Source organism: Lepisma saccharinum, chromosome 7 (genome assembly GCF_977018435.1).
Source record: "Lepisma saccharinum chromosome 7, izLepSacc3.1, whole genome shotgun sequence".
In the NCBI taxonomy this organism is placed as follows: domain Eukaryota; kingdom Metazoa; phylum Arthropoda; class Insecta; order Zygentoma; family Lepismatidae; genus Lepisma; species Lepisma saccharinum.
The window spans coordinates 30,783,374-30,855,462 of NC_139235.1; the positions used below are offsets into that span (position 1 = coordinate 30,783,374).

The window sequence follows — 72,089 nt, forward strand, 5'->3', positions numbered from 1 at the left end:
CGTGCCCCGTGTCCCTACCTCTAAATCCGCCAATGCATGTTCGTATGTATGAAAAATACAAATTCATTTTTGCCCGGTCGTGAGAAGAGTGGCTATAAGCATATGTGCGATTATTTTTTAGAGGGGAAATGTTGGACAAGGAAGGGAACTTTTTCCCCTTTACAAAGGCAAATTGTACCCTAGAAAGTGGCAACACTTGCATGACACATGACAGTTCCTTGAAAACACGTGATGATGGTGAGATCACACTTAAACGTACATTTCCTTTACGTCAAATATTGCAATTCTTATGTGCTTGTCATGAGCGAATTCGGAACGATGTTAAAGGAAGATGCAGCCCTCTGTTTTTTCTCTGTAACGTTCACAAAAGGAACTACAAGATGACTGTCACATAAGTAAATGAAGAATTTTGATTGCATATCCTAGGGATTCACCAAGGGGATTCACAGTGTCCAAGTAACCAGCCAAGCAACAAGTGCATCACAACGTGGTACACCGCATGAAATTTCCAGGTAATTTCCACGAAAAACTTGAATTTTGAGTGGTTTAGGGGATAGCTGCATCGCTCCGTCTATATATTAAGAGAGAATTAGTGTATTAATATTCTTGACTTCAAGAAAATCTAAGCAACTAAAAATATTTCAAAACAAGTTCTTCTGAAAACAGCAAATATATATGCAAGTGAAAAAATTGCACTCGTACATTTGAAGCATGAACGGTCAGCAGCGCAACTTGGGCCCTAACGTTGGGGCAGAAAATAAGCCTGGTTAACGGTTCCGATTGTTTGATCATTTTTTTTTCAAATTTTTCTAGCAGGAAGACTAATTATCGTAGAATTTTGGCAATCATTGTCACACGAAATGTGAACCTTCCTTAAAGTAATGAGCACTGTTTGGATTTGGAAAAAAAAGTTATTTAGCCTATGTTGAAAAAACAACTTAAAAATTACCTTACGCAAGCATTCGGCATACTCACTAATTTTGGCCTCCTAATCACGAATGTGCAGTTAAAATTTGGCAGTCAGGTGTAGAAATTGCAAAATAAGCGAAATTGAGTGGTCCGCGATTGGCACGATTGCTCATTATTTCCCGGAAAATTTTGTGGTAAATATACGATATCGCCCGAACGGATTTCTTCAAATTTACAGAAGAAACTACTTACTGAAATCAGTTTCTGTAGCATTGTCGAAGTTCTTCGAGGTATTTTCTTTCGCGGAAACTGAAAACTTCACCATAGAATGCTGCAGAACAAGAAATAATAACTTTTTATGTAAGGAACTTGCATTTTCCGGGTACTACTTTACTATACCAGAGACACCTATCAATGATTTATTTCGCAATTTTTTTACATTGCTAACGTACTATTCTGCATTGCGGAACATTTCTTTAGGTGAAATAATGAATTTCTAACGAAAATAATGTATATTTCTTACATTAACGAGTACTTACTGTTGTTCGTTATTTCCCACAAACCATCCACGGGTAGCCCCAAAAACCATTGACGTTAGCCCAAAAATTCACGATAGCCCCACGAACCATCACGGGGACGAGGTATGCCTACTAGGTTAGGTTAGGACTGTTAGGTTAGGTTCCATTAGCACTCCTTTCGTTCAATTTAGCATATACGGACAACATCGGCTGTTACCAGCAGCAATAGCGCGTATTGTACTGCATGCACACTCCAAATCGACAAAACACTGGCACAACGCGCGATGAACAGGTAAGCTATCGCAATATTGTGTGGAAATAAGGAAGAACAGTAAGTACTCGTAAATGTAAGAAATATGCATTATTTTCGTTAGAAATTCAATATTTTACCTAAATAAATGTTCCCGAATGCAGAATAGTACCTTAGCAATGTAAAAAAGTGCGAAATAAATCATTGACAGGTGTCTCAGGTATAGTAAAGTAGTACCATTTTTTTAACTTTGCTTACTAACCTAACCTAACTTTGGCGGAAATGGTCCGTGAGGCTATCGTGAATGGTTTTTGGGGCTATCCATCAATGGATTTTGGGGCTATCCGTCAATGGTTTTTGGGGCTATCCGTTAGTGGTTCGTGGGGCTTATCCGTCAATGGTTTTTTGTAGCTATCGTGAATGGTTTTTTGGGGCTATCGTAAATTGTTTTTTGGGGCTATCCGTCAATGGTTTGTGATGACATAATGAACACGAAAGTAGGTATTTTTCAGTTAAGAAAGTTGAAACACTGTATACCCACTTCAAATCGACAAAACACAAGCACGATGTGCGATCATCCATGACGAGTGCACGCCAAGTGAAGACAAATAATGACTCGTAATATGAAAAGTTGACACTATTTTATGGAAAAAGGCATAATTTCACCTTAAAGAATCTTCCGCAATGCAGAATAGGTAAGTATAAATGCTAAAATTAACAAAATAAACGAGTGAGAGGTGTTCGGGTGATATCGCATAATTACCAATTTTGTTTCAAATACTTAAAAAACGATATATACATCCCTGATACTGCTATGACCCCAAATTTTAACTATGCTTGCCTAACCTAACCTTATCGTGAATGGTTCGTGGTGCTATCCATCAATGGTGTGTGCACCCGTGCATGGTTTTACGACCTCAAATTTTAACTGTTTGCCTAACCTAACCTTACTGGAATGGTCAGTGGGGCTATCCGTCAATGGTTTTCCAGTAATTGCGACAAGGAACCAATAAGAAATCTTATTGGTACTAGTTTACTATCCTTCGGACAGATTTCTTCATTTCTACAGAAGAAACTACTTACCGTAATAAGTTCCTGTAGTATTGTCTAACATCGGGAAGGTGTTTTGTGTGAAATTCAGGTAAGTTTTCCGTATCCTGGAAACTGATTTCTTCAAATTTAAAAGTTGGGGGCAGGTGACTCTGGCCAATCTCTAACATGCCTTTAACAGGAAGTCTATAGAGAAAGCCGGAGTGGAGCCATGTTAGTGGTTGGGGGCGGTAGGTCAACTACCCCAGGGGCGGAGCCCGTAATCTGTGGGAAATTTGGACGCAAAAATTTCAAACGAAAATAATCCCACCGATTCCGGGATGGATAGCCCCAAAAACCATTCATGAAATGTTCTGCGAAGCAGATAGGTAACGTGCGTTCATTTCGATCTTCAGCCGAGAGATCGGGAGAAGCCTGGCAGGCGGCGCTGATGGAAATGCCGACATTTGCGGCCTGTAATGCCTGCTAATTTTTATGGACATATGCAGACAGGTATATAAATATTGCAAAACGAGCACTAACCTGTGTCATAACATGCAAAAGTTCTTCTGTAATTCATCACACAAATAAATACGCTTTAGAAACGATGTTAAGAGCCACAGATAATAAAACATTTTAATCATAGTTTTGACCAGTAACGTCCTGCTTAAGTTTATATCCTTGAAAGAGTTTTGTGTCGATGGGGATCGTTTGGAAGTTTCGAATGTGCAACACTGTATCAAGATTACGCTGCAGACGAAACTGTTAAAAGTCAATGGTTTTCGTGAGCTTCCTTGCAATCCGAAATCTCCGAGCTCGAGTTTTTTGTTCCTTCGCGACTAGATGAAGACAGAGCTGTGAATATAGTTGCAAGCAGATGTAAACCAAGAGCGTGTTAATTTCGTACTGAGTGCAAGAGTGTTATTCTTGGTTACTTGCCGTTACTTGTTTGTGTTATTGCAATGTGTGTTGTGTCAGTGAGACGATTGGAATGCCAGCCGCAAGGTTCACGTTACGAGGGGACCTGATAAGTTCTCGGCCTGACCCAGAAGGACTTAAGCTACAGGCACGAAAGTTTCAGGCTATTCAACGTATTCTCCCCGAAGGTCTACACACTTGGCACTTTGTTGCTCCAACTTCTCTAACTCCTCCGAAAAAAAAGAAGGATTTATCCTGGTCTGCAAAAAACTGTTCGGCAGCTGCTATAACCTCGCTATGGCTTCTAAATTTCAGTTGTTATCAGATAATGAGAGACAATATGGGTATTTTCAACAAGATTCGGCCACATCCCATACCGGCGCTGATTCTTTGGATGCTATAAGGGAGGTGTTTGATGACAGAATAATTTCTGGAGGTTTATGACCTTCACGTTCGCCAGATCTTACCGTATGTGACTATTATTTGTGGGAAACCTTAAGAAATAGAGTCTACCGAAATAACCCTCATAGCATCGACGAACTAAAAGACAATATAAGGGCAGAACTTGGAAGAATTATGGAAGAAGAACTTTTGCGTGTGTATCAAAATTTCATCAAACGATGCCAGGAATGTGTGAATGTAGGTGGACATCACTTTGAACAACTCTTATAACACAGGTTAGTGCTCGTTTTGCAATATTTATATAAATGTCTGCATATCTCCATAAAAATAAGCGGGTATTGCAGGCCGGAAATGTCGGCATCTCCGTCAGCGCCGCCTGCCAGGCTTCTCCCGATCTCACGGCTGAAGATCGAAATGAACGCACGGTATGTACGAATGTCAAAAATTGACAAAACTAAGAAGTTATAGGTGTCCCCGAAGGATAGTAAACTGTTACCCTTATTTTCGTAGCACTTGAACGGCCAACGTTACTCATCGAAGATGCCATTTTCGTATCCTGCAATTTTACGATCCATGCACTGTTGCCAATATTACCTGTAATCAAATCAGTTCGCATTCCACATCTTCTTCTACATCGTGATTGTCACTTTCACTTTCGTAGTCTTCGTCCTCGACACATTTCTCCGTGGGATCGTTGTGGGCAAAACACCGAAATCCATAAGTTTCTTAATTAGCCCACGCCCATCCTCCTCCACACTCCACCTAACAATCTGTGCAACATTCACAACTTTTTTACTGCTCCCTTCCCCCATTCTAACACGATCCGTGCTCTCCAAGCATGAAATCAACACTGTGGCAATGCTGTAAACACGGTAACTGATTGCGAACGTCAATTGTCCATATCAACAAATATGGTTCCCATACTTCTATACCGAGAATCATTGCGAGAATTGAAGCAGTTTTTTTGCAATTTCTAGAGGTGACCGCCAAATTTTAACTGCAGATTCGTGATTAGGATGCTAAAATTAGTGAGTGTGCCGAATTTCAAACAAATTGGAGATACTTCCGGTATTGTAAATTTATACCCTATGTTTATGTGAGGTCTGGAATACAGGGTGAACCATAAACAAGGAAACGCCCATCTAAAACAATGCCACGATACTTTCAGCTGGTGGTGAGAACAGTGGAAAGTGCAGAAATCACATGATAGGCTATTGGAAGTATTCACAGAAATAATTGCAATGGTAACAGCCCTACACCTAACCTAACAACGAAAGCATTTAAGAATGTAGTACCCCTTTATACCTGTGTAACATGACATATTAGTAGCAGCAGTCTACACCGAAATATCTTGTGCTATTTTTCAAACTTCATGGTGTGCAAAAAAAAAGTACTTGTCACCTGTACGAAAAAATATGCACGCCAACGTAAGCTACATTCCAACAACTAAAGAATGCATGCATGCATGAACAGGCTAAGCCAGGCTCTAGCTAGATCATGTCCATGTGCAGTTTAAAACCTAGTGAAAATACCTCAAAAGCTAACTGCACCTCATTACACTTCTTAATAGAAATATGGATGGTGAAACACTAACATACCGATACATGATACAGGGAAGGAAGAAAACAGATATGTTATGTGATGAACATGACGGACAACTTGGATTCTTTTTTAAATTTGACAATTGAAAATATACTATAATTTCAATTTTAAGTTCACTTTTCAGTTTAAAATTACATTTGTTGTTTTTTACATATAGTAATTGTTCAGGTAACGGTTCAGATTGTTTAGAATTTTGACAATAATTGTCATATGAAATTTGAAGCTTCCTTAAAGTAATGAGCACTATTTGGATTTTTACAAAAAAGTTATTTATGTTTGGGAAAAAAAAAACTTAAGAATTAGCTAATGCAGCATGTGTGCTCCCCATGGTCAAGGAATTATCCGTTGATAGAAGCGACAGTAAGTATCGTAGACTAGTGGAATTGAATGTAGAAGTAATTTTGAAACTTTTTTTTTTTAGAAAGCATTTAAGGGTATTATTTTAATGCTAAGATAACTAAACCTGACCCGCCTAATCTAACCATGAAAGCATTTAGGGTTATTAAAATGCTAAGGGAACTAACTCAACCTGAGCCACCTAACTATGAAAGCATGTATTGAACAAAATATTCAAACATTTTAGTGGCAAGAAGAAAGTACACATCACACCTCATGGTAAAGGAACAGATTCTGTGAAGTGATACCGGAAACCCCTTTGTACCTCACACATGTGACCTAGCTAGGAGGGGGAGTTCGTTAATAACCAAGACAATAGTAAACAAATGGCTATTGCAAGTACAGATCTATATAGAAGTATACGGCACTGAAAAAGCAGTGTCAAGGAATCACGTACTAAGTAATCCACCATATGTGTTAACATACGTAAATCAAAATCAAACCATGTAAAAATTATGTATCTAGCATTATGAAATCACAACAAAACAAAAGGAACTTGGGCCTTTGTTCACATTATTCACTCACAACACTTCCTGTACAAAACCAACTTCCAAATGCAAAGGTTGTGGATTGTTATTTATTTTTCGAGTGACAAGATGAATAGAGCTTCATTTATCTTACAGTAAAAATTAAACGTCTTAAAATATTATTTATTCAGCTTTGTAGTTGAATTTTGGTGATTTTTTAATTGTAGTTTGCAAAATATGAATAGCTGCCATGTTTATGTAGAGCTTAATGATAATGACATCATATACAGTTTAACATGATTAGCCTGTTTTCACGTGCCGAAGGTTTATTTAGGTGTGTGTTATATTAACACATTCACGCCCAGCTTGGGGAGGGGCATTTAAACAGCCAGCCGAGACATTTTCTGAATCCAAACCTAAAAAATGTGGCTGCCATCTAAAATTTTCGAGTTTTTCAAAATAACACTGTACAGGCTGCAAATGGTGCTTTCTCTTAGACATTTTCAGTGTGGCGGATCTTTGATACTTCCTGCTGGTGTTCCCTACCGATGACCCCCCCTTTTCCTCCCATTGGTCCTCCAAGGATCTGAATGTATTGGGCCCCCTGGACCCCTCGGTAATTGGGTGCCCTGGACAAACTATCGGGTACTGTACTGCTCCTCTCCCAAAGCCAAATTGTGCACCCCTTTTCCTTCGTCAATCATCACGGAGGGAGAAAATGCCAAAAAGAAACTGATAAAATAAAATTGACACCACAGCTAAATATGCAAATACAAACAAAATGACCATGGTCTTTTACGGGCAGGAATGTGTTAATGCTAAGAGCTCTAAAGCTGACCAACAACAGTAAACGAATGGCTGCTCTCAAACAAAGAATCATACAGGAATACATAGAAGGGAAATGTTGTTCTCCATAAAATGTGCATTGAGAATGTGAATATATTTTAACTAGCATAATTAGAAATCGAACCACGTACAGAAAAAAAAAACAACCCAACAACTTTGCACCACAATAAATTTGGAGTTAAATAATCGGAACTTGGGCCCCACTGTTCATGTTCATTGGGCCAGTGTTTTTTAAACATCAGGCTCTGGCATCAGTTATACCAGGATGTGAAAGTTTCATTACATCCAGTGATTAAGAATTAATTTAAACGTATTTTTTTTTCTCCACAAGCCTTTTAAAATCAAACTCTTGCTCTTTATGTTTATGCTTATTGAAATCATGATATGTAGGACAAAATTTGTAGCCACGTGGCTATCACTCTGTGTTGCGTAGTGTTGCTAATGTGCAGTATTAAGTAGCAGGCTCCTAGCTAGAATTTATTTCTGGGGGGGGGGGGCTATGAACCAAGTTCATGTTTTCAAAAATTTAAACAGTATGAAATTAAGGTAAATTATATTTGTAGGCATGGGGGTGGGGGTCATTAAGTTAAATTAAATAATAACCTGTGGCGTAACATCCCTTGTGAACGAAACATTGCTACCTACCGACTACCAGCCTCACTTCCACCAGAGGTGGGGAGATTATCCAACTGTTAGAGGGTTACGAAATTTTATCCGTATTTTCAAGCATCCTTTTGTCATTAGTATTAAGCAATACCGGAACAGGTTTTCTAATTACTACAAGGAACCCAACCCTTCTTGCTACGCCATTACCATCAAAATTTCCACTTTGCACCAACTGCAGCACATGAATTAGGTCTGTGTATTTTTCATATACTGTCCTAGTCACTTTCAAATGTCTTGACCAATGATTTGCTAAAAGTTGCAAAAGATACCTTCCCTCATACAATTTTGCGATTTTCCCCCACTTTATAAACATGTGCAAAGTAGAACCACGTTCAAAAATAAAATGTCCAAAAGGGGGAATTTCATCCACACATTTCAGAGTAACCAGATGCAACACTGGTTAAAGTCATGAATAGGAAATGAGATGACCAAGTTGTTGCTGGATTAAAGCTTGAGCGCTAGCATTCCCGCACTCGTAACTGAAGCCGAGATAATGTTCTAATTACTCTTCGGTAGTTAGACTTCGGTTCATGAATAAGATGAACGAATGTGATAACTGCTCTTCATGTTATATGGATTTTTTCCATCATGTCGTGAGCCAAATAATATTCACTGGTTACTTCAGACAAACTTTACAAGGACCCCCCCCCCTTCCTGCCTGGTTATGGCCCTGTTAAGTAGTTTTTACTCTGCAAACTCCAGACTTCATATGATTTTGGCTTCCATTGACCGACATATGCTAATCCTTACATTACACACACCTGCATGGAAATAGTACTTTCCCACTTACATTCAAGTTCACGCAGTACAAAATATTGAATGGAAGCTTTTGAGAATGTCACTGTGCTTGGTGCAAATAGGACCAGAGTGATCCTTAAAATCATAAGGAATGTTACATAGGCATTTTTTAATGTCTTCCCTATCCTTCCTTTCCTATTATTTCCCATGTACAAACATCATGCTGAGATTCAGAAATATGTGTTCCCAAATATGTAAAAGAAATGTGCCAGATGCATACACTGTCAACTGCTATGGAGAAGAAATTTGTAGAAGAGAGAGAGACAAGGTTTTCATGTGACAAATAGGTTACCATGCAATTTAATTTTGTTACATGATCTTTTGTTTAAAAAAAAAAACATTGTTACTATTCAGTATTATTACTAGGGAACGGAACTTTATGTGCTAAAAAAGTCAGAAATATTTATTTTTTATGTGTCATAAATGTTGAAAATATGTGATAAAAACAGGAAAATATGTGACAAAAATAAAAACATTTGGTAACAAAAACAAACTAACATGCATTTTAAACACCTGAAATTAGTTTCTAAATGATTACCTCTTAGCGAGCTATTTTTTGGAAGAGTTGCAGTGGATCACCATAGTTTTTTCCAAATTCTCCATTGTAAATCTGTGACGATTATCTCTACAAAGCATCTTATATTGTGAGAAAGATCGCTCCACGTCACAAGAAACAATTCTTGCATATTTGAAGCACGAAATGTCACTAACGCTGAAGTTTTCCAAAGCTTCCTCTTCCTCTACTTCACTTTCCAAAACACGTGCAATTTGGCACAAAGTTTGAAAACCTTGGTTTTTCCCCCAAAAATTCTGTACATTTAGACATTTAGATCCGGTGAGTTCTTGCAGTTTCGTTTCTACTATACGGACTTCACCAATGGAAGCTGCCAAAGTGTTCGCGGACGATTCAAGCTTTCATATGGAATTAGAGAGAATGGACAGGTTTGTTGAGATGTATGCCAATTCGACTTTTAAGGAGGGCTCCATCAACAGTTCTTGCAGAATTCTTCTTTGTCGAGATCATTTACAACAGATACGATTTTTTCAAAGTTCTGGGCATAACATCTGCATCCAACCAAGTGCACCATCGCGTAACTACAGGTGTAGGGGGGAGGGGAACCTCAGGATATTTTTGTTTAAAAATGTCCATTCTTCTAGGCGACTTGATAAAAACTTTCTTCCCATTTGAAACCAGTTTATCGACATTGGGATAAAGAGCTCTTATCTTTTCACATATTCTATGCAACGCATGAGCCACACATTTAACGTGCACCATTTTGGGGTAGCTAACGGCAAGGCCTATTGCATGTAAGCTGCAGCATCTGTCAAGAGAAGAACATTGTCAAATGTTATGCCTTCCGGCCACAATAGCTGCATTGCTTCATTAAAAAGCCTTGCTATCGTTACGTGTAGCTAGCCCCAGCTACTTACAGCTATTTTCTCCCAATAGGATCGTAGGCGAGGTGCCAGAAGTCTGCCAGCGAGGGTGTTCAAAGACTAAACAAACCTAGCACTCTCGATATGAAAGAGGTGCGGAGAATAAACATTTTTCCTTCGAGGATTTCGAGGTAGATGAAGTCATCCTTCGAGGATTTCGAGGTAGATGAAGTCAATGAGCGATTTTATGTATTTAAAATGAAAATTCGCAAAATATGTATTTACATACGGAAAACTGGAAAATATGTGTTTTTATGTAAAATAAAAATTGCTGTGTTGACATATAAGGCTATGATCAGAATTTTGGCAAAAATGAGGGTCTCTATCTTATCGCAGAAAAAACATTTATTTACCTAAAGTTCCTTTCCCTAATTATTACAAAGCTGGTATTGTACCTAATTTCTATACATCAAACTTTACAAGTACAACTACAAAGTTTTATTAATTTTCCAATACAGCTTTGCATTATAAGACCTTGTAATTTCTAGTATCTATTTCAAAGAGTTAAAAAATACCACAGTTGGAAACACTACATTTCCTCGAGAAGGATACCAGTCAGTGTGTTATTGACCTCGGAGATTGGAGTGTTACACACATTTGAGTTTACACATTATTTTTTGTGTATTTCAAGATATAGTTAACAAATATATGCATTCATGATGTTGACAAGTTCAATTAATTATAAGCATAACATTCTCAAACTTTGAGTGTGGGTACTTTTTGAATGCTCCGTGGATGATAATACAAATTTTTCAGGATACCTTTTTAAAATGTTTATTGCATATTTTATGTGCTTACTTTGCCTGTTTTTAATACATGTTTTGGCCTTTTTAGTACACATGAATCGACCCGCTGATGATGATATGAAGATGACCCACTGAAGAAAATTTATGTTGGTAAGTTGTTTCTTTTATTTTCTTTCTCTCATATTTACAACGTTGTCTGTTCTAAATTAATATTTAGGTTTAAAAAGTCATTTCTTGTTCAAACAGACATTTACATTTTGCCATGTAGAATATACTGACATTGTAGCTAACATGTGTGCTGGAAGGGAGGGAAAATTCTGGCAAATTTTGGCATTAATACAGATTTCAGTAATACAACTACTTCATTTTAAAGCTGCATAGTGATGCTATATCTTGTACACACAAAGTTGGAGGAAACATGCCACAGTTTTGTGAATTTCCAAAATATCTCAATAATGTTGTGCTTCCTGTTGTAACAGGTATTGTAATTGGACATGTCATTAATAGGAATAAAATTGATTATACTTTTTTTTTTTTGTTAGAATCACATGAATGTTAGTTGATGTTTATAGCTGGTCTAAAATGTGCAATGTTGCCAAGGTTGAACATTTTTAACTGGCCCGTTAACTTTTGGACGATTCAGAATTATAGGCTGGGTGGTGCAAGACAACCATAAAATAGGGGGAAAAAATTGAAATCTAGCAGGTAGGTCACATTGACCATTAGGTCTGTGGTCCTTGGGTCGAGCTTCTTGGTGTTGGTTCCGTTGGTTGGCGTTAGGTGTCTTGCCTTTGGAGAGGCATTGTAGTGGAATCGTTTCTCTCCGAGGCTGTCAGCAGTCTCACTCCGGTGAACTCTACATGGGTATTTGCAGAGCCGAGTTTTCCTCCTCCTCCCGCTTAGCGAGACCGCGACTAAGAACTGTGTGCCTGGGTTTCTAAAGCTTCAAACATTGGAAGTCCATGGGTAACTGGTAGGCCTTGCAAAACTTCCGAAGACCAAGCTGTCTTTTCTACACCGAACTCTCATTCCGGTTTTGCATAGTCTCCAGATACATGAGTCATGGAGTCACTATTGCCAACATTTTGATTCTAAACTCTTGAAGGAGCACTTGAAATGTTCATGATGTTTTATCAATTTCAAATTGCAGATTTTTTTCATGCTATTTGTATTCTGACACCTGTAAAGGAGTAGGAACCAAGTTTTGCAAAATGTACCATCGTAAATACATTTTTCGAACATAGCGTGCCTGGTGGTTGTTCTACATTAAACTATTTTTCGAAGAACTTTGAAAAATATTGCTTCAGTTTTTCTCTGTGGTGTAAGTTTGCAAATGCCATATCCGAATTAGTTGCTCAAAATATCCCCTTCCCTTTTTGAAAAGTTATACTATTAGTGACTTGCTTATTTAGTGTTATTATCCCCTCTACGGCATAAAGATAGCTTCTTTTGTTTTCATAAATTTCATTCTGAAGGAAATTTTATTCTCAATTTAGGACCATTGTAGTACTTTTTCAACTATTACATTTCTGACATCACTTGATGCTGAACACCAAAGCATGGGGGTGCATAATATACATCATAAAATCAGTATTTACAAAAGGTTTTTGCATATTATCATCTATTTCAACAAATTGTCATTCGCTCACCTTGTTGCGAGTTATCTAGTTCTACAGACCGCATTGACAGTAACATGATGTAAAATAATGGTTTGTTCAGATCTTCAAACGGGTGTAAATACCAGGCAGTGTTAGCCTACACATATCAACATACAAACGACGTAAAAATGAAACCGAGAGATTTACGATTTCAAGACCAGAAAAGTGACATAAAATGAACAAAACACAAACCTATTTCAAGACCTTGAAAACAAATTTGGAGAATATGTGGTAGTCAGTTTGACATAATAATGAAACATTCTTATGCAAAAATATTACTTTGACAAGTTACAAAATCTAACAGTTATGCAACCTCAAGGCCCCTGTGACTAACATAAATTCAAATTCAAACTGAAATTTAGTGGCTGTTGACTACACTGATAGTGGTGCTCGTGTCAGATTGATGGAACTACATCAGGTCTCACGTGACTTCTTAGTTCTTTTGCAACTACTAAGTAAGGAGAGAAACCTGGTTGGCTTTGAGGCCTGTGGTTCTTGTTCAGGGAAACTCGCTAATGCAACTGATGTGCATGTTGCTTATTATTTTAGGCATGACTCCTTGTAGATATGTTTCTTCCAGGTCTTGGTCATGCCTCTGCTCCTGGCCTACTTGTGGACTCCCGAGCAGATTATTTAACTCCTTTATAGTGCTGTTTGGAGTTGGTCAATAGCTAGCATAGGTTCCGAGTAATGCTAGTTTACAGTTGTTATTTTTTTCCTAAACTAATGACATTTACAACATGAATACAATATTTGATTTTTTCTATATTTTTCACTGTATTAATTAACATGCCTATTCATTGAGAAGGTGCGGAACAAAGATAACATATAATTTTAAAGATCTTTTTTGTTAACCTCGAGCTCAAGCTTGTAAATATGTCAGTTACCCCAGATATTTAATGTAATTTATCAATGAAAATGCATGTAATGTACACCTGCTCCATATAACTTAGATTAATTGATTTGCTTTATTTTACTTTGCTTATTTTGTGCCACTTTTGGCCAATTTATGAAGATGCGATGAGTGATGGCATGATGAATGGACACTCACAAACATCCATGCCCAGGCCGGGACTCGAACCTGGAACCTCTGGCATCGTAGCGTGATGTGCTAACTACTCTACCACAGGGGCGGCCATATAGCTTATAGGCTGTCATGCTAACAGATATATAAAACATTAAATTAGGTAAATTTGATCTTGGCAAAAGAAATAAACTAATCTGATAAAGTGGGCTGTGATTGTCAGTCACTTACCAATGTGATTACCCGTGAACAGATTTGCTCATTACCCTATTTCTTACAAACTCTGGATTCCTTGTTACTTTGCTACCTTATTGCTAAACAGAAATATTAGGCCACGAGTCTGTGATAAGGAATGCAGTATGATGTTACATACACTTCCAGTAATTAATTCAAGACAGACTTTATTATGGTCATAAAAGAGATTTATATAAATCCATTAATATAATGAGTCATTATGTAAACAACACCAATAAAAAAAAATCATCCTGTAAAGCCACATGATGATAATTATTTAAGAAATCTGAATGTTCTTGACATGCTAGCAGGCAATCTTAACTGGACACTATCCTTTGATTAGTGCTTTTTACTTTTTCATAAACATTATACTCTGATAGATCATCTTGTTTCCCTTCATGCACTAACACACTGGTCTGTTACAGGTTTGATCCCCACTACCTGTAAAATGAAATCACAGTACAAGAAAAGGTCGTGTTTTGAAATATAATGTTGAAAGAAGAAAGAAGTGAAAACCACTAGACAATGGATAATGTCCAGTGGATGATATTAATCAAAGCAAGTCCCCCACAATTCATTATGCCATATTTCAGGCAAATAGATCAGATCCTACATTGAAAACATGCTAGCTGGATAAACTGTGTGCATATTTTCTTTGTCGAAGTGATTCAAGGCATGATTATTGTGATAATGTGAGTAATGTGTATGTTTTACCTTAAGAGGCCGTGTAAAGTGGTGAAATGCAAATTTCCTCACCGTCAGACTGCTTTTCTTACGCTCTCCTTAACACATGTGAATCTGTTTGCTGGATTTCTTCCCAGAGTACAATGCATGATCATCAAGTTGAATATCATCCATTAACATTGCATTACAAATCTGAACAAGTATGAAAATCATTTATCTAATCTGATGAATATGGAATTGCTTTTCAGCAAGTTCTCTTAATGAATTACGAAAAAAAAAAAATCATGCAAAATAGTTAACAAATACCAGTGATCGGAAGTAGCGTGCTACTTGTAGCGTTGCTACTGTGGCTAGCTACAAAATTTGTAGCAGTAGCGGCGCTACATTTTGAAAATTGTAGTTGTAGCAAAAATTTCTCTACATTTACATTTCTTCTCTGCATTTTGAGGAAAATGTTTGATGTGACCACAGCGTCAAAGAGAAATTCGACAATAATGCTTACTTTTGGAGGAGGTTCATAAAGATAAAGTCTATTACATGGAAATACATATAATCTAGATTATAAATATCTTGAAATCGTAGATTATAGATATCTGTGTAATTTTATTTCTTTAGTATAGAATAAATCTCCAGATAACTAAACTGAACTGGCATATATGTGTATATAAAGCCTCCTTTGCACCACCCCCGGAACAAATCCTGTGGATATCCATATTGTAGGAGACAGGTAAATGTCATTAATTACTGTGTAAAACACATCTTACAGTGCAAAAACCAGTGATCCATTTTCCACTACAATGACAACGAAATAGTGCCAGCATTCAATGGCTCAGTACGTTAACAGCATTGATCATAGGATCTCACTAGCAAGAAATGATTGATACAAGAATGAGACATACACTATCTGGAATTACAATTATTTTCGTCATAATATTTGTTCACAAATTTTAAAATTGCAATACGGTTAGAACACTCCGGTTTACACATCAGTTTCCTCAATAAATTTTATGATATTGTAGAAAGTACGTATGAGTTATTGACTTTTCTGTAGAGACGATCATTTTCTTTGTTTAATATACATTTTAGAAATGTATGTATTTCTTCTACTTTTACGTCGCTTTTCTGTAACTTTCGCTAATCATGACAATGAGGATAAATGGTTTATTTTGTTTCTTTTATCTAGAGTCGCTTTCTGCCACTTTTGGCTAATTGTGAGAATGAGGAAGAATGACGAATAATGAGCAGTGTGGGGAATGGAGGAGCAGGAGGATCCTCCCAACTTGGTGTCTTTCCTAGTTTTTGTTTTGAGTCCATTTTATGCACAGATAAGCTAATCGAGACTGGATCCGAACCACTAGTGCCTCCACCAGGTATCGAACCTGGGGTCCTTTGATTACAAGGTGAAAAAATTTACATTGTCTTCAGGAAAGCATTCCCCACAGGAAACTTCCGTAAAGCATCACTCCACCTTTTGCTCATTTAGCTATACCAAAGAAGTATCCCCCAGCTCTCCGCAATGTTAGAGCAAACATCTAACGAATTATGGGAATTATGATAATAAATAACAATCTATTTTCCAGTAAGTACAACTATCATACTTGGGGCTCCTTTTGAATATCCATGTGGTTGTTTCAAGTTGTTTTTTTTTTATGCAGAAGTAACGAAGTAGCGCACATGAGTAGCATACCGAAGCTAGATTTTGGAAGAGTAGCCATAGCTGTAGCAATGCTACTTTTAAAATGTATCGTTCTTATCATTGACAAATACCCATAGTGATTGATCATAGTTTCAATTAACCCAATAAGAAAATAGCAGTCTGTGTTCAGCAAAGTTCTATTCTCTAATATTGTTCACCCAATAAAGTAAACATAGCATTACATACAGGAAAATACTTCTATTCATGTTTTGAGATTTCTTTTTAGTACTGATGTAAATTCTGTCAATGTGGTACTGATTTTATTTTGTCACTGTGTTTCAATTTGTTCTTGTTAAGGAGTTTTGTTCCTTTAATTCACTGTATTTTAAATTATTGTATTCTAGCTAAAGGCTTTTGTCAGCATATTGACAGAAGGGTGAAATAGTATAAGTGCTGATACACCCATTACAATTTTTAATGAACAAAATTGTCAGTTTGTGCAAATTTGTGGAGGTTTGCAACCCATTTTTCACAATATATACAGTTGAACCTGAGTTGTCAAGGTGAAGAGAAAATAATACACATAACTGAGAATTACTTACAAATCAGATTAGATAACATGCCATATCATTATTAATATACTGTAATTCTATCTATTTTGAGGAAAAAGATATGGAATCTAAAAGTTTGATTCTTAAATACAGGGTGCATAGTCTATTTGAGGACATTTACGTAAATTTTGAAAGATAACCATATCTCGTCCAAAATCAAATATATTTTCATGAAAATTGGTACACATGAGAAACAAAAGCTTCTGAATAGGTTTATTCTATAAAATCGCCTTCAGCCTCAATAACTTTCTCGAGACGGGACCGAAAGCGTTGACAGGCCTGAATCAAGTGGTCTTTGTTTATTTCCGACATCACCTTGACAATGGCTACCTTCAATGATTCTGGTGTTGTGTGGATGTTTGTTAGTGTCTCTTTCAACAACGCTCCACACACATAATAGTCCAAGGGATTAAGATCTGGAGAATTAGGGGGCCACAAGTTGGGTGTGATATGGTCATCCATTTTTGGGTAATGTGAGCCTCATAAGAAGGAGCAGAGTTCAATTGAAATACGTATGGCCTGCCATTGCGTACACTGTCTATCCAGGGCTTAACAACGCTCTGCAGAACCTCAATGTAGGCTGTAGCATTAACTCAAAGACCCTGCGGAAAGATGTGGGGTGGCATGACGTGTCCTTCGATACTCACAACTCCTAAAACCATCACAGTTGCTGGAAACTTGGTATGCATAACTCTGGGAACTTCAGAAGGATCCTTACATAACCATCTGTCATTTCGGCGATTGACCTTTTGGTCTTGATCAAAGTTTTTCTCATCAGAGAAAAACACAGCATGCCATGTTCCTCAGGGTTTTTTACTTTGGTGAGTGACCGTTTTGCACGGATCAGACGATTCTCTTTTGCTTTTGCAGACGAGTCATTCCATGCCAAATCAACACGGATATGTGCAATTTCCAACCTGACCATCTCCGATTTTCATGAAATTTGGGGAGTTGGAACTATGCATGGAACTTAGTAACTATGAAAATTTTGAGTCTCGTGCATCTTGTAATTTTTAAATTATTCAAGGTCAAAGTTCGCATAAATTGCTCTTTTTGAGCCCGCTTAGCTGTACTAAATGTGCTGTAACTCTGCCCCTATTTTCCCTAGGAAGCTCAAATAAACCTTATTGTACAGAGAATTGAACAAGTTTTCCAGTGATATATAACAAGCCTACAGGTGGATAAAAATATAATTTTGTCACGTGACCTTGACCTTTGACCTTGAATATCTCAAAACATGTCATCATCAAAAATCGTGAAAAAATATATTTGGTCCCTCATGCCATACTCTAAAACATATCGAAAAATCATTGTGGGACTGCAATGGGATCAGAAGATGCAAAATAATATGTGTAACTATGTGACTGATAAAAGCCTCATTACATGAACTATGAAGAGTCAAAAATCCTTTAACACCCCCTACAAAATGTAAAGGAGTTATCCTTTTCATGAAAGAAATAGGTTAGGCACAGGGAGATCCCTAGATTTGTGTGTCAAGCACAGGTCCGGAATATTGTTGACTGCCATATTGAATTCAACACAAAAATTTCAAAGGGAAGGAGGTGATGTGATATATCAAATCAGGCTAGAATTTCACAAGAAATGAAGCGAATCTTGAGCCAGCAAAAAGTTATACGCATATCTTTCACTTACGATATATATGCACACTATAATGTTGTCAATGTTCCTGTGAGCACACTTGTTGACGTCTCTCAAACTCACATAGAACATTTGGCAATGTAGCAGGTGCAACATCATCGCAAGCAGCAACTGTACCTTCTCTCAGATGGTCAATATCACGGACTTTTTAGTGCATGCACTATTCTCTTCAAATGTTTCTGAAGGTAAAAGTCCTCCTAAGATGTTAGATCTGGGGAATGTGCAGGCCTTTTAATAGATCCCCTTCTACCCATCAATCTACCTAGAAATTTACCATGAAGAAATTGCCAAAATGTCCACATAGTGTGGTCACACTGTCCTATTTCAAAACTCTGGAAAAGAGCCATATCCCGTAAGCAAGGATGAAAAACCTGTTTACTTAAAAAATCCAAGAAGCCCTCACCATTTAAGGGTCCGTTGTTGAATATGAAACAATCATTCACGTTCTCCATACACTATACCACATCATTAGCTTACCAGCAACGACCATTCGGCTGGGATCTGTCTACTGTAGATTATCAAATCACAGGTATTGCATATTCTTTTTATTAGCTTCACTGTGAACATAAAAATTAGCCTCGTCACTGAAGAATTTTTCATCCCAAAGGAAGTGTCACGTAATTGTTTGAGATACTTTTCCCAATATTCTTCACTATTCAACTATTTGGTGAATGTTGCTGATTAAAATCATATGCAATGGTGCCGAGATGTTAGCGTGATCTCGATGAGTTCCTAACACTTTAGGAGCATTCTAATGCTTTGTTTTTAACACCTCGAAAAGGAGAAAATGGTTACAAGCATGCAGTAATAACTTTTTGCTGGTTAAATATATGTTGGAAAAACTTTCGCCGCTTCATTTCTCGTGAAAGTCTAGCCAGATTTGATATATCACATCACCTCCTTCCCTTTGAAATTTTTGTGTTGAATTCAATATGGCGGTCAACAATATGCCTGACCTGTGCTTGACACACACATCTAGGGATCTCCCTGTGCCTAACCTATTTCTTTCATGAAAAGGATAACTCCTTTACATTTTGTATTTGGTGTTAAAGGACTTTTGACTCTTCATAGTTCATGTAATGAGGCTTTTATCAGTCACATAGTTACACATATTATTTTGCATCTTCTGATCCCATTGCAGTCCCACAATGATTTTTCGATATGTTTTAGAGTATGGCATGAGGGACCAAATATATTTTTTTCACGATTTTTGATGATGACATGTTTTGAGATATTTAAGGTCAAAGGTCAAGGTCACGTGACAAAATTATATTTTTATCCACCTGTAGGCTTGTTATATATCACTGGAAAACTTGTTCAATTCTCTGTACAATAAGGTTTATTTGAGCTTCCTAGGGAAAATAGGGGCAGAGTTACAGCACATTTAGTACAGCTAAGCGGGCTCAAATAGGGCAATTTATGGGAACTTTGACCTTGAATAATTTAAAAATTACAAGATGCCCGAGACTCAAACTTTTCATAGTTACTAAGTTCCATGCATAGTTTGAACTCCCCAAATTTCATGAAAATCAGAGTTGGTCAGGTTGTGGGCTGTCTTGATTTCACATGGAATGACTCGGACATGAATTGATTTTTTCTCTTCGCATACAACTTGTATTGAATGTCTTCATGAACCAGTGTTCGAATTGTGCCCTCTGAGACCATGAGTTCCTTTTCAATAGCCCTCATTGACTTTCCGGGGGGTATCATTGATAATTTCCTGAACCTTTCGGACAAATTCTGGTGTCCTGATAATGTCAGAACGTCAAGAATGCCTTTTTTGCTTCGAAACTCTTGAAACATTCCAACCAGAGGCTTCCAACTCTTTCCAAACTTTATGGGCAAATGATCTGGCAACATTCAGGAACTTAGCAATTTCTAAATCCTTGTGTTTTGCATGTAAGACCACAATCACAGCGCTTCTTTTCATTTCTTCAGTTGTAGGTTCAGTCATCGTATATCTGCAACAAAAACTACACATTAATAAGGTATAAGGTTTTCATACATTGAAAATGTGGTGTCCTCAAATAGCCTATGCATCCTGTACATTACATTTGGCACTTTATTAGTGAACACTTGATACTGAAATACTACAGTAGGCACTTGAGTTCTATAGTTTTACTACCCAATTTTTTAAAAAAACTCATCTTAAATTGCATTTCTTCTACTAATGACTGTGCAAAGTGAAGTATAAGCGATGCCTAAATCTGCAAATATTTCAGTGTTAGTTTTATGTTGATTAGTGTCCACTTCCTGTATAAATTATACTTTCTGATCAAGCATGCAACTTTGCTCTTTCTGTTCTCCATGGCCGACCAATAGCAACTGAAAAGTATCACTTCTGTGACATTGTTGTAGATTGGTTACGTACAAATCAACTGTATTTCATGAAAATTAGTATGTATCACACTGAATTATGTATAAATGCATTATGTACAAATAAGGTTTAATTAAAATGTTTTTAAATTATATTTTGCTGGAACCTAATTATGCAGAACTGAGTTACGTATAAAGCAGTCTATACATACAGGGTGAGTCACCTAAAATTACCACAGGAAATATTTCGTGAACAACAAAAAATATTGAAAAAACTACTTTCACAGATATAAAGGTATGAGAGAGGGGCTCATGAGACACAATACGTTCAACTATGTAAGGAAGTACGATTTTCAACACAAACTTATGTTTCTTTAAATGGAAACCCCTTATTATTTTTAGCACAATTGAAAGTAGTAAAAATTCATTAAGAATGGCGTTTGTTACATTGTAATATGTGAAGTAGTTCTCAAGTAATTGCAACGGGAAGTTGATGCTTGAAACAAACATCTCAGAAGTAGGGCTATGTGATATTTAGATATATCGATGTAGTAGAGTCGATATGTTTAAAATATTGAAACGTCAATATCATAAAAATACGGATGTTGATATATTGATATCGATAATATTGACACATTGGATATCGAATTTTGATATTGACAATATCGATATTGGAATATCGTCTGTATCAATTTTTTGGTGTTCATGAAATTTTTTAGGTGATTCACCCAGTATTTATGTACCATGTCATGGGTTGATATCTGTGGCTTATTCCCCATGTTACCTGGTATAGCACTGTAAACCAACTTTTTTATGTAGAAAAATGGGAATTGCTGGAAACTTTGAAGTTGTCGGAGTTCTGTTTTTGTTTTACTTGCATGCCTGCACTGGTGTTTCATTTCTATTATATCTAATTAATATGTAATAAGTATACACAATAAATAAGAATTGTTTCGGTAAACCAGATAAAATTTTCCGAATAAGTCACCGGTTGATGTGCTAGTTAGCTGCCCCAATCATGTTATTATTACGTTAATTTTAACAACTTGTGAATGCAATTTTTCAAAATGAACATCTGTATGGAAACTTATTTTACAATAACAGAGTTAAAAACATACTGTTTTTATTTAAATGAAGTAGAGTTTATATCGTTTAAGATAAAGCCAAATGGATATCTTTAGATATAATTAGGGAGTGTGTTTTTAGGTGAAAACTTAATTTTTTTGGCTTGGTTACTCAGTAGGAGTGTCGATCATATGGCTGCAATGTTATCCGTGAAGTCCTAGTATACATTTCACACATAAAACACATATTTCTGTGAAAACAACATAAAATGTGCATATTTTAGACACTTCAGACAAACAAAGGTTCCCGAATTCTTTGTGAAATGCATATTATTTTTAGATAAACTAGATGAAATACCTGGTAAATTAGTAAATTACTAGCGTATTCGGGACTCTCCACAACACACCCATCACTACTTCTACAGTGCCTACAGTGGTGCTTTACTACTGACCTACAGTTTAAAGTGAGATTGGAACTACTAGGTGCCTCCACCATGTATGGAACCTTTGATTGCAAGGCCCTGAACATGTAGGTGAAACTGATAGTGCAGCATTTCAGATATAAATGTCTGACATTGTGTGATGTGGAAAGGTAGTTTTCACAAGCCATTGTTCATATAATCAGCATACATTTTAAATGGACAACTTGGAAATGTGATCTGTTGGTCATTGTAAGCAACGAAATGCAACAAGAAACTAACATTCTGCTGTCACTGATGAGTAGAGCCCGGAAGTTCAGGCATTTATTTTCGTTAAAATAGGCAGGCAAAAAGGCATTTATGTGGAAAATAGGCACTAAAAATGAAAAAAAGTCAAAATAAACTGAAAAAAAGGCACATTTGGAAGTCGTTTACTTTTATCTATAATTTCTGGCAAAATGTTAAAATCTACATTGGGAAGAGCATTTCAATTTTCTCCGTCTTGATTGCACATAACTACAAGGTGTTTTTTAAAGTTCTCAACATTCATTGATAGTCGTCTGTCAGAGAGAATGTTTTTCATAATAGAAAATGATATTTCTACTTCGACAGAAGTTATTGGAGCATACATAAAACAAGCTAATGAAGCTGGACTCATTTTGGTAACATCATTTTCACCTTTTAGAATATCACAAATTGTTTTCAATTGTTTCAAGTCCTCATTTGTACTCACTACCCGTTTGCACTTTTCCGCAACAGCTGACCCCTTTTCTCCTGGCACTTCCATCATCTGCTGCATAGATTCCTCGGAAGATTATCATGAATGCTATAAGAGTCTCACCTCTTTTTACTAGCTTTGTAATTGTCTCTGGCAATGCACCATAATGTGCAAAAATAAACGACAGTTCATTCTTCAGTTCTGGATAGCACAGGAGTTTTTTCACTTCACGAATTGAAGCTGCTTCATTTTCTGGTAAAGCATCGATCACCTCACTGATTTTTTCAAGGTTGTTAGCATAATATATAGCTGCTGATATCCAGGTTCCCCATCTCGTCAAGACTGGGTGCGGATGTAAACTAAGTTCAGGTGCAACTTCCTGAAATTTTTGGGTTCGAGAGGGAGATTTCAGAAATATCTTCTTTGTGTTCGAAATCAACCTGTCCACTCTAACTTCTTCGGTGATTCTGTGCATTGCGTGGCCTACACATCTGATGTGAAGCATGTTCGGGAAGAGAATTTTCAATGCTATGGCAGCCTTCTTCATATAGGGAGCTGCATCACTGATAAAAAGTAACACATCATCATGATGTACAACATCTGGCCAGAGCAGAAGTAGGGAATTTGAGAATAACTGAGCTATTGACGAACCATTGGCTCTCTCTAGTTGTTCTGACGTGAGAAGAAATGACGAGGATTCTCCGCATGTTGGTTCCATAGTTCCAATGATGACGTTGGCTATGTAGCGTCCCATAGCGTCAGTAGTTTCATCTATTGAAATCCAGACCTTCTTTCCACCAACTTCAGCACAAATTCTTTGCAGAGCTTCTTCGTAGCAGATGCTTAAATGTGTTTTCCGCAGCGTAGATTCCAACTGCACAGTTTCTGTAGTGTATTTCTCCAGGAATCCTCAGTGACTTGTTTTCCACTTTCCAGAAAGGTATTCCTGCTTCCATGAAAGCTTTGCACAGTTCAAGAGAAAACTGAGGTTGCCTGTTGGATGAAGTGCCCACTGTTGAAATTAGGGATATCTTCTTCTGTCCGATCATTTTAGCAGCTGCAGATTTATGTTTTGCTGTTGACACATGCTGAGATATAAAGTATTTTTTCTCATGGTTGATTGTTTTTTCACATATCTTGCAGAGAAGAATAGTACAGTCTGTCGAAAATGTGCTTTCACCAAATTCACGCACGTAACCATGTAACTTACCACTTAATAGCACACTAAATTTCGGCATGATGACAACTACACGATCCTTTCCCTCCAAAGTGCTGAACTAAACTAAAGATAGAGAAATTGATTTTGGAATCCATGCAAAGGCCCTTGGGCATTAGTGCTGTTTCTTGTCAATAACCTCCTGACATGTACGCTGGACGTGATGGCATAATTGTGCAGGTGTTCTGCAACAGGTTTTCAGCAGTCAATCATGCACAAGGAAATGTTAACCGAAAGGCAATATCCTAACTCAGCATGAAATACTTTTTTCTCACACTTTTCTCCTTCAGCAATGTTGAAACATGCATGAGTTCAATATTACTTAAATAAGGCGAAAATTATTCACATAATAAACGGAAGAAAAATAAATGCCAACAACGTTTTTTGGGAGAAAAATAATTTATATACACATTTTTTTTTTAAAAAAATGGTCAAATTTCATTGAAAAAGGCAAAAGAAAGGCATTATAATTAAAAATAGGCAGTGGGGTCCCAAATAGGCAAAATGAAAAGGCTTTGAAAACATTCGAAACAACATAAAAATCATATATATTCGGAATTTTTTTATCAATATATGCAGTAGATAAAAAGAGGCATTTTGCCAAAATTCCGGGCTCTACCGATGAGTATCCATTTATTTGTTTCATAGAGTTTTAAATGAAAATATTTTAAACTTTTAGCCACTTATTTCCGCTATTTTCAGAACATAAAAAAATAAATATTTTTCAGCACCTAAATATTCACTCCCTAGTTATAATATACAAAGAATTTAACTGGTTTGAAATGGGATATATGATTAAATTGTGTCTAGTAAACTTGGATTCTGCATCGAATAACATGGCTACCTGGGGGAAACCCTGGGGGGTAAAGGTGGTCAGGGGCGTGATGCTGATCACATCACCCCCACTCACGACCGGATCAAGAAAGTGTGGGGCGTTACCCCCACACCCCCTATACGCCTTCATGGCATGGTGCTAAGCACAGGGGAGCACTTCTTCTTTTTTTTTTTTAAACTTGGATTCTGATACTTACGTAATACATTATGTTTCTAGTTCCCGTAGTTTTATAAATTACCAAAACTATTGTTTTAGCAAATTATTACTTTATTGACATTTCACTCCATAAAATTTCATCTTTATGTTCATTTGTTAACAACAGGTGATTGGAATGTGTGTTGTTGTCAACTGCTTCAGTCCCATCGGCAGTCAGGTAGATCTATCAAAATGTTCTCTATTCCATTTTACAACTTCTTTCAGTCCATGAAATGACATCTTTGTATCTGTTGTATTTTACTAGTAAGCAAGAGTTATCAAATGATTTAAATGCTGACTCAAAAAACTAACCAGTCTGTAATTGAGCATATTTTACTGATGCACCAAAAACAATTATAATAAGAATAATGACAAGAAATCAGACAATGTTTTCTTTGAATGAGTATTAGTCTTCGACCCTCCTCCCTAGAAATCAAGGATATTGGTACGTATATTCCAACACAAGTTAATTCCTTATTTTGTCAGTGCATTTCATATGCTCTGTTTTCACCACAACCTCATTTGTGGCACTTTCAGCTACTTTTTCTTACTTCTTTGTAGCATTCAGCTTTTTTCATTGTACACTACTACACTTCGCAAATGAGAAACAAAGCCTCCTCGATGGCACTGTGGTAGCGTCATCTCCTTGTAATCAAGGGGCCCCGGGTTCGATACCTGGTGGAGTCACATTGTGGTTCGGATCCCACTTTAAACTGTAGGTTTAGTCCCGATTAACCTTACTGTGCATAAAGTGGACTTAAAACACCAAATCAACCAACCAACCAACCAAGTGAGAAACAAAATCTGTTATTCTTCCTTAGTCACTGCTGTTCTCATTTTCACTTCCTGAGTGCAGCTCATATCATTGTTTGCAATAAATCCAAGGTACTTGTAGTTGTCCACATATTATGTTGAATGTTTACTGCACACACTTGTTATTTAACACCTGTAGCATATTGTTCAACATCGTTTTGTCTGTAAAGTGGCCATGTGGTATGGGTTAAATGTTTAAATATTAGCACCAGATGAATAGGTTATTGATGAATTCCTCCTCATGAGTACACATTTTCTGTTTTGTCATATCAGTAGTCAATACTGATTTGATAGTGGTGAAAAAACTATGCTCCTATTTTTAAATCTTTCTTGCTAAATAACTTGTAAATGTTTGAACTGAATTAGCTAGGAAATTCCAAGATCAATCGTTGAAGACAATGTTTCACTCCTTAACAGAGACATCATTCGACCTAATAATAACTCATTGTGAAAATACAAAATATTGCTATCAAGTAAGAAACTTTATTTGGAATATTAGGGTATTAATTTCAATTTTGAAAAGTGGTGGGAACAGTACAATTTCACTTATGATAAAGATATATGTTCATGAATAGGAAAGCACATGGAACCCGAAAGCAATCGGCATGAAAATGGATTTCAATATTTTCGTAGTACTTAAATGGAAGATATGTTGGGATTGTGATTATTATACTAGTTTGCCCATTCATATCTCCATAGAAGATGAATACATCTACTTAATTCTTACAGTATCATATGCTAGTCATTCCACTTAAAAGCACCATGTACACATATTTCTGCATAGAGTGGAATTGAATAGCCTTTCTTTTATATGTGAAGTAGATTTTCACATAGATCATTAAACTCTTCTTTTACTTTTGATTCTAGGCTGTGCTTCAGTTCAAGATTGTCTTCAGAAGAGCAATTTGTGTCTAAGAAGTTGGAGCATCACAGTCAAAAACATAATAATGTTTAATTTCTTGAAGAACCATCAAGTCAAAATGCTATGCTGAAAATTGAATGTGTGTGTGTTCACTTATTTCAAGTCCCAAAAAGTAGCATAAATTTGTTACGGGTACACTGGTGTATGCAGATTATTAGTTGGAACTAAGCAAGGGAGCACTTATAACAGCAAAATAAGTTGATATGCAAAAGAAGACAGTGTGTGGCTTGAGGACAAAGACGAAAAATGTATAGATGACCTTATTCAAGTCATACAAATGTATTTTACTCATGGACAATATAACAACCAGGACAGAAAGTTCAATGGTAGAGGTGTGTTTGTGCAATGTGTTATTTTTATCTAATTTATAATAGGAGTAAGTTTAGAATTTTGAGAAGTGTTTCCCTGCATGAATATCACTTTTGACTACAGAAATGGGAGGTCTATTTTCAAAGCTAAAGAGAGGTAACACATGTGAGGAGGAATTCTGTACTAGACCTTTGAATGAATCACCTGAATTGAAAGGAATAGATTCTGTGGATCTACAGCAACATATAACATATAGCAAAAGGCCAGGGACATCAGGAATGAGTGGTCAGCTTTACGAAATACAGCTTTTGATGTATTTTCTGCTGCAAGGAAAGAAGCTGTGTGAGGAAAACAAGATGAAAGACTTCCTCCTAGCTACAAATATGCAAGAGGCCGGTGATCTCGATGATGTCGTTTTCAGGTACCACTACATAGACCAAACTGGAGCAGAGAAAAGAAAAGTAATATTCTTACAAGCAAAACACAGAGAAAACCCTCAAAAGGATAAAGTTAGTCTAGACAAATTACTTTCGGGGGAGAATAAAGGTGATTTCAACTTGAAGACCTATTTCACTGCCTACCGTAAGATTAAAGAGTGCTTTCAGAAACTGAAAACTCCTCCAATATTTGGAAGTGAATTTGAAGACTGTGAGCTAGTTTTATTTACAAATTCCACATCTACTTTCAGTGAGAGTGATAAAAATGTTGAAAGCTATAAAGTGGATGAAAAGGACATACCATGTACAGGCGAGAGCAAAGATACCTATTTTTACAAGCTCAATTTACATGAAAGTTATGACCAAAAAATACGTGAAACTTTGGAGGGTTCGTCAGATTGCAAGAAACTAGCCAAGCAGTTAGCTGAATTTGTTATTTCTAGGAAGTGTGTAAATGTGGATACAGGTGTTATGAAACTCTATCATTGTAACTTAGCTGAAGAAGTAATAGAAAGGACTGAAGGGAAGGAAGGAAAATTCAGAGAAGATTTTCTCGTAAGTGAAAATCACAGTAATTTCAAACAAATGTTTTTAGATGAAATTCAAAGTAGAGAGGAGTTCAGTGGATTTTCTGAGGGAGATCTGATAGCGGAACTGGCCACAATAAATATCATACTTCCAGGAAATTTTGGTAGTGTGAAAGACAAAGATAAGAAACCAGCATTACCAAATGATGTTGTTTATGAAGATGAAATAGTAGACTTTTTAAGTAGATTTAAGATTTTTGTGAATCAGCCGAATGAAAAAAGATTAAGTGAAATGATAAAGAAGGAAATACAGGAAAAATTTGCTGTAGAAGACAGTGACATAGAGAGTGTGTTTTCTGAAATAAGGAGCAAAATCCAAAACTGGTGGAAAGACGATAATTATTTTCTCACACAAGATAATAAATTTTATGAGGAATCAGCTAGAGTTTCAGTTTGGTTTGAGGTGAAAGATCCAGTGGAGTTATTTACAGGAAGGCAAGAAGAGTTACTAAAATTGCATGAAACTTTGCAAAGAAACCAAGGAGATGATAAAATGACTGTTATATCTCAAAGTACTTCAATTAGTGGATTAGGTGGAATAGGAAAGAGTGAGTTGGCAAGGAAATATATTCAATTGTATTCAAAGGAATATGAAGATAACATTGTGTGGCTAAATGCTGAAAATTATGTTACCCTCTGTGGAACATTTCGTAGACTAGCAAGAAGCAAGTTAAGAATTTGCACGGAGGAAATAGATGGAAAACCTAGAGATATCCAGTGTATTGTGAAAGAGGTGTTTCAATTTTTCTCAAAGAGGAGAAGTCTGTTTGTGTTTGACAATGCTGAAAAATGTAGGAGTGAAAGAGATGGTGGTGATGGTATTGGTCAATTTATGACTTCATTACCTCCTAGTGCTAATAAGCCATACATTCTTATTACTTCCCGCAATCGGAATTGGGGTAACATAGAAGTTTTATCGTTATCCACTTTCAGAGAGGAAGAAGCAGAAGAGTTCATTAGTAAAGCTCTGGCTATAACAGAGGAGTCTGAAGGGACTGAAGTAAAGACATTAGCTGAAACTTTGCAGTATTTCCCCTTAGCTCTGCAGCAAGCAGTTTCATATATAAGAGAAACGAACAGTAAATTGCAAATCATGGGTTCAAAATTCTCTATTCGAGATTACATAGAACGTTACAAGCAGGAAACTGAAAAATTACTGAACCATAATTTTCCAGATGATAGTTTGGATCTGTACACCAAAACGACATTTACAACATGGAGAATTACAATTAGCAAGATAGAAGATGTTCAACATGGTAAGCAAGCAATTATGGTTTTACGTATTATTGCTTATTTATCTGCGAAGAATATTCCTGTAGAAATATTCAGAAGGAATGAACAAACAGTGGCTGAAGATGAACGATTGGCAAATATATTACACATACTTAAACAATATTCAATGATTGAAGCAACAGAAGGTGTAGTAAACATTCACAAATTAGTTCAGGAAGTAACCCAGATTAATATAAGGAGAGAGAGAAAAGAACTATTTATTCTGAGTAAAGTATTCGAGTTGCTAAAAAGAAATGTTAAGTATTGCAATGACACAGTTGATGGTGCAGCCAGGATGAGACGGTTATTACCACACTTAGAATCATTCATCAGCAACATTGATTGTATGATATGTAGAGATGGTGAAGATAAAGGAAACTGTGAACGAATGTATGTTGAGTGTCTAGTAACAGAAATGGGCCACATGTATGAAATCACAGGTAATCCTAGAAGACAGGAGGAGTTATTACTTCGAGCTCTAACAATTCAGCTGAAGTATCTCAAACCTGAAAATTTGAGGGTTGCCTCCACGCTCTTCAGTTTGTCAAATGCTTATATGTATTTACGTGACCCTGTAACTCAAAAGAAGTTACTTGTAAAAGTCTTGCCAATACTTGAGAAACATTATGGATCTAATAATATAAACGTTGCAAGATGTCTTTTAAATTTAAGTACTGCCTATGGAGCTTTAGGTCAACCTCTGGAACAAAAGAAATTACTTGAAAGAGCCTTGCAATTAAAAGAGAAGCATTTCGGTTTTGACCATTTTGAAGTTGCAAGGTGTCTACAAAACTTAAGTAATGTCTACAGTGATTTGGGTGAACCACTCCAACAAAAGCGATTACTTGAAAGAGCCTTGCTAATAGAACAGCAACATTTTGGTGCTGATCATTTTGAAGTTGCAAAGTGTCTTGTAAGTTTAGGTAATGCCTACGGAGCTTTAGGCGAACCACTGGAACGAAAGAAATTACTTGAAAGAGCCTTGGAAATACTGGAGAAACATTACGGTAATGATAATTTTCAAGTTGCTGTATGTCTTGAAAACTTAGGTATGACATATGGAAATTTAGGCCAACCTCTGAAACAAAAGGAATTACTTGAAAAGGTCTTGGAAATAAAAGAGAAACATTATGGTACTGATCATTTTGAAGTTGCAAAGTGTCTTGGAAACTTAGGTATTGCATATGGTGCTTTAGGTGAACCTCTGAAACAAAAGATATTACTGGAAAAGGCCTTGCAAACATTGGAGAGATATTATGGTCCTGATCATTTTGAAGTTGCTATAGGTCTGGTACACTTAGGTGAAGTCTATAGAGATGTAGGTGAACCCATGGAACAAAAGAAATTACTTGAAAGGGCTCTACAAATAAAAGTGAAACATTATGGTGCTGATCACATTGAAGTTGCAAGGTGTCTTTCAAATTTAGGTAATGCTTACGGAGGTTTAGGTGATCATTTAGAACAAAAGAAATTATTTGAAAGGGAGCTTCAGATACTGGAGAAACGTTATGGTCCTCATCATTGGGACGTTGCAAGGTGTCTTGTAAACTTGGGTAATGCCTACGGAGCTTTAGGTGAAACTCTAGAACAGAAGAAATTACTGGAAAGGGCCTTGCAAATAAAAGAGCAACATTTCGGTGCTGATCATTTTGAAGTTGCAGTTTGTCTTGGAAACTTAGGCAACACATACGGGGCTTTAGGTGAACATCTGAAAAAGAAGAAGTTACTCGAGAGAGCCTTGCGAATAGAGGAGGCACATTATGGTAGTGATCATTATGAAGTTGCTATTACTCTTGAAAACTTAGGCAATGCCTACGGTGCTTTAGGTGAACCTCTAGAACAAAGGAAATTACATGAAAGGGCCTTGCATATACGGAAGAAAAATGAAGGTCATCACTTTCAGGTTGTTGTTTTCTGAAAACTTAGGTGTCATCTTGAAAGGAAATACTTGATAGTGCCTTGAAATTAAACATTATGTGCTGATCATTTTGAAGTTGCAAATTGTCTCGGAAACTTAGATAGTGCCTCTGAAAGTGTAAGTGACCTCTGGAACAAATGAAATTACCCAATGTAACCTTTCAGAAAGTAAAGAAAACTCACTTTCTGATTATGCTGCTCAGCATTCTCTGAATGGTTGATTTGCACAGTTGTTTTGATTTACATTTTGATATACCAGCTTCCTAAAAGTCCCTGTGCAGTTGGAACCTCGTACATATTGGCAATGCTTGTATTAATGAATAATAATAATAATAATAATAATAATAGGTGTAGATTAGCAGTGATAGAAAACCTGACTCTAACAGTCGTCTAACATGATTGTCAACATGACAATTTCTGAACAGTGAAACATATGTGCACAGTGACTTTTGGGACACACTGTATACAGCGACCACAAGGGAAAAAAAAAACATTTGATGAAAAGTACCTGTGCAGCTTTCCCTTCCTCCGTTCAGCTCGGGCCATAAGGAAGCATGGTCCACTCTCCCCCTCCCCTCCTTGCAGGAGTACGGTGCACAGGAGTCGCGGGTCTGCGCAGGTTTCTTTGCTTGTGGTTCCACTATAGTTGGCCTAAACAGTCAAATTTATGGTCAAAAACATGGTTTACATGGTCTGAAAATTTGAAAGAGCCATCTAATGTGAAATAATATTCCTGTATCTGCTATTGCGTATAATTCCAATTCCTGTATTTACTATTTCTGGCTATTATTTTGATGAAGCTAGCCCATTTCCCATAAAAAATAATTTTTGTGATTATTAGATTTAATATAAACATGTAATTTAGATTCCATATAGATTATGTGTCTTTTTATAAAAAAAATATAATAGAATCATTGGATGATTCACGTTAAAGAGTTTCATTTTATCTTGTGATATGTTTGGTCTGAAATTTTTAAATTGTAGTCAAAATGAAGACCAGAAGACTAAAGTATTCAAATGTAAATACAACTCGGTAATGTTATACCTAAAACCAAGGGTAGAAGAATATAAAATAATTCAGTCTCATGAGCCAGCCTTTTTTTTTCAAATACAATGTATGAAAGCAATGAATCCAACTAACATAAAGTTACACATTTAGAAATATGATCATAAATTATTTAATTTATTAATTAATGCAGCATTGGATTAAAAGTAATTAATTCTTGTACCGAAGTTGCCTTCCCACAGAAGGCTCAACCAGTAACAGCATGAATAACTATGCAATACATTCTAACGTATGGCTGACTATACCATATTGCCACAGATTTTAAAATTCGGCTAGCAACAGTGTAAAAATGATAATGGCATGTTTATTATTCTAATTTAATGATACATGTGATACAGAAAAATGAACAGAAAGATATAAAAACACATGTTACACTCATTATTATTATTTTTTCTTTTTATGAATGGAAATTTCCATAAGTGAACTCTAAATGTATCTTTCTTAGAACTGGATTTGAAAATTCAGGCATCAGGTGAAAATTTTAAGGCACTCTGTAATTTCTACCCCTGTCTGTAACACTTGCCTTGGCAAATATTCATCATTATTTTGTACAAATAAATTCACTGTCACTGTTGTAATGAATTAGATATGAGCTATGCAGTATGCTGAACTTCTTTCTAATCAGAAATGCTTTTTCCTCATTTCAAAATATGTAGGGTGTAAATATCGCAAACCATGGTGTAAGAGGAATATATCGAATTCACACATACAATTGCCTTGATTCCTAATGTCTGCATGTGTGTGTTGGAGGAAGGGGGGGGGGTGCAGGACGATCCTGCTTAGAGTGCCTTGATCATTAAACTCTTCTTTTCCTTTTGATTCTAGGTTGTGCTTCAGTTCAGAGTTTTCTTCAGAGTAGCCATTTGTGTCTAAGACACTTCGAGCATCAAAGTCCAGAGAACTTCTCAAGAGAACTAAGCCAAGATTTGTCAAATGTTGGTGTGTTCACTTATTTACAACCCCAAAGACCAGCATAGAATTGCGACAGGTATGCTGATATATGCAGAACACTTGTTGCAACTAAATAAATGGACAATTGTAGCAGCAACATAAGTTGATATGCAAAAGAAGAAATGTGTGGCTTGAGGACAAACATGAAAAATTCATAGATGGCCATCTTGAAGTTGTGGAAATTGATTTATCTCATTGACAATATAACAACCAGTACAGAAAGTTCAATGGTAGAGGTGTGTGTGCGCGATGTGTTATTTTTATCTAAATTATAATAGAGTAAGTTCAGAGTTTTGAAAAGTGTTTCCCTGCATGAATATCACTTTTGACTGCAGAAATGGGAGCTCTATTTTCAAAGCTAAAGAATGGTAACACATGCGTGCAGGAATTCTGTACTAGACCTTTGAATGAATCACCTGAATTGAAAGGAATAGATTCTGTGGATCTACAGCAACATATAACATATAGCAAAAGGCCAGGGACATCAGGAATGAGTGGTCAGCTTTACGAAATACAGCTTTTGATGTATTTTCTGCTGCAAGGGAAGAAGCTGTGTGAGGAAAACAAGATGAAAGACTTCCTCCTAGCTACAAATATGCAAGAGGCCGGTGATCTCGATGATGTCGTTTTCAGGTACCACTACATAGACCAAACTGGAGCAGAGAGAACAAAAGTAATATTCTTACAAGCAAAACACAGAGAAAATCCTCAAAAGGATAAAGTTAGTCTAGAGAAATTACTTTCGGGGGAGAATAAAGGTGATTTCAACTTGAAGACCTATTTCACTGCCTACCGTAAGATTAAAGAGTGCTTTCAGAAACTGAAAACTCCTCCAATATTTGGAAGTGAATTTGAAGACTGTGAGCTAGTTTTATTTACTAATTCCACATCTACTTTCAGCGAGAGTGATAAAAATGTTGAAAGCTATAAAGTGGATGAAAAGGACATACCATGTACAGGCGAGAGCAAAGATACCTATTTTTACAAGCTCAATTTACATGAAAGTTATGACCAAAAAATACGTGAAACTTTGGAGGGTTCGTCAGATTGCAAGAAACTAGCCAAGCAGTTAGCTGAATGTGTTATTTCTAGGAAGTGTGTAAATGTGGATACAGGTGTTATGAAACTCTACCATTGTAACTTAGCTGAAGAAGTAATAGAAAGGACTGAAGGGAAGAAAGGAAAATTCAGAGAAGATTTTCTCGTAAGTGAAAATCACAGTAATTTCAAACATATGTTTTTAGATGAAATTCAAAGTAGAGAGGAGTTCAGTGGATTTTCTGAGGGAGATCTGATAGTGGAACTGGCCGCAATAAATATCACACTTCCAGGAAATTTTGGGAGTGTGAAAGACAAAGGTAAGAAACCAGCATTACCAAAAGATGTTGTTTATGAAGATGAAATAGTATACTTTTTAAGTAGATTTAAGATTTTTGTGAATCAGCCAAATGAAAAAAGATTAAGTGAAATGATAAAGAAGGAAATACAGGAAAAATTTGCTGTAGAAGACAGTGACATAGAGAGTGTGTTTTCTGAAATAAGGAGCAAAATCCAAAACTGGTGGAAAGACGATAATTATTTTCTCACACAAGATAATAAATTTTATGAGGAATCAGCTAGAGTTTCAGTTTGGTTTGATGTAAGAGATCCAGTGGAGTTATTTACAGGAAGGCAAGAAGAGTTACTCAAATTGCATGAAGCTTTGCAAAGAAACCAAGGAGATGATAAAATGACTGTTATATCTCAAAGTACTTCAATTAGTGGATTAGGTGGAATAGGAAAGAGTGAGTTGGCAAGGAAATATATTCAATTGTATTCAAAGGATTATGAAGATAACATTGTGTGGTTAAATGCTGAAAATTATGTTACCCTCTGTGGAACATTTCGTAGACTAGCAAGAAGCAAGTTAAGAATTTGCACGGAGGAAATAGATGGAAAACCTAGAGATATCCAGTGTATTGTGAAAGAGGTGTTTCAATTTTTCTCAAAGAGGAGAAGTCTGTTTGTGTTTGACAATGCTGAAAAATGTAGGAGTGAAAGAGATGGTGGTGATGGTATTGGTCAATTTATGACTTCATTACCTCCTAGTGCTAATAAGCCATACATTCTTATTACTTCCCGCAATCGGAATTGGGGTAACATAGAAGTTTTATCGTTATCCACTTTCAGAGAGGAAGAAGCAGAAGAGTTCATTAGTAAAGCTCTGGCTATAACAGAGGAGTCTGAAGGGACTGAAGTAAAGACATTAGCTGAAACTTTGCAGTATTTCCCCTTAGCTCTGCAGCAAGCAGTTGCATATATAAGAGAAACGAACAGTAAATTGCAAATCATGGGTTCAAAATTCTCTATTCGAGATTACATAGAACGTTACAAGCAGGAAACTGAAAAATTACTGAACCATAATTTTCCAGATGATAGTTTGGATCTGTACACCAAAACGACATTTACAACTTGGAGAATTACAGTGAACAAGATTCAAGAAAATCTTGAATATGGAGAGAAAGCAATAATGGTACTACGTATTATTTCTTATTTATCTTCAGAGAATATTCCTGTTGTAATATTGAGAATGAGTGGTGAATCAGTGATGGAAAAAGAACTCTTGCGAAACATATTACATTTACTTAACCAATATTCAATGATAGAAGTAGGCAAAGGTCTAGTAAATGTTCACAAATTAGTTCAAGAAGTGACTCGGTTAAATACAAGGAAAGTAGGCGATGAACTTAATACTGTGAAAAAGGTATTTGAGTTGCTGAAAACTAGTGCTGAATTTTGCTATGACACAGCCGAGGGTACTGCCATAATGAGGCAGTTATTACCACACTTTGAAGCATTCCTCACTTGCATTGATGATAGAATACCCAGGTATGAAGAAGATGAAGGAAATTTTGAACGATTGTATGTTGACTATTTATTAAAAGTAATGGGGCGGATGTATGCAACTACAGGTAATCCTAGACGACAAGAGGAGTTACTATGTCGAGCTCTAAGAATTCAGGAGTCACACCTTGAACGTGAACATTTGGATATTTCTTTCACGCTCAATTCATTGTCCAATAGTTATTCTAGTTTGGGCGAACCTCTGAAACGAGAGAAATTGCTGGAAAGGGCATTAAAAATACAAGAGAAACATTACGGTCCTAATCATATTGAAGTTGCAAGGAATCTTGCAAACTTAGGTAATACATATTGAGTTATGGGTGAACCTCTAGAACAAAAGAAATTTCTTGAAAAGGCCTTGCAAATAGCAGAAAAACATTATGACCAGGATCCTGGTTTTGTTGCAGGTTGTCTTGCTAACTTAGGCAATGTCTATAGACATTTAGGTGAACCTCTTGAACAAAAAAAAATACTTGAAAGGGCTTTGAAAATATGTGAGAAATATTATGGCTCAGATCATTTTTTAGTTGCAAGTTGTCTCATAAACTTAGGTAATGCGTATGGAGCTATGGGTAAACCTTTAGAACAAAAGAAATTGCTTGAGAGAGCCTTGCGTATAAGAGAGATATATTATGGCTGTGAGCATTTTGAAGTTGCAGTTTGTCTTATAAACTTAGGTAGTGCCTATGGAGATATGGGTGAACCTCTGAAAAAGAAGAAATTACTTGAAAGGGCTTTGCAAATAAGAGAGACACATTATGGGCGTGATCATTTTGAAGTTGCAGCTTGCCTTATAAACTTAGGTAATGCTTATGGAGATATAGGTAAACCTCTGGAAAAGAAGAAATTACTTGAAAGGGCCTTGAAAATTAGAGAGACACATTATGGCCGTGATCATTTTGAAGTTGCAGTTTGTCTTATAAACTTAGCTAATGCTTATGGAGATATGGGTGAACCTGGGGAACAGAAGAAATTACTTGACAGGGCCTTGCAAATATGTGAGAAATATTATGACACTGATCATCTTTTAGTTGCAAGTTGTCTCATAAACTTAGGTAATGCTTATGGAGATATGGGTCAACCTCTGGAAAAGAAGAAATTACTTGAAAGGGCCTTGAAAATTAGAGAGACACATTATGGCCATGATCATTTTGAAGTTGCAGTTTGTCTTATAAACTTAGGTAATGCTTATGGAGATTTAGGCAAACCTGAGAAACAGAAGAAATTACTCGAAAGGGCCTTGCAAATAAGAGAGAGACATTATGGCTGTGATCATTTTGAATATGCAGTTTGCCTAATAAACTTAGGTAATGTTTACATAAATTTAGGTAAACCTACAGAAGGTAAGAGATTACTAGAAATGGCCTTGAGAATACAAGAGGAATATTACGGTCCGGATCATTTTGTAGTTGCAAGATGTCTAGTAAACCTAGGTAGAGCTTATAGAGAATTAGGGGAGCCTATGGAAGGAAAGAAGATACTAGAAAAGGCCTTACCAATACTAATGAAACATTACGGTCCACATCATGTTGTAGTTGAGAGGTGTCTAGCAATCTTAACCCGGGAGGCACGTGCGGTCAAAATGACCATGCTTGAATATTTAGGTCTATTGGGTTTGTATCATATTTCAAAATTAATTTTCTTGTATTTTATTGTTCCCTTATTTCTTTTGTATATATATACATGTTATTTTTAATACAATAAATAAAACTGTTGAGAGTTTTCAAAAGCTTAATACACTTTTTAAAGAAAATGTTTTGTTCTCAATTTTTGTAAGTATATAATAGGCAAAAGAAACATGATTTTACAAAAGTTTAATAGGTAATTCTTCTTATTCTTCTTCATTTTATTATTGTAAGAATACAATATAATTATGAAACAAACATAATTTTACATAAGTTTGATTCAAAGGTTTTTATAGAGAACAAAATTATGATAGTAAAATATATTTACAATTGTAGTATATTTTCTGCGTTTACTACTACACTTTTTTTATACTGTATTTATGTATTTCATCTCTTCACTTCCACTTCATTGCCATCAAAATGTCTATTTGCATATTCCACACATTAAAAAAAACATGTGTTCATGGCAAACATAGAGTGAACTGAATACATTTTTTTTTTTCCTCATTTATATTCTTCATCGCCAAAGATGTGTCATCTTACTCTTTCAAATTGCCTTCCAAGCTCTTTATTATGTTGTTCCTCCTCCTTGAAGCCTATGAATTCGATCCTCTTCTTCCGGGTTCATAATTATAGGGAAAAATCCAATAAAGATCTATTGTTAAATCTATAACACGAGAAAGCACGACATGTCAAAAGTACTGCATATGAAACTGAACTGTGACCTTTAACCTTGTGCTGCCCAAGCGTCTTGAACGAGATACCCAAAAGTAACCCTCACGGAACCAAGCATCTCGAACGAGATGCTGTGTCAAGGTCGTAGTTTTTACGTTATAACTTTTCTATTTTTGGCTAGAATTTCGATTTAATTTTTTTATATTGTTCCTAACACATGTATTTAACAGAAATGGTTTTTTGCATTTTTTTTTTGTCTTCATGAAAATGGAGGGGAAAAGGCGGGAAAAGGTACTTCTCTTTTGCGGCTCTTTTCAACGTCAAATTTTTGCCAACAAAGGAAGACCGGCTTTGTTGTTCTAAAGCAATGCTTTTCACGTCCTCCTGCTATCTGCGTTAGAAGGAAGCTTGTTTATAAGTATCCGATGTCAAAATGAAAGTTTTCCATGAGTGTGGAAGCAGGGGGGGGGGGGGGTCTGGGGGAGGGTTGTTGAATCTGGGTTGTGAGAATGGGAATTCGAAGTGTGCTGAAGGAAACCTTTGTTTGTGAGCACAAGTGTTCCACAATGTTGAGCAGAGGTCACAAAGCATTCTCTAAAAATAGTCAATTCAATGTAACTCTGCATTTCACTCAATTCCGAAGCGTGAGACAGTGGCGTACAAGCCTTTCGTTTCAGGGGTACAGCTTGCGTTACATTGGTCATACGGCAATGATGCAAATATTTTTCTGTTTCTTACATGCCAGCGATAATTTCTATGTGCATTTTGAACTTTTCATATCCTTTTTTTCGGGGTGGGGGGGGGAGAAACCCCATTTTTTTAAAAAAAAGTATTTTCAGGGGATTTCCCCCCTTTCCCCCTCCATATGTGCGCCGAAAGTGCATAATTATATATCGTCTGAATCTGTGATTCATTCTGCGTACAACGGTATATCGTTCATATCTCCAGGGCAAATAGTCTCTGAGCTAAAGTCATTTCAAGGTACCGCTGCATTTTGAAGCTTGAATCAGTGGCGTGCCGACAATTCCTTTTGGGGGTATAACTCAAGTTACATTGGTCATATGATAATAATGCAGATATTTTTGTGTTCCTTACATGTCAGCGATCATTTCCATGTGCATGTGGACACTGTCATGTACTTTTTGCTTGAGGGGAGGGTGGGGGAACAAAATTTTTTCCCGAAATTTTGGAATTTTGAGAGTTAGCCCCCTCCCCCCGCCACATATACGCCGAATTTGCAAAAAAATTCATATAGTCTGAATCTCTGGTTCATGCTGCGTACAACGGTATATCACTCATCTCTCTAGGGCAATTAGCCTCCGATCTACACTCATTTAATTGAAACTCTGAATTTTTCTCAAAATCGGCTCGGGCAATAGAGGCTTACTTGTGAAAAAGGCCTTGTGCAGCAAAAGGTTAAATGGTAGGAGGCCACTGTTATAACTGTTGGCTGCAGCATGTCTGCCACATGTCCAGCATAGATAAGGTGTGGGGAAAGAGCCAAACCAACACACATGCACAAAAGGGCAAGCAAAGGAATAAATTTGCGGTCAAATCCCCTCAACGTGCATTCTCTTGGGTTTAGTATGATATGCAGAGATTTAGGTGAATCTTTGAAGTAAAAGAGCTAACTAATGAGGACCTTGTGAATAGAAGAGAAACAATTCAGTCCTGATGATTTTCAGGTTGGGAAGTGTCCTGTAAATTAGGGCAGATATACAGACATTTAGGTGAAACTCTTGGAACAAAGGAGATTACTAGAAAGATTCTTACAAATTTTAGAAAGACATTGCTGTCCGGATCATGTTTATAGTTGTGAGGCATATTGTCAATTTATGTGATATCTGCATGGCTTTGGGTGAATTCCTAGAAGAAACAATTATTTTAAAAACTTGAAATAGTATAGAAGCGTTATACAGAGGTTGTTTCCGATCTATGGTGACGATTTCAAACTGCACCTACCTTAAGAGAAACCATGTCGCCACCATCGAGAGAGCTCTATTTGGTAGCACTGCATCTTGGTAATTGCCAGACAGTGAAGTTTCCACTGTAGTCATGCCCAGCCTCAACCACTCATCCTGACAGGCTTTCCACATCCCTTTAATGGTGCGGGGTCTACTGTGAGACAAGGCTCATTTCAGTAAGCCGAAAGTGCAAAAGTTCATCGGTGAGGCATCAGGTGACTTCACTGGAATGTCTGTGAAAGGAATGGCACGAATTCATGTTTCGTATGCCATTTTTTTTGGAGGAAGAGGTGGGTTGAGCAAGATATGTGACTTGACACCTTGTTTTGAGCTTATGAACATGCCCTTTGTGTTGCTTTTCCAAACCCAAATCGCGTTGAATGATGGTGTGCACTGTCTTCAGTGATGTTTGTAGCCAGTTTGCGATACTTCTATGTATGGCTGTATTCTCCCTGATGACCAGCCCGCTGACATCCCGAATTGTAGCTGATGTGCGGCTAGTGGCAGACCGGGGGTTGGCCTGTTTCTGCCCCACAGGAATCATCCCACGCCTCGCCTTACCTGCCCCTTTCAACACTCGTGATATGCCATTTTTGGACACAGTGAATCCACGCTCCTTGCACAGTTTTATAATGGCACTATCAGTAGTTTACGTAGGAAAGTGCAGATATGTAACCCTCCCAATATGCACTGATTTTCGGCACCATTATTCCCGATACGCACTGACCACACCTGTCACGCACAGTCAAAGGTCTGATGTGCCCACACGACTGGCAGTTTCATTCTCTTCTCGCTTGGTGTGCAATTTTGTCACCATAGATCGGAAACAACCTCTTTAGTTCTGATGATCTTGAAGTTGGAAAGTGTATTGTAAACTAAGTAAAGCCTACCAGGCTATAGCTTATTAACTAGGTTTATTTAAGTTTGCTTGTTTGCCAATTATGGGTAATTGCAAAGATGAGAATGAGTGATGAAATTGGTGAAGGACATTCACAAGGAACACACATGCCCAAACTGGAATTCAAACGTAGGGCCCCTTGCTGTATAGTATGTTGTGCTAAATACTCCCATCACAGAGGTTGGCTTTAGACACTGGCGTACACAGGATTTTTTGGGGGGGAAAGGGGTGGGGGGCAACTGAACTTGTGAACTTGGATGATGCATAGGTGTGTTCAGTGACGCAAGATCATTTTCAACTATTGCATACATATATATATATATATATGCTTCACAAACAGTGACGTTCACTGAGAAGTAGCTAGTCCAGCAGATATATATCAATCAATCTCACATCTAATAATTTTCAAATTGCAATATTTATTGTCTTGTTGAAGCCACAGTTCACATGCAACACTTCTTTCTTCATGTGCTCGTCCCTCGATGACATCAGCGGGCAAGACTGGAAGGCGCTACACTAGCTGGCTTTTCCTCTGCCTCACCCGTTCCAGGTAGAAACGGCCGCCAGAAGGGAAATGGAAGATTTCTGCCTTTACCTCATTTGACCCCTCGCCCCCTGTTGCAATGGTCGAGACGTCGTGGTTTATGGTACCTCAGCCTATCTCCTATAAGAACAGATAAGGGATTGGTTTCCCTTCGATTCCTTAAAAAATCCTTTGAAGTACTGCCACTTTTGGCTAATCGCAAAGATGATACGATAAAATTGATGAAGGTACATACACAAAGAACACCCATGCCCAGGTCAGGATTTGAACCCGGGATTTCTGGCTTAGTAGTCAAATCAAATCTTTTTTGATTTTTGATACCTTTTGTCTTATTACAATCATCTTTCTTGTGAAAAAATCCTGGTTTTACAGCACCGGTTATTCTTTTTCATACATTAAAATGAAATTAAACTTTCAAATTAATAAACTACGAGCACGTCCAGCATCGAATTCCCCATGTGTAAGTGTGGGAGAACAGTTATTTGTTTAAAGTGTAAGGACACAACTATCGTGCTGCCACCTACAAATAGCTTGCCTTAGCAGCCCAATTTAAATCATGAATGGTGAGCGATGAGCTACAATAACTAGTCTTCAACGACATGTATGACCACTACCTAGCATTCTTTGAGTATTCAGTGATAATCTAATATGACACATGAGCTTGGGTGTTAGACATTCGTGACTGTTGATTATTAAACAAAGAAACACTGATAAACACACTTGCAAAGACATTTTAGTTTCAACATCCATGACCTCTATAAATATAGATGAAATATGTTAGTGGATAATATCATTGTGTTTCTTACATTAAGGTTAATTTAATTTCTCCACACTGAACAATAAATATGTTGAATGTATTATAACTTTGTTGAAATTAAATTCATGTTATTTACATCAAATTAGAATATAGCTATGCAGTGTGCTATTATATAATTGCAGAATAATTTTGTATTAACGTGAGTGTATTGTCAGAATGTAATAGGGTGGATGTTGAAATGTGTTGTTCAATGTTTGTCATAATTTTGTGAAGTGTTAGCTTTTGTTGTTTTCTGAAGAAATATTTCTGTTGCCAATGAGTTTATTAATATTGTTGTAATATATTATTGGAAGAACATGTGGCATCACTTTTGTTAATTCTTAATGTAAGGGAGTTGCTGCAAACCAATGTAAATAGAAGACTTATTGTTTCCATAGCTGCATATTTTTGTATATTGTAATATATTTGTCTGAGGAATGTGTACTTCATATGCTAATAAAATCATTACGTTCCTCAAAATGTAAAATATGTTACTCATGCTTGAGAGATGGATATTTTAGACTATAGAATAATTTCTCCTTATCATAGTCATCTTTTGATTCTAGTGTATAATCAAAATGTAATTCCATTGTTCATGTACCTCCTTTGTGATGTGATATTTTTTTTGTTATTTTTCTCCACTTTTGTTTAATTGCAACCATGAGAATGAGAGATGATAGAATTAAATTGATAAAGAGACACTCTCAAAGAACACCTATGCCCAAGCTGGAATTTGAACTGAGGAACTCTCAGGGGAAAAGTTGATACCCATCCCCCCCAGGAGACTGAAACCAGCTTGTGTCCTGTAGCCTGAGCCCAAAGCCTGACGTCTTACACTCCAAAGTCTGGCTGATATCCATATTTAGAACAAAATTCAAAACATCAAACAAATCATGATTCCATTGTTTAAGCTAAGGCTACAAAGGGACACTAAGCACACCTAAGGACAACGCCCAACACCACAGAGGATTATCCTGAAGCTAGAGCATTGTTAGCTTGCAATAATGAAGTTCTAGAGTGTACTATGTACAGAGATGCTGATGTCCAGGTGCCCTACCTAAGTTTACCCCTTACACTCTTTAATGTGGCTATTACTTTTTTCACATTAACATTAATTTACATAACCCATACTCTTATTATATGCTTGATACATGTTCATGATAAGTGAATGTGAAAACATTTTTGAGAATAGTCTTAATAAAGGTAAGATATGGCTATTTTACTATCCCCATTCACACACCTCTGAACCAAATTTGTTTGCTGTTATTTTAAAGTTCTTGAATAGATTGCTTGAATTGAAAATTATGGGTGTGTCAACACTTAGGTCATTTTGTGCCTGTCACATATTACGGGGACCAGCCTCCTACTCTGAGGAGTAAAATATTCTTACCTAGCTTAAAAGCTGAGGCTGTAAAGGGGTATTCAGCACACAAATAAGGACAAAACAGAGGACAACACACATACAGCCCTACACATGATTATACTGGCCATAGGTTCAGTCACCAGAGCCTCATTATTCTAATGTGCAGTCCAGGGTGTGCTATGTGGAAGTGAGGTTGACATTTGGGTGTACTAATGGAAGGGCCACCCCTTACACCCCAGTTCTTGCATAGAGTCTTCATTTATTGTGTAACACCTAATATTATGTAAGGTATTATCGGTTTGCATTAATAGTCTTGATTTTTGATGAAATTTCACCTGAAATGTATATGCTTCCTAATGCTCTCATTTTTTTTCAGTAACCTGTTATTGGATTGATATGAACAAAACAGAAAACTGTGGATGACAAAATTTCATCTAGGATATACTGCTGCAATCCTTTTAATGTTAATGGACATAAGCAAAAGACTTGTCACAGGTCAGTTTCACAATGGATAATACTAAAAGTTCCAAATCTACCAATTGCAGAGGTGAAAGTGGCTGAAAAAAATGAATTTTGTCGTGAAATATATTTTTTCTTCACCATGCAGTTTGGTTGGTGAAATTTAAGTTTTTAATTTTCCTCAAATCAACCTACATCAGTACACTTTTTTTGACACCATTCTTCTTGTTATACAACTTTTGTTTTTTCTCTGATGCAAATACACCCTTTTATGAATTTTAAAAACAACTTTCTCAAAGCAATTTGTAGGTGAACCTAAGGTGCAATGGCTATAGCTAATCCAATACTGATTCAATATCCTGGATCCCACTTTAAACTGCATGTCTAGTACTAGTACCGATTAGCCTTTGTGCATATAGCAACAAATCAATCATTCAATCAATGACTCAATATCCACTGCTACCAATGGTTGAAAACTGAAACAATTAGTTTTTGTTCATACTGTTAATATTTAAGTAGTCCATTTCAGTTATGCTGCATCAATTGACCAGTTTTTTTTTTTTTTTTAAATTCAAAGAATTTAATTTGATAAGTAGTATGTTATTAATCATGCAATATTTTAACAGAATAGTGGCTCAATAGAAATGATACTTTCGAATGGTGCATAATTTTTAGGATAATTACTCCTGAAAACTATCGGCTTTTATCTGCGATTATATTTTCTGATATCAGTACCACTGGAATTAGTTCAGATCTAGTATGGACACACTGTATCCACCACTATGTGTTATATGGAAAATTATCTTATTCCTGCTCCATTCCACAAATTTTGATAATTATTTAGAAAAATCATAATTTTTGTATATATTCATCTTACCTGTCAGAAGTGTAGAATTTAAAAATAATGTTGGAAGAGTTTTCAGTAACTACTCTTCAAGCATTGGGATATTAAATTGGATTATACCTTCAGTAAAACAAGTACCCGGAATTTGGTTGGTAAAAGTCCCACATTGGAGGTATCGAGAATTCACTGTACTGAATGACCATGCAGAGGGGTAGAGTAATCTATCCATCAGTTTGTGCGCAGCAGCTGTTTACATTATTTGTGTTGATGAGTGTCCTGCGATTTGCAGAATGGAAACAAATATCTGGCACAGAATATGTTTGAAATGTTGTGTTACCAACGGACTGTCGTGTGCTGAATCATTGAAAATGCTACAAAAGGCCTTTGGTGATTTGTGTCTGTCGAAAACACAAGCGCATGCATGGTACAAGACTTTCAAAGAAGGCAGAGAAGTTGTTGCTGATTTTCCCTGTTCTGGTCGACCTTCAACGTCGACGACTGACAAAAACGTCTGGAAAAATCAGGACAATGGTGCTTGAAAACCGGCGTTTGAGTGAGAGAGGTGGCTCGTGAGCTTGGCATGATGTGTTGGGCATAAAACGCGTCGCGTCACGACTTGTTCCGAAGGAGCTGAATTTCCTGCAAAAAGCACATCACAGGGATGTTGCTGAAGACATAATTTCGCAAGAATGTAGTGACTCAACCTTCATGAAACGCATCATAACTGGTGATGAGACATGGGTGTGTATGACATGCAAACAGGTCAACAATCTTTGGAATGTCACTTCGAAAATTAACCAAAACCCAAGAAACCATGCCAAAGTCTCTCAAAAATTAAGGTCATACTCATTGTTTTCTTTGATTATCATGGTGTTGTGCATTCAGAATTTCTTCCAGTGGGACAAACTATGAATAAAGAGTTTTATGTGACCGTTATGAGGCATCTGTGTGAGAATGTTCGCCGGAAAAGACCAGAGTTATGGAACAACAATTCTTGGATTTTGCACCACTCGCGAATTTTTGGCCAAAAACTAAACACATGTCCTCGCCCAAGCCCCATATTCTCCAGATATGGGTCCGTGTGATTTTTTTTCTCTTTCCGCAACTCAAGTTACCATTCTGGGAAGGCATTTTGAATCGATCTATGAAAGGAAATTCGCAGAAGGAACTCAGGGCCTTACCGTCTTCTTCGTTTGAAAATTGTTTTGAATACTGGGTTAAACGTTGGCATATGTGTGTTGCATCTGATCCTATTTTGAAGGCGACAAAATAAATGTTGATGATTAACCATGCATTTTGTGTTTTATTCACAAATTCCGGGTACTTTTTGTATGTAGTAGTATAAATTATACTTATAGTTTTCCCCCAAAGAGTAAAAAAAATTAGCAAAGGGGAAAACCTCGAACCCTCCTCACTCTTGCTTGGAATACTAGCCTGCTGTTAGAAAGCATGATAAAACAGAGCACGCATAAAGTAAACATTTAAAATTTTCGACATTTCATGACCTTAGACACTCGATTTGGATTTCTGAGACAATCCGAATTTTGGAGAGACAAGGTTATATCAATGTTCCATCTATGTTGTTTGGCACCTGCCTCAGAAGGTCTGGACATACGGTGCATTTCTGGCAAGTCAATGCAGTTGTAAAACTGTAACATCATAGAGATGAGATATCACTGGGGAAAACTGTGTATCCACTAGTTTTAGCAAGGGAACTGTGTTTCTGTGTTCTTTTCTTGTTTTTGTATTTGTGTAGTTGCATTTATTTTTTTATGTGATTGATATTTTAGTGTCAGAGTGATAATAATGTCTCACTGTGCTTTAAGTGCACGTCCGAACTATCTAAAGAAAACGAAAAATGCTAATATTGTTTACTATACATTTCCATCCATTGATAAGTTCCAAAAAATAGGGCAAGCAAATGCTATCGAACAGACAACATTTCAGGTTGCTAATACTTTTTACCAGAATGTTCCCAATGTGATTTACAATGCGAATTACTAGGAATTACACCAAAGAAGTGACTGAAGAAAGGTGCTGTTCCTACATTGATAATTGCAGTTACACAGTAGAAGGTCAGTGATGATAACAGTGTTCTTGCAAGACGTGTGAAGTAGGGATAGCTGAATCTAGATTATTTTGCTACAGACTATATGATCGTGAAATGAGGAAGACAAAACTTAAAATACAGCACATTACGACCTATGGTAATAAATTCTATCTGAAAAATGGAAATAAATTGATATAAACTTGTCTCTCCAAAATTCGGATTATCTCAGAAATCCAAATCGAGATTTTAAATTTTCTTGAATCTGGATATCTTTGACCATCTGCAAGTGAAAGCAAGATGTGCTTGGAAAAATGTTGTCTGAGTAAGTGTGTGTTTAACATTGAGAACAAAAATCTTGATCATACTTATCATTTGTTTGTTCATTAGAAAATTAAACAATGGTAAACACAACAGAAAGTACTTAGTGTTTTGTAAAAAGTAGCAGCGATTGGGTGCCAAAACTGAGGGTCAAGGACAATTTAATTTCTCTTGTTAGAGAATGCTTAGCATTAAGAGGCCATACCGCAGGGGCAAAAGTATAGCAAAAATTGGGGGAGGGGTCTCCTCCCCACGTCTCCTCCTAATGTTCTCTAAAGCTAGAACATTTTTCTTTCTAAATTTAATATTTGAATTGCAGGATTCAAAAATTTAAGAGGAGAAATACCATGAAGCAAAAACAGTGGCTCCAGAGCTGCTCGTTTTAAAGTTTTTCCAGCATTAACCGTGGGCAAACTTATGCTTACTTACATTTTTTCTATGCACAATTACATTCATGTATTCCATATAAGTTGTGTTGCCATGCTCTTCAATGTGAATTTTTCCTCTTAAAAGAGCGTTGCATCCTTTACAGTGTGGGAAAGGTTGGAAATAGTACCTCAACACTTCTTGATATTTCTCTCTCTCTCTCTCTCAACCTAACCTAACCTCACATTGTCTGTGTTGACACTAATGATGTCATGTCACGTTAGCCAATTGGATTGCTTAAAACTATAGTGGCAGCAATCACCACCTGTTCGAAATATCAGACAATCTGAGAAGTTTCATCTAGATGACGTCACCTTGATGAGAAGTTGCAGGAAAATATTCCAAGCTGCACAAGTTAGAGAAAAATGAGAAAACTGTGCAACAGAAAATGCATACACTACAGAGAAATATGTTCTATTGATGGTTTGTAATTCTTTTTGAGGTTAGTATCCTCATCTTGTACCCTATGTCATAATTTTCACCATGACCTCAAGATAAATGTGCAAAGTGCATGGAATATTTTCCTTTTATGTCTCATAATTTTTATGAGAAGAATACCAGCAATGGTTCAAATACAGAGTGGCTACTCACCAGGAATTCTGAATGAATTTTTCTCCCTAGACATGAAAAATTGTAACTTTTATTAACCCAATGAGTTTGGAATTCTCATACAATACAATTTTTCGCAGATTAGTATATACAGATATCTCATAACATCTATGACTTGTGTTTGTAGATGTATTTCAAGTCTGAGTATGTGAAATGGCAAATGTAAACTCTACCCGTTAAATGTTTGAAATATATTATGTACTGTTTAATTTAATTGAATTAGAATTTTTGAATGTATTGGAATCGCACAGACCCTTTATATTGGTAATATATTTTTGTGTGTATGTGTTTGTATGGTGAGAGGCAGTAACATAATAGAGAAAATATCTGCTTGCACCCTTGAATTTTTGGAAAGTTCGCCTCGAAAATTGGGAATTATACTTGAATTTTATCATATTCCTAGAGTGGTCACCCTGAAATATCAGGTATATTACCACAAAGTATCACAAGTACGCATATTTAAATGATACAAACAAAATGTTTATTACAATGAGAACTGTAACAAAATAATATTGAGGAACAATTATTAACCTACAAATAGGTAACGAGAAAAACAAATTGGAACAGTCTGTCTGTCTTTCCCTTCACTCAAAACTGTCAGTCATGTTCTTCTTCTGCACCCATGTCCGGGATCACAGCAATATTGTGTTGTAGACTTTATTCTATTCATTTGGAATGTGTACTATCTTGGCAATGTCCTCGAGGTGGGTGGTTTGGTTTGAACCTAACCATCATAGGCTAGGACTGTACACAAAACTATTTACCCATGAGCTTTGGACATGTTAAAAGTATCACTTATCCATCAGTGAACATGAATGCATTAAACACTTTCTGATATTTCTTGTAGATAAGCTTTCTATACTAGTAAAAAAAGTTCATGTATTTTCTTACATGTTAAACTATGCTCCAGGTTCAATAGAGATGGAGACCATTAATGTGAAACCTTGGTAGAAAATGCTGAAACATTTTGTACCTACATCATTCTTAATATGTGTGGTTATGATTCTTTCTCACAAGTAAGCATAGTGGGCAGTTCTTCTCAAAGCATTATATTGCGAAATAGAAAATTTTACCTGATACACAATCGGGTTTCCGTGCATCTCACAGCACTACTACGGCTTTACTGTTTGTCACGGACAACATATTAAGGGACATAAACGACAAAAAGTAACCGTACTCCTTTTATTGGACCTCTCAAAAGCATTCGACCTTGTTCACCATAACCTCCTCCTTGCTAAAATGAAATATTACAATTTTTGCAAACAAGTAATAAACTGGTTTACATCATATCTGCAAGGAAGGAGGCAGAGAGTTATCTGTTCTGACAATACCGCTTCATCACCTTTATCTTTAAATGGGGGAGTACCGCAAGGCTCCATCTTGGCCCCTCTGTTATATACTCTATATGTTGCCGACCTAACGACTGCAATCAAGCATTGTAATGTTCATTGCTACGCAACTCACGATATCATCCTCGCCAACAAATATATTAAACAAAGTTGAAAATCTAAATAAAGATTTACATCCCATTAACAAATGGTTCATTGCCCATTGGCTCACAATTAACCTCCAAAAATCTGTTTATACGATACTGGGATCTCGCAGCTCTGTGCAACAAATAAAAAATTACGCAATTAATATTAATATTAGAAATCAAAACATTTAGGTCTAAATTTTGATCAACATTTATTCTGGTCTGCTCATGTTTCAACACAGTGCACGAAAGCACTTACAATCCTCAGACCATTATATAGAAAGATAGATTACTTTACACCAGAGAAATCAAATTATACCTTACTGGCGCATTAATATACCTTCTATTTGACTATTGTGATGTTGTGTAAAGTACAAATTTGCAAAGGAAACTATCAAATAGCATTAAAAAATTTCAAAATTCTTGCATTCGATTTGCTTTTTCGATCAGAAGAAGTGAGCATATCTTGTCCTTCTTGCTCATGATATCCTCAATGTGTCTTGACGACGCCTACTGCATCAATACTGCCTAATGATCACTATCCTTAAGTCAAAAACACCAGGTTATCTATACAAAAAAATTGTATTTAGAGATTCAGTGCATTCACATTACACCAGAGGTCGACGTAAACTCAACATCCCCCACCACTCTGTCGCCAGCTTCGATGGCTCTTTCTTTCTCTGGTCCGCTACTGTTTGGAATGCCTTACCAGGTGATATTTCGTCTGCTACCTCAATCAAACACATCAAAGAAAAGATCATACCATACCTACTGAAAAAACGATTAAGTCACTCCTCATATGGCTACACCCCCAAACTTTACATACACCCGCCTAACATCACGATAAATGTGTATTGTGCACACTTTTATTTCCTTTTTTTTTTCAACACGATTTTGAATTTTGTATGTGTGTGTGTGAATTGGTATGTGTGCTTCTATTTTTTAGTTTTTTTCATGTATCTCATGTAACCATTTTGTTTAATGCTTTTCACATGTAATCCTACTATGTAATACCTAGTCCTGAGTTAGGTGGTAGAGCAGCCCTAGGCTGAACCTCGTTCAGTAGAAAATAAAAAGACTATTCTATTCTATTCTAAAAAGATGTGCATCTACCAAAATTCTGCCTTCCTCGAAACACCATGTAAACTTAGGAAGGCTTTTCTGCACACTTCATATCAGAATTAGATTTTAAAGTACATGCATTTTTATTATGTCTGTAAATATTGTGTGTTTAGGTAAAGTTTCCTTAAATTTGTCTTTCACACACTATTTCAATTCCTTTCTGTACAGATAGGTATAGGTGGCCACGGTGGCTCAGTCGGTAACGCATCTGACTACCATGCTAAAGGTCCCATGTTCGATTCCCGGCCGGTTCAAATCCGGGAACTTTTCTAACGTTGGAAGCAGCCCCGGCGTCCACCCAGCGTCGAATAACATGGGTACCCAGGGGAAACCCTGGGGGTTAAAGGCGGTCAGGGGCGTGGTGCTGATCACATCACCCCCACTCACGACCAGATCAAGAAAGTGTGGGGCGTTACCCCCACACCCCCTATACGCCTTCATGGCGTGGTGCTAAGCACAGGGGAACACTTTACCTTTTTTCTGTACAGATAGACTAAAAGATAGTCAAATGTTAAGAACAGCCTTGTTCTTCCATTAAGAGATAAATTGGCCAACTAATCTATGTATAATAGTCAATATATTGTACTGTGAAAGTACTGACAGACCTTTTTGTGCTCATTACATTCAAATCTTATTTATACTTCACCAGTGGACTTGTTTCAAATAAAAGGGAGTATGCATACACAGCGACACGCTTTGTTTACAACAATGCGGCGATCCATCATCCTCTCTCTTTTCTTTATCCTGTCAATTTTGTTCCTGAGGAGATTTTACGGCAGTAAATCTGTAGAAGGTTGGCGGTAAACAAACCATTTTCTCAAACCGTTTCAAGTTCTATGCTCAACCCATCTCGTTTGTTGAGCCATTCTACACAATTTTGTGTAGTGAATAATAAGTAACGCAAGTTCAAAACTCGAAAAATATATGCATAATTGAACTTAAAACTGTAGTTATCAGAAAAAGTAATTAATAATAAATCCTAGCACAATTTAGAAGCATTTATCATAATTTCAGAGTTTAAGCAGCACTTTTTATTATCCTCAATCCACACGACAGGTAGAGGGGATAAAATCGAAATTTTTGCAAAATCTGGAATATAGTCATATATTTTCGTTGTTTTTTTTATAGGTTCACATTAAAAAAATTCATAGTTCATTGGGGGCAGGGGCCCCTTGCCCTACCTTGTGTGTGGGCCTGCAGTTAACATTCTAAATGAAATGGATAGTACGACCGATTTGTGCAACTGTAATTGAACACATTTTTCACACCTTCCTCAGTTTACCATAACTTCTTCCTACACTTCAAAAAAGCCACGAGTCGCCACTGATATAGATAGCACCAGACTTTGAAGTTAATGGTATCCGGATATGCATGTTGGATTCTATGTATAATTAGAGTGTGATTGTCATCATAACATGCCATCATAACATGCCAATTTCTAATAATGTCACTTCACAACAACAATGACAGGAGTGAATGTATCTTTACTTGACTCACCTGGAAAATTACAAGTATCAAAATTCACAGTCATGACTTGTTGCATAGGACTAAATATCAATTACTTTACAGTACAAATGGAAGCATTTTTTCGGTGCAAGTAAACATTTCTGAGACAATGACCATGATCTCATTTTTACCTATCCCACAGATAAGTTAATAGGCAGATATTTACCACATGTAGCAAACCAGCTTCATGAAAACTTCAATGCCTGCAAGAAGTTGAGCCAGTCATTGATAGGAGACACCAATACTATTTTTGCTAGTGCCAGTGACGCTTCAGACAGGTAACAGTATGATCTTCTTGCGGAGAGTAAGCCTATTAAGATATTATTGGTATCTGAAAAAGAGAATGCTAAAATATGCTTTTGGTTTTTTGCCAACCTATCTGCCACACACTGACTGCATTTTGTAGACTAACGAAGTTCTGACGCCTAGACTCACAGGCGACAGTCGCTAGGTAGGACCTGACTCTCACTGCCTGTTGCGCCACGGGTTATTTATTATTTTTATGTGCATCCATGTGATACAAATCATCTATTGCTGTTACTAGTTATATCTTCTGTCGAAAAAGAAGAAATAATTTGCCTCGGATAGACTTCGATTAATGCTATCTGGAACAAAACGTGCCCAGATCTTCCTTTAACGAAAAAACAAGAGAATGTGCTACATAAGCATATATAGTGAGTGGCAGATTCATGATCATTTCGGAGAGGATGTGATGTTAAACCACACAGCTTGACCAATATAAGAATGCCCCTGTTGCACTGTAGTCGCAGCGCTCACTGATACGAGAAAAGTGTGTGAGGAGAAAATAAATGACTGCATGGCCATTCCCTATGCCTATGGAATATATGTCGGAAAAGGTAAAAATTATGTGTGAGAATAATTATGTGTTAAAATCTAAAATAAACCACACAAAGACCATGCAGTAGTTCACACTGAGACTGACTTATGAATGCACTCCAATTATAGTGTGTACACTGGAAAATATTGTCTTTATTATACTAAAATCTATTTGTTCCTAAAAGACAGCTAAAGTAGATTATGAATTTGAGTTGCAATGACCAGAAATTCTCATGTTGCAGAACAGTACATATCTTGTTTAATCAACAAGTCCCGAATTATACAGTGTTACAGGAAAGAGGTGGCACGAGAAGGCAGATTTTAAAAGTTGGCATATATTGATTATATTTTTGTTGTGTACTTGGTAATTTGTCATGTAGTTAGCATCATTCAGTAATCTTAAAGTGTTTTCTTATTGCTGTAGGTAATTTCTCCAATCATATTGGGGGTTAGGCGTAGAGCTGACAACTCTGCACTGTAAAAAAAATGTCAAGAAACAGCAATATAAGGCCATGGATGTTCCCAAGGTAAAATATTCCGGAGGTAAAATAGTCCCCCGTTCGGATCTCCGGGTGGGGACTACTTTGGGAGGTCCCTGGACTAAGGATAAGATCTACGTTAGGAATAAGGATATTAAATTAGGCACCTGGAATGCCTTTACCGGCCTGGGTCATTTCAGTGTACAGTTAATGAGATACTTAAGTGTAAATTAGATGTAGTAGCTGTCCAGGAAGTTAGGTGGCCAGGAGAAGGGAATTGTAAAACTAAAAATTATACTTTTTTCTATGGTGGTACTGAAAATCATAATTTTGGAACAGGCTTTTTCATAAATAATAGAATTATCTCGGCTCTTAAAACAGTAGAATTTATTAATGATAGGATATCATATGCAGTTTTACAGGGTAGGTGGTGTAAAATTATTTTAATAAACATACATGCACCAACGGAAGATAAAGATGATAATACTAAAGATGATTTTTATACAGAGTTAGAACAGGTCTTTGATAAATTTTCTCAGTATGATATGAAAATTCTGTTAGGTGACTGTAATGCACAGATTGGCAAAGAAGAGACATTTAAACCCACGATTGGTAAAGAAAGTCTTCATGAATTAAGTAATGATAATGGTATAAGATTGATTACTTTAGCAACCTCAAAGAATTTAATTGTGAAAAGTACCACTTTTAAACAAAGATATCCATAAATATACCTGGTCTTCTCCAGATGGTAAAACTCATAATCAGATAGATCATATTCTCATTGATAAGAGATGGCATACTAGTATATTTGACGTTCGTACACATAGAGGTGCTGACTGTGCCAGTGACCATTATTTAGTAATTGCTAAATTAAGAGAAAGACTCTCAGTGATAAATCATAAGCAACAAAATCTAAAAGTTCTAAAATTTGATACAGGAAAGTTTACTGATGAAAGAATTAAAAAAGATTATCAAATTAAACTGTCAAATAGATTTGGTGTTTTGAAGGATTTAAATGATGATGAAAATATAAATGAAACAGACGTAAATAAGAATTGGGAGCACATACGTAATGCAATAGAATCAGCAGCTAAAGAAAGTATAGGATACCATAAACCGAGAAAAAGTAAGCCATGGTTTGATAAGGAATGTCATAATCTAATAGAAATAAGAAATCAGACTAGACTTAGGTGGTTAAATAACTCTGATGATACAAATCTAAACAATTATAATAGAATAAAGCGAGAAGTTAACCGCACGTTTAGAAGTAAAAAAAGAGATTACTTGAAAAGCAAAATTAACGAAATTGAAACAAACAGCAAAAATAAAAAATATCAGAGATTTATATAAAGGTGTAAATGAGTTTAGAAATGGGTGGCAACCTAAAGTAAACTTGATAAAAGATAAAGACTGTGATTTTCTAGCTGACCCAAGCGATATTCTAAATAGATGGAAGAACTACTTCAATGACCTTTTAAATGTCCATGTAGGAGATAAATCAGAAGTAAATGAAGTCCACACAGCAGAACCTTTAGTTCAAGAACCTAACTTGACTGAAGTTAAAGATGCTATTAAAAGGCTAAAGAATAACAAAACACCTGGCATTGATTTAATACCAGCCGAGTTAATTAAATATGGTGGAAATTCATTAATATGTCAAATTCATAAATTAATTTTTTTAATATGGAATGAAGAAGAAATCCCTCAACAGTGGAAAGAATCCATAATTGTTCCTGTGTTTAAAAAAGGTGATAAAATGAACTGCAATAATTACCGTTGAATTTCTGTACTCTCAACAACATATAAAATATTATCTAACATTCTTTTAACAAGACTAACCCCATATGCTAATGAAATTATAGGTGATTATCAATGTGGATTTAAACGTAACAGATCAAATTTTTCACATCTGACAGACACTTGAAAAAAAGTGGGAATATAATCAAAATGTCCATCAGCTATTCATTGATTTAAAAAAAGCATATGATTCGGAAAGAGATAAATTATATAATATATTAGTAGAGTTTGGAATACCTAATAAGCTTGTTAGTATGATAAAAATATGCACCAGTGAAACAGAAAGTAAAATTCGTGTGGGTATTAATATGTCTGACAAATTTACAATTCATGATGGGTTAAAACAAGGAGATGCATTATCTCCATTGCTCTTTAATTTTGCCTTAGAATATGCTGTTAGGAAGGTAAAAGAAACTAAAGAAGGACTAAAATTGAATGGTGTGACTCAGTTGTTAGCATAAGCAGATGATGTAGACTTACTGGAGGGTGATGTGAATACAATTAAGAAGAATGCTAAAATATTTTTCAAAACTGCTAAAGAGATAGGTTTGGAAGTTAACAAAGAGAAAACTAAATATATGCTTACAGGCCGAAACCAAGTGTTAGGTAATAATCAAAATCTAATTATTGATAACAACTCGTTTGAACCAGTTTCCAAATTCAAATACTTAGGAGCAATATTAACAAATGAAAATTATATTAAAGAGGAAATAAAAAGTAGGCTTAATTCAGGAAATGCATGTTTCTTCTCTCTTCATAAACTTTTGTCTTCTCGTTTAATATCTAAGAAACTAAAAGTTAAAATATACAAAACCGTAATTTTGCCTGTAGTACGTATGATATGGATGTGAAACTTGGTCCCTTACATTGAAAGAGGAACATAAATTGAGAGTATATTGAAAATAAGATCCTTAGGAAAATCTTTGGACCTAAAAGGTGAGTGGAGAAGGTTACATAATTTAGAACTTTATAATTTGTATTCATGTCCAGATATTATTAGAATAATTAAATCAAGAAGACTTAGGTGGGCAGGCCATGTGGCATGAATGGGAGAGGAAAGAGGAGTTTACAGGATTCTTGTTGGGAAACCTGATGGTAAGAGACCTGTAGGAAGGCCAAGACGAAGATGGAGGGACAACGTTGAGATGGACCTAAGGGAAATCGGTAGGGATGGAAAAGAGTATATAGAACTTGCTCAAGATAGGGAAAGATGGAAGGCCTGTGTTGCTGCAGCCATGAAATACATCTTTCCATCTCACTGTATTATTGGGTATGAACAGTGCCGGCGATTAGGTTGGCGTGCCCCCCGCCCCACCCACACAAATACACTTTTTGCCGCATTTGCCCCCGCACTATGCTAAACATAAAGTAAACTGTCCTGGCCCCCCTTCTCCCAGTTTTGGAACCCAATCGCCGCCACTGGGTATGTAGTCTGTGTCAGGACCTACCGAAAATGCTCTTATTGTAATTTTATGCGTTCGATCATACAGTAGACCTTGAAGTTGATCTTGCGTCTAGTTTGCCAGCAATCGACGCCTTAGATATCTTTGTGTCACGAGTGCATGATGCTGCACGCACCTCCATTCCACATCCCAGTGGACCTTCGAGGCGACGCCCAGTCCCCTGATCGACTGCGGAGATCAGTGCAGCCATCAAGGACCGCAATCATGCCCTAGATCTATTCAATAGGAACCACACTGCCGCAAACCTGGAGCAGTTCGCATTAAGCGTGCCCGTCATCTCATTCGAGTCAGTAAGAAGGCGTGCTGGGTCCAATACGTGTCTTCTCTGACGAAGCAGGCTTTGTCGAAAGCCGTTAGAACCAAAGTGCGTAGCATCCAGGGGATAGGGGGGTGCATCTACTCCTCTCAGTGCTCTGGAGCACGATGGGACATTGTACACCGATTCCGGAAATATAGCTAATATCTTGGCCACACAGTTTTCTGATGCGTCTAGCTGAGAAAATTATGAACCACGTTTCCGCCGTGAGATGGACGGTCAGGAACGACGCCCTCTAGTTTTTCGAAGTCACAACACAGAGCCATACAACTCTCCATTCACTGAATGGGAGTTAGATCAGGCGCTTCGAGATTCTAAGAATACAGCTCCTGGAGTGGACAAGATCCACTATGAGATGCTTCGTCATCTGCCCATTGGAGCAAAAAATTTCCTTCTGGTGGTATTCAACAGGCTTTGGTTGAAGGACTCTTTCTCCACCTCCTGGAAAGAAGCTATATTGTTCCCATTCTGAAACCAGGTAAACAACGCACCACAGCCTCGAGTTACAAGCCTATTGCCTTAACTAGCTGTGTGTGCAAGTTGATGGAACGCATGATCAACAAGTGTCTCACCTGGTTTTTGGAGGAAAACTCTTTGATAAGTAATTTTTAATGTGGTTTTCGCTCCAACCGTTCCATACTGGACCATCTGGTTCAGCTGGAAACACATATTCAGGACGCATTCCTCAACAAGGAACATTTAGTTGCAGTTTTCTTTGACACAACGTGGCGCTTTGGTATCACAAAGCAGCTCCATTTTTTGACGTCCGTGGCCATATGGCGTACTTTATTCAGAACTTTTTTTATCAGATCGTTTTTTTCCGCGTACGTGTTGGAAACTCCTTTTCGGATCTTCATGAACAAGAGAACGGTGTCCCGCAGGGCAGCGTACTAAGTGTGACTCTGCCATAGCAGTGAACAGTGTTATGGCAAACATTCTTTCCCCTGTACAGGGTCTCTATGTAGACGACCTCACGATCTTTTGTCGCTCACGGAATCTCGCGTCAGCTTCTCGCTAACTCCAACTGACGATAAACCGTTTGGTTGAGTGGTCCTCCCAAACAGGTTTCACCTTCTCATCCGAGAAATCCGTGTGTGTCCATTTTTGTCGTCAGCGTACATGTCATTTAGATCCTGACCTGTACATGGGGAAATCTCCACTGTGCTTCGTAAGTGACATCTGCTTACTGGGCCTCATTTTCGATAAGAAATTAACATGGCTACCTCACCTTCGCCAGTTAAAGTTCTCTTGTCTTCGAGTTCTTAACCTATTACGCGTTTTAGCTCATAGTTCTTGAGGTGCTGATAGGACGGTATTGCTCCGCCTGTACCGTTCACTCATCAGGTCAAGCTTGACTACGGATGTGTTGTGTACTCGTGTGCCCGCCCATCTAGGCTTCGTACCCTATGCACCGTTCACCATGCTGGTATTCGTGTATGCTCTGCTGCTTTCCGCACCAGTTGTATCGCCAGTTTGTATGTAGAGGCATCTGAGCCGTCGCTGTCTCTGCGAAGACAGCGGCTGGTAGTGAACTTCTTCCTCCATCTTCGCTCGATGCCCTCACATTCATCTTATCATACCGTCTCAGACGAGAGTAGGCTGGCAAGGTATCGGCTCAACCCTAGAACAACTAGACCATTTGGTGTTCGTGCAGACGAGATCCTGTCAGCACTTGGTGTTGACAGTGATCTTCCTGGCGTGTCTCCACACATTCCGCCTCTCCCGACCTGGGAGTTTCCTGCACCTTCTATCGATTTTTCTCTGACTGCCCTTCCAAAGGCAGAAACACCAATGGTTGTATACCAGCAACGAATTCCAGAACTTCGTGCGAAGCACCCCAATTTTAATGTGTTTTACACGGATGGGTCCAAGACAGTCGAATTAGTTGGTTGCGCATTCATCTTAGACTCGCTACATCCTGCCTGTTCCATCTATACGGCAGAGTTGTACGCCATTCTAAAGGCACTGGACTTTGCAGACGTGAATGGTCTGAAGAAAGTCCTTGTGTGCTGTGATTCGACCAGTGTTTGCAGTCTCTGGATTCGCCGTATTCCCGGTATCCGGTAGCGCAACGCATATTCAGACGGCTTGTGTCCTTATCTGCCAGTGCCGATGTACACTTTTGTTGGGTCCCTAGCCACGTGAGCATTCAGGGGAACGAAGCAGCTGATGCTGCCGCCAAGTCTGCAGATGCAGATGGCGACGCTCTCGTCCACCTTTTGCCAGCTAGCGACATGCAGAATGTGTTCCGTTGTTGCGTTCTTGACACTTGGCAGGCCAAGTAGGATACGGAAACAGGGAACAAGCTTCACGCTATTAAGCCCACCATAGATGTTTGGCGTTCCTCGTCGCGTCCCTCTCGGCGAGAAGAAGTTATTCTTACCTGCATGCGTCTAGGACACAGCCGTCTAACGCATGGTCACTTGTTTAATGTTGTTCTAAGCATTCGACACATTCTCGTTGAATGTGTTGATCTTGCTTACCTCCGGCAGACTTTTAACCTTTCCGGCTGTTTGTCATCCCTCTTGGGTCTTTGGTGATGACAGCAGTATTTTATCAAATGTTTTTAGTTTTCCACAATCTTTAAGGAGGCGTTTAATTTGTTTCTTCTGACTTTTTAATGTGTTGTGTTTGTCTGGTGCAGGTCTTTTTAAAACCTTGCACTTTTAGTTTATTCCCAAGGGGCTATTTACACCCCTTTTTAAGATTTGTCAGAATTTTAGATAAGGGGATATTTCCCTATGTACATAGAAGGGTGCAAAATGGCCTTAAGTGCCGACGCACCCAGAAATTTTAAATCAATCAATCAATCAAACCTTCCTTCAGTGTAGGCACCTTGCTCTCTTAGTTTTGGAACCCAATCGCTACCACTGGGTCTAATGTGCTGTACCTATCTGTCTGTCTGTATGTGTATGTGTGCATATATGAAGTTTAGGTTTAAGTCCACTTCATGCGCAAAGAGCCTAATCGGGACCGAACCTACATTTTAATTTGGGATCCGAACCACTATGTGCCTCCACAGGGTATCGAACCCAAGATCTCTTGATTACATGTCGACGCTGCGTTGTGTGGGTGGAGGGTGGGTGGGTGTGTGTGTCAGTCACCAGCTTCCATGACATCACAAAGTTAGAGTCTTGTATTAATAATTTACAATATTTAACAGAATGAACTACAAAAGCATATTATTTAGTTTTATGACTGAATTGTTCCTACCTCCAGGAACATTTCAAATTTTATGAAACATTAGAAAGTACGTAAATAATATTGATAATAATAAAATACAATATTTACCATTCTGGCCGCGGTGGCTCAGTCGGTAACGCGTCTGACTACCATGCTCAAGGTCCCGGGTTCGATCCCCGGCCGGTTCAAATCCGGGAACTTTTCTAACGATGGAAGCGGCCCCGGCGCCCACCCAGCGTCGAATAACATGGGTACCTGGGGGAAACCCTGGGGGGTAAAGGCGGTCAGGGGCGTGATGCTGATCACATCACCCCCACTCACGACCGGATCAAGAAAGTGTGGGGCGTTACCCCCACACCCCCTATACGCCTGCATGGCGTGGTGCTAAGCACAGGGGAGCACTTTACCTTTTACCATTCTGCATAATCTACCTTTATTTTTCGAATTGCCAAATGAAAAAATGCTAGTAGATAAAGATGTTTTTACTACATTTAAAACACCTGAATTCGTAAAAAATATGAGTTTTCGTATGTAAATACTATTTAAATGCCTTGTAATGACAACTTACGAGTTCGAGTTTCATTTGAAAAATAATATTCTGAAATTTTTAAGTATAGGATGATGAGGAAAGTGTTTGTAGGACTAGAATTTTGTATTTTTGTACATTTCGTGTGTAATTTGAATTAATTTATAATTTTCCAGAAATCTTGTAAATATTTGGCTCCACAAGTTACCGTGGTCATGGGCTACAGCTTTTCAAAGACATTTGTCGTGTTATTTTAAGTGTTCACTCGTACATGCAAAAGAAGTGAAAGTGTACAAGTACTAATGCAATAAGCATAATTAGCCTAACCTACTCGAAACACCTAGATGCTAAGAACACTAAATTTAAACGACCTAACCCACTAATTCACGTATTCAAAGATTCAATGAGATTTACTTCACACGGAAAATGGAATTAATTGAGAATGATAGGGAAAGCAGGTTACTTTAATTAAGAAATCCAAAGCAAAAAGCAAAAGAATGCACTAGGACTCATGTACAACCTTAGTGACAATGAAGTTCGACCAGTCACAAATATAGGAGTGCGTTGTGAAAGAAGGAGAACACATGCATATGCTGAACATATTTTATTCAGCAGGCTACATGGAACAAAGGAAAACATAAATTTCCGCTGCAACGCAGCAATGTATGGTGTCCACACAAAATAGAACATTTTCGTCCATCTACATGTGACATTGAAGTTCGACCACTGTTAGAGGGGATCCTGTTTACCATGGTGTGACGCCGCCCCGTCGGCGAATAACTGTGGCAATGCGTCGGGGCATGCGAGTCGTTCAAGGTATTCCACATCGATGCGGTGCCATTCCTCCTGCAGGCAGGCGATAAGAGCAGCCACTGTCGTGGGTCCCCTCTGTTGCACACGTCGCTTAAGAACATGCCACACATTCTCAATGGGCGAGAGGTCGGGACTCGATGGTGGCCATGGCAGAGTTCGCACGTGATGGCGAGTCAACCATTCTCTTGTCAGCCGCGCTGTATGAGGCCTGGCATTGTCGTGTTGAAAGATGAGACGCCGCCTGTGGAACAGGTGCATTCGCACTGTGGGAAGATGCCGCTCCAGTATGCGTGTATAGGCGTGTGCATTCACAATGCCCTCACAGACGTGTAGTGGGCCAACCCCAGATGCTGTCATGCATCCCCATACCATCACTGACGCAGGTTTATGTACCCGACGTGCATAACATTTTGCTTCATTCTGTTCCTCCTTCCGACAAATGACTGTTTTCCGTATTTTCCCGTACACAACATTGAAAATGGATTCGTCCGTCCACAAAACCCTGTTCCACTGCCGAAATGCCCATCCCCGGTACATTCGTGCCCACCGTAGTCGATTGCCTTTGTTCAACATGGAAAGGAAGGGTTTACGTTTCGCCTTGTACACTCGGTAACCGCATCGCTGTAGGTAACGGCGAATGGTTCTGGTTGACACTTCAATGTGAAAGCGTTCTCGAGTCCACGGTCGTAATTAGGCCACAGAAACATGATTGTTGGTCTGGATATAGCGCTTAAATATCCGTAGGTCACGCACGCTCAGCAGGCGTTTTCGACCGGGGGCCTTACCTGGCTGTAGTCCCCGTATTTTGGTGGTGTTTGATGATGCAGTGGACGGTTGACTTGGGTAAGTTCAGTTGGCGCCCTATTTCCCGTTCACTGAGTCCATCCCGTTGCAACTCCACCACTCTTCTCCTCACGGTGTTGTCAATAGGTTTGCCCATGGCCATGGTGATGATGCACTGCGGTTCCTCGGTGCACAGCACGCGCTTAAATACGGCGGACTCCCTTATCGTGTCCGTGACGTCATGCTTCCGTCGAATGCGCCACTATCTGGAATTTTTCCGTATGGGTCTGATGCCTGGTCGAAGTTCAATGTCACGCGTATAGTTCCCCGTTTTCGTTCTTTACGTGACCTTGGGTGCAACATGCTGGGATCACGATTCTTGCCTGCTCACACGCCTCCTCTTACACACATGCGTCACTTCTGCGGGTCACCCATTCCACCGCCTATGCCTCTGTGCATTTAATCACGTATTCCTTTCTGGTCGAACTTCATTGTCACCAAGGTTGTACTATGAGGAGAATTTTGCTATTGTTAGTGACCACTGGAATTCTTTGTTATAAAGTTCATAAGATTTATTTTCCTTTTCGGTGCACAAGCTAGGTAATGGTAAAAATCAAAGAGCAATACATGATGCAAGTTGTTTTTCAGGATAGGATATTAGATTTAGGAATATTAGCACATGTTTCATTAATCCCTAAAGAGTACAGTTAACTCCTAACTGTACATGGACATGTATTTAAATCGTTTCGTGCAAAATAGTATGTGTACATAAACTTGAACCAGATTACGAATTGATATTCATTGAGCATATATTTTATCCTTATATTCACTGACTTGAAAGTTAATGATTACGTATATTTTCACCTTGTACTTGTGACATTTAAAACAAGCTGAGATGATGTCCTGTTCACTTTACAAACTTGTTTACAGAGTTTCTTTTACATTTCCAGATGCGTTAAATGCAGGTACGTTACACAGGTACACATTTTTTTATACAGCTCATTAATTCCATCGCAATGATCACAATGACGTCCCTGTTTTGAGAAATATTTTGCAAAGGAAGAATATGACATCCATTGTTCAGATTGCAAAGGTACAAAATTATACACGAATATATTTGTGAAATAGTCCATTGAAATAGAACGAAGTCGTAAATCCCATTGATGCACATTATATTTATTTCCATTGTGTTTATCATTGTGTACATAATGCTTTTACACTTGAACATAATGTATTATGTTAAGTAAGTTGTTGAATGAGAAGGAATTGAATGTCGTGTTCTGCGACTAGAACATAAATATGTGGCCCTTACACTTCGAACTATACAATTTTCGACAACATATTAAATAATACGGATACACAAATCACAACCAACATTCTTTGTCTTAAATAAAGCAATATTAGTTATATTTGCTGTTACAAGTTTGACATTCATGCCAATCAACTAGGCTCACAAATTCTCAAATGTCGTATTTAACACTGTTGAACTACAGGTGTTGGAACACATATTTTGCACTAACATGTAATTGACTTTTGTGTTACATAGAAACTCAGAAATGTTCGTACAATTGACTAGGAAATAATCAATTCAATTTTGCGATAATAAATATTATTCTTACTTTGAAATAAAGAAACTTACAGTAATTATTTTTCTTGCACTACCAGAATCAGCTGTTTGTAGAGGACGCCATATTGTAGGTAAATCTCAGCTCTCCATAAGGAGAATGGATCGCGAGTACTCTCATATGATGTCAAGCCATATATCCAGGGACTCAATAACAAAAGTGCCATTGGCGCCTCCTATCGGTGGTTGGCTGAACTTCGTGCGGGCATTGAAGTTTTGATGAAGCTGGTTTGCTACCTGTGGTAAATATCTACCTATTAACTTATCTGTGCTATAGGTGAGAATGAGATCATGGTCACAGTCGCAAAAAATGCTTCCTATTGTACTGTAATGTAATTGATATTCAGTCCTATGCAATAAGTCATGACTGTGAATTTTGATACCTGTAATTTTCCAGGTGAGTCAGGAGCATCAGAACACCTCATACATTCAATAAGACAAATGTTCAATCCTATAATGCGTTGTTGCGAAGTGACATTATTACAAATTCGAAACTATACGCGATTAAAATTACCACATGAGTGCTAGTGTCGCTTCCAATATGGCCACTCTATGTAGGATAAATCTTTGTTTACATTCAGTAGTAGTACGTAATAGCAGCGTGTTGTCATGGGTGGTATGGAAGAAACATTTAAATTACGTGATATTTTTAAATATTGTGAATGCGATGTGAATTCCAGGAACTATAACGAAGATGAAGCTGTACTGAGAGCGAAGTATTTAATTATGATAGGCAAAAATAACACGGAAAACGCAGACGAAACTAATGTATACGCACTGGTTCTTCAAAGCAGTGCTGTTTCATCTGCACCTCGGTTGTAACTGGGGCTCTCAGAAATGATTTGAAAATAAAATAATTCACCTGTATTGCAAAGCTTGGGCAGGAGAAAAATGTAAACCTGCCGTTGCAGTTCTTTCCCCAAAAAGGCAGGCTGGTTTAATAACTACACAGGATAATAATAACAACAACAACAATTTCAATGAGGCCATCTTCACTGAAAAATTGACTTACTGAATGAAACAGCAACATTAGCATGTCAATTTCCTTTTTCTGACTTACCTTTATGATTACAGATATTCATTAATTCTCAAACTATTTTAATCTTCGCACTCAATCGACTTGCACCTGTTCCAAATTACATGCATTATACGTACATTGTTTTCGAAAAAAAGTGTCGTATTCATAAACAACAATTTAAAACTTACTTTCATGGTAATAAAATCATCTATCGGAAAATAAAGTGAACAGACTCTTGCATTCTTCGTAATTTCCTTGCCGCATTTCAGTTATGCCAATCTTGTCAATCAGTTCTGTTTCCCCTGATTTATTTACACATTTAATTTTGTTGATTCCACGGGTTGGAAAAACAAATGTAAGCTTTTCACTTGTCCTGGCCCACAAAACGATTTAGAGCAAAAAACTGAACAGTAGACGTTAATTTTTCGCATGTTCCCCATGCTTTGAACGGCTGGCTTTAACATAGCGAAGCGCAGCGAAGTGTCGTACGTGGAGTGGTTCCTGAAAATCTCACCAGATGACATGTCGGATAACTTTAATTGCGAATTGTTATGCTATGATGATCAATCACACTCTAAATATACATAGAATCGAACATGTACATCCGGAAACCATTAATTTCAAAGTCTTTTGCTATCTATACGAGAAATTCATGTCCCAGTTTCAGCTACTTTTCACCTTCTACGTCATTGGCTCATAGATAGTAAGTAACAAGATATTAGACCAAAAAATAAGTATAGTTAGTAGTTACTATGCACTGCAAAATGCACTATGTAAAGCACGATTTTAGAGATTAGTTTTCACCGACACATACAATCGGTCACGTTAGTGTGAAAGCTTCAAGTGTGTGTGATTTATTTTCACACCTGTTGGTGATCCCAAGACAATGGTTTGCTGTAATTTAGAACGAAAGGACTTTTAATATTAATTTATAATTTTGGCCCCTAAATTTACAAGGGTAATGTTCCTGGCAGCATTACGATGACAGTGTCTTCAGTACTACTGAAGAATTTCGAAACTGAAAAATGCTGGTGATATACTCTCAGTAGTAGGCAATGAACACGAAAAGTTATGTCCGTACTTTCACAGTACAATAACATAACAGTACAATATATTGACTATTATACATAGATTAGTTCGCTAATTTATCTCTTCATGGAAAGAACAAGACAGTTCTTAAGATTTGACTGTCTTTTAGTGCATCAGAAAGGAATTGAAATAGAGTGTTAAAGACAAACTTAAGGAAACTTGACCTAAACACACAATTTTTACAGACAATAAAAATGCTTATGCTTTTAAATATAAGTATCATTTCTGATTGTTCGATAAAACTGGGAAGACATAATCTGTAGCAAAGATTGATTTTGGCAGTATTATTAATTTTTGAAACTCGAACAATGGGTTGGATACAAATTTTGATTATTCCGCAGCACTATAGTGCCAGTTAAGAACCATCAGATTGACATGTAGGACGGAATTCTCTCATTGATCACTAAAACTTTTTACTTTTTGTTCTAGGTCGTACTTCATTTGAGGATGATCTTCACGACAACCATTGTGTCTAAGAGAACAAGGCTGTTGTTAACATTTGACTGTCGTTTAGTCTATCTGTTCAGAATGGAATTGAAATAGACTTTATGATTCAGTTCTTGAAACGACAAGTAGGCCAAGGAGTAGTGCAAAGTGAGTGGATGTATATTCATGTATTCTCAACCATTCAGAACGGTATTGGATGTGAAAAGTTAATTGGTTCATTAATAACATTGGAAGAAACTAAATAAATGATCACATGAAACAGGATAACAAATTCCTATATGCGAACGTAGATAATGGGTAGAGAACGTAGACTTTGAAAAACACACTTAGTATGCCTTCTTCAAGTCGATATAATGAATTAAATTATACACGTATATTCGCTTGATCACCTATTTCAGTATGGAATCATGAAAAGTGCATCCTTTCATAAATAGCACTTGTGACTGCAGAAATGGGGAGCCTATTTTCAAAGTTAAAGAATGGTGGCGGGAGTGAGGAAGAAACGTGTAATAGAAGAACATTGAATATATCGCCTAAAGTGAAAAGGATAGAGTGTGTGGAAGAAACGTGTAATGGAAGAATATTTAATGAATCACCTGAAGTGAAAAGAAGAGTGTGTGTGGAAAAAACGTGTAATGGAAGAACATTGAATAAATCACCTAAAATGAAGGGAATAGTGTCTGTGGATGTACAGCAACGTACAACATATAATAAAAGACCAGGGACAGCAGGAATGAGTGGCCAGTTTTACGAAATAGAGCTTTTGATGTATTTTCTGCTGCAAGGAAAAAAGCTGTGTGAGAAAAAGGAGATGAAAGACTTGCACCTGGCTACAAACATGCAAGAGGCAGGTGATCTTGATGATGTCGTTTTCAGGTGCCACTACATAGACCCAGCTGGAGCAGAAAAAATCAAAGTTATATTCCTACAAGCAAAACACAGTGAAAACCAGCAGAAGGATAATATTACTTTAGATAAATTACTTGCAGGGGAGGATAAAGGGGATTTTCAACTGAAGAAATATTTCTCAGCCTACCGTAAAATAAAGGAGTGTTTTCGGAAACTGAAGACTCATACTATATTCGGAAATAGAAATGAAGACTCTGAGCTAGTTCTGTTTACTAATAGCACATCTTCTTTCAGTGAGAGTGACAAAAATGTTAGTAAAGTAAAAGTGAGTGAAAAGGATATACTATATATATTTGATGAGGGTATGGGTAACTGTTATTACAAGCTCAATTTACATGAAAGTAATGATCAAAAAATACGAGACAGTCTCAAAGAATCGTCCGATTGTAAAAAACTAGCGAAGCAGTTAGCTGAGCATGTCATTTCAAAAAAGTGTGTAAACGTGGATAAAGGTGTGATGAAATTGTATCACTACAAATTAGCTGAAGAAGTAATAGAAAGGACAGAAGCAAATTATGGAAAATTCAAAGAAGATTTTCTAATAAATTAAAATGACAGTAATTTCAAACAAATGTTCTTAGATGAAATTCATACTAGAGAAGGGTTCAATGGATTATGTAAGGAAGATCTGATATCACAACTGGTTGCAAGAAATATTAAACTTCCAGTGAACTTTGGTAGTGTGAAGGACAAGGAAGAGGAACCAGCATTACCAAACGATGTTGTTTATGAAGCAGAAATATTAGATTTTTTAAGTAGATTTAAGATTTTCGTGAATCAGCCTAATGAGAAAAGATTAAGTGAAATCATAACTAACTAACTCTCTAGCCTTCTTAAACCCGAAGGTTCATGGCTGCAGCAACACAGGCCTTCCATCTTTCCCTATCTTGAGCAAGTTCTATATACTCTTTTCCATCCCTACCGATTTCCCTTAGGTCCATCTCAACGTTGTCCCTCCATCTTCGTCTTGGCCTTCCTACAGGTCTCTTACCATCAGGTTTCCCAACAAGAATCCTGTAAACTCCTCTTTCCTCTCCCATTCGTGCCACATGGCCTGCCCACCTAAGTCTTCTTGATTTAATTATTCTAATAATATCTGGACATGAATACAAATTATGTAGTTCTAAATTATGTAACCTTCTCCACTCACCTGTCTCCTCATCCCTTTTAGGTCCAAATATTTTCCTAAGGATCTTATTTTCAAATACTCTCAATTTATGTTCCTCTTTCAATGTAAGGGACCAAGTTTCACACCCATATAATACTACAGGCAAAATTACTGTTTTGTATATTTTAACTTTTAGTTTCTTAGATATTAAACGAGAAGACAAAAGTTTATGAAGAGAGAAGTAACATGCATTTCCTGAATTAAGCCTACTTTTTATTTCCTCTTTAATATAATTTTCATTTGTTAATATTACTCCTAAGTATTTGAATTTGGAAACTGTTTCAAACGAGTTGTTATCAATAATTAGATTTTGATTATTACCTAACACTTGGTTTCGGCCTGTAAGCATATATTTAGTTTTCTCTTTGTTAACTTCCAAACCTATCTCTTTAGCAGTTTTGAAAAATATTTTAGCATTATTCTTAATTGTATTCACATCATCCCCCAGTAAGTCTACATCATCTGCATATGCTAACAACTGAGTCACACCATTTAATTTTAGTCCTTCTTTAGTTTCTCTTACCTTCCTTACAGCATATTCTAAGGCAAAATTAAAGAGCAATGGAGATAATGCATCTCCTTGTTTTAACCCATCATGAATTGTAAATTTGTCAGACACATTATTACCCACACGAATTTTACTTTCTGTTTCACTGGTGCATATTTTTATCATACTAACAAGCTTCTTAGGTATTCCAAACTCTACTAATATATTATATAATTTATCTCTTCTGACCGAATCATATGCTTTTTTGAAATCAATGAATAGCTGATGGACATTTTGATTATATTCCCACTTTTTTTCAAGTGTCTGTCTGATGTGAAAAATTTGATCTGTAGTTGATCGGTTACGTTTAAATCCACATTGATAATCACCTATAATTTCATTAGCGTATGGGGTTAGTCTTGTTAAAAGAATGTTAGACAATATTTTGTATGTTGTTGAGAGTAGAGAAATTCCACGGTAATTACTGCAGTTCATTTTATCACCTTTTTTAAACACAGGAACAATTATGGATTCTTTCCACTGTTGAGGGATTTCTTCTTTATTCCATATTAAACAAATTAATTTATGAATTTGACATATTAATGAATTTCCACCATATTTAATTAACTCAGCTGGTATTAAATCAATGCCAGGTGCTTTGTTATTCTTTAGCCTTTTAATAGCATCTTTAACTTCAGTCAAGTTAGGTTCTGGAACTAAAGGTTCTGCTGTGTGTACTTCATTTACTTCTGATTTATCTCCTACATGGACATTTAAAAGGTCATTAAAGTAGTTCTTCCATCTATTGTTTTCTGAAACAAGAACTAAAGTTCCAAGCTGGTGGAAAGACGAAGATTATTTCCTCACACAAGACAATACATTTTATGAGGAATCAGCTAGAGTTTCAGTTTGGTTTGAAGTAAGAGATCCAGTGGAGTTATTTACAGGGAGGCAAAAAGAGTTACTCAAATTGCATGAAACTTTCCAAAGAAACCAAGGAGATGATAAAATGACTGTTATATCTCAAAGTATTTCAATTAGTGGATTAGGAAGAATAGGAAAGAGCGAGTTGGCAAGGAAATATATTCAAGAACACTCAGAATGCTACGAAAATAACATTGTGTGGATGAATGCTGAAAATCATGAGGCACTTTGCGAATCATTTCGTGGACTCGCACAAATCAAGTTGAGAATTTGCACAGAAACAATGGAAGGAAAACCTAGGAATATACAATATATAGTGAAAGAGGTGTTCTTGTTTTTCTCGAAAAGGAAATGTCTTTTTGTGTTCGACAATGCTGAAAAATACAGAAGTGAAAGAGATTGGGATGAAGGTATTGGAAAATTTATGCCTTCATTGCCAAAAATTCAAAGAGACCTTACATCCTTATCATGTCTCGAAACCATGAATGGGGAAATATAGAAGTTCTGTCTTTAGACACTTTCACTGAGCAGGAAGCAGGAGAATTCTTAAGAAGAGCTCTGAAGTTAGGAGAGGAGTCTTAAGGAACTGCAGTCAAGATGTTAGCTGAAACTTTGCAGTATTTTCCCCTGGTTCTCCAGCAGGCAGTTGCCTACATAAGAGAAACAAACAAGAAATTACAAATCATGGGTTCAAGATTTTCTATCACAGATTATGTTGACCGATATAAAAAGGAAACTGAAAAATTACTCAATTACCAATTTCCAGATGATAGTTCCGATTTGTACACGAAAACAACATTTACAACTTGGACAATTACCACTGACAAAATTGAAGAAAACACTGAATACGGTGAGCAAGCAATCTTGATTCTACGTATTATTGCTTACTTATCTGAAAATAGTATCGCTCCAGAAATATTCAGGGAGAATGGACAAACAGAAGCAAACGATGAACGTGTGGGCAATACATTACATATACTTAAGCAACACTCAATGATTGATATCAAAGAAGGTATTGTTAACGTGCACAAATTAGTGCAGAAAGTGACACAGGTAAATACAAGAAATGAAGGAAAGGAGCTGCTTATTATCAGTAAGACATTTGATTTAGTTAAGAGAAGTGTACTGTCTTATGATGATTTA

The 72,089-nt window shown here is 37.0% G+C and overlaps 1 protein-coding gene and 1 pseudogene across 1 annotated transcript; one reads left to right on the top strand and one right to left on the bottom strand.

The window, feature by feature from the left end:
* Nucleotides 1-444: 444 nt before the first annotated feature.
* On the top strand, nucleotides 445-31,849 carry LOC145989796 (uncharacterized). The gene is made up of 3 exons (XM_083125144.1): nucleotides 445-512; nucleotides 11,073-11,134; nucleotides 26,934-31,849. Exon 3 carries the CDS (start codon nucleotides 27,423-27,425, stop codon nucleotides 31,509-31,511), a length of 4,089 nt encoding a protein of 1,362 aa, XP_082981270.1. The 5' UTR covers nucleotides 445-512; nucleotides 11,073-11,134; nucleotides 26,934-27,422; the 3' UTR covers nucleotides 31,512-31,849.
* On the bottom strand, nucleotides 17,425-20,444 carry LOC145990409 (uncharacterized; annotated as a pseudogene).
* Nucleotides 31,850-72,089: the final 40,240 nt, after the last annotated feature.

What these genes read in the sequence shown, in the direction of transcription:
- LOC145989796 (XM_083125144.1), top strand. Translation starts at nt 27,423, where the DNA reads ATGGGAGGTCTATTTTCAAAGCTAAAGAGAGGTAACACATGTGAGGAG.